At 47.5% G+C, this 72,089-nt stretch overlaps 1 protein-coding gene and 1 pseudogene across 1 annotated transcript; both read right to left on the bottom strand.

The window, feature by feature from the left end:
- Window positions 1-24,475: 24,475 nt before the first annotated feature.
- On the bottom strand, window positions 24,476-51,395 carry LOC146870937 (charged multivesicular body protein 4a-like; annotated as a pseudogene).
- Window positions 51,396-66,628: 15,233 nt separating this feature from the next.
- LOC146870936 (E3 SUMO-protein ligase KIAA1586-like) lies at window positions 66,629-67,882 on the bottom strand. The gene has a single exon (XM_085645288.1). It carries the CDS (start codon window positions 67,880-67,882, stop codon window positions 66,629-66,631), a length of 1,254 nt encoding a protein of 417 aa, XP_085501414.1.
- Window positions 67,883-72,089: the final 4,207 nt, after the last annotated feature.

The raw sequence follows: 72,089 nt of genomic DNA, 5'->3' as shown, positions 1-72,089 counted from the left end.
TACCCCGCTTATTGCCGCTGACTTGTACGTTAATACGAAGGCGGGAGCCCACCCCGCACTTCGGAGAGAGCAGTGGTAATCACCGCCGCAGGCCCGGAGTCCCCGCCTCATCATCTCCCTGCCGCGCTGGGATTGGTCCAGCGGGAGGGAGTGTTGCCCACGTGACCGGGGCCTCACCAGAGGAAGCGACGCTCTGATTCACGGAAGCGGACAGGAGCCTACCCCGCGCTTCCCAGAGATCCGAAGGAAGAGAAGAGGCGCCGTGACTGCCCCCCAGCCCCGAAGTGCCCCCGGAGCCGACGAGAGTTCTCGGTGAGTGGGGGATACCTGGGGCTCCACGTCGTGCTGTCTGAGCGGCCCCGCCCCTGACAGCGGGTCGCTCCGATGTCGGGCATTCTTCATTTAAGAGCCGAGAGGCTCTAACGCTGCTGCATTGTGTTGGGAAGAGCGCGAGTGGCGCTCCAACATACGGGGGCATCTCTGTCACATTGAGAGCGGCCCCGGAAGGCAGCGGGCCGCTCCAACTACGGGCCCACCCTATTCCAAGAGCCCGCGAGGCTCTAACGCGCCCCACAGCTGTTTCCGAGCCTGCAAGGCTCCGGGAGCCATCTGTGTTGTTAAAGAGTCCCCCGAGTGGGACTCCACCGAACGGGGTGTTACCGAGTCCCGAGAGGCTCCCACGAGGCCCACATTGTTTTCTAAAGAGCCCAGGAAGGCTCCCACGCTGGTGGGCCTTGTGTATTTTAGAGCGCTGGTGCGCTCCAACGTTAGAAGCACCATTCCTTTCGAGCCCACGAGGCTCTAACGGGGCACATTTGTTTATTGAGCCTGTGAGGCTCCAGCGAGAGGCATAAATTATTTTCCCAGCTGCCCAGCACTTAGTGGGCAGCTGCAACGTGTAGGTTGTGCCTTGTGCGCCCTGGTTTGCGCAGCCTGCGCAGGCGCGCCCTGACTCTGCTGGTGACTCTGCTGGACACAGGGTGTCCTTGCCCCTACAAGGCCAGTTGGCCCAGGGACTGCCACAGTAGTGGCTAATGTGAGTTTTGGCGCCATTGTACCTTTTCTGCACCTCTGAATGTGTTTATGCGTCATGTGCTTTGTTTTACACCTCTGAATGTGATGCATCATGTGTAATGTGCGTTTTACCCCTACAGGTATTGTGATACTTAGGTGGTTGTTTTCTCCCTAGTACAGGGGGTGCCAGTGAGGTCCTGATTCCCTGCGCAATATTTTCCTAAGGTGGTTAGGATTGCGTAGGTGGTACTTACCTGATACCAGTAGTGACTGGTTGTGTGCTAGGTGTAATTTTGTGCAACAGTAATTTTATTTCCTATGTTCTAAGAGTGCTAATCGCGGACAGTGGTCCAGGTGGCCCTGTCCCCTGTATATATAATCCCTTGTAAATTCTGCCCGTGCCTGTTGGCACATTGTAGAGTGTGTGTTTTTATCTAATGTGTTGTGTATAATACAAAGGCTATTTTTATAGAATACCTTGTGTGGAGTTTCCTTTGTGGTGGGCCTTGGGTGTTGTTGCTGGGTGCGCGCGCAAACGCTTTACACATCGCCTCAGGGATAAGCCTGTCTGCTCGTGCCAAGCTACCAAGGGGGTGAGCAGGGGTTATCTTTGGCGTGTAACTTCCTTGCCCTGACTAGAGTGGTGGTTTCTGCCTGGCTTTGGCGCAAGCCCTAGCCAACCAGAAATCGCCATTTCTAACACCCTCCCAGTAACTTAGTTTTTAAAATTAGATTTGGTGCATTTGCCCTCTCCCAATCCAGAATTCTTTGGGGGGGAAATTCCCCTAATTTGATCTATTGAACGTGCCTTCCGGACCCTCCTGGACAACTCCTTGGCACATCTTTCTTCTTACCTTTCCCTCCTCCTTTTGCATTTCAAAAACCATTAAAACTTCATCTAGGACTTTCAACCCTCACTCTACTCTAGAATCTTCCTGCACCGTCCACATTCCTACTCTATCTCACAAGTTTATCCACATTTTTCTCAGATATAAAATGTATTCTCTATAAATTCTATGTCTTATGTACAGAGTTTACAGTCTGCGTGAGCAGTGAAGGTTCTCAGTCGGTAGCTATCCTTCCAGGGGTCATACAGGATAGTCCCGCTGGCTGCGGTCATGCCGCACTGTGGACAAAGCTGGTGGTCTCACTTGCATTTTAATCAGGATGCCCAAGCCTCCAGCTCTCGCAAGTCCTCATCCTCAACCTCAAACTCCTCAAATTTTGATGCTGTGAATTAAAATAAATAATTATTATACAATTTTAGTCAAAGTGACAAATAATAGTCATGTTCCTCAATGGCTATGCCTCAATGTGCTCAGGTTGCATCAAGGAAAATAGCCTATTAACCGTTTGTTAGGCTAAGCTCACACTGGGGAGCAGTTATCCAATTAATTTGTTTTGTTCAAAAGGCTGGTGGGCCTGGGGAGGGGGAGGGGTGTGTGTGCGCAATTTAATCAAATAATGCCCTACAATATACAACCAATAAGTTCACTCATTAACAAACACAGAGCACACGTGAACCTGTCATTAATCTCACATTACACCACAGACACAGACTGAGATAAAATAACTTACCTAAGGCTTAAGCTTACCAAACGAATAAAAGATAAGCTTGTTGGCTAGCCAGTAGATCATCTACCCCTCTTCCCCCCTTCGGACATCCGGACCCAACACTAGATGGCGATCTATGCACAGCATATGATCTACAGCTCATATGCCTGGAACGTAGACATTTTGAGTTTCACTATAAAATAATCGAAAACGTACAATTTCCTTTTTAGCGCCTGAACAAAGGAAGCATGTCTACTGCAAAGACTGACAGAGACGGGTTTTTCCTGTGTCTTCCGAGTAATAGGACAGCAAACTACAGACATGCACAATGGACCTTACTGCAAATAAATCGATGCCTCCTTTAGTGTTCGTTTGGACACATTCAGGCTTCAGGTAGCTTTCTTTGGAAAACAACCACACTCCTGTAATCAAAAGGTAGCAAAACCAGTAGTGTCCGAAAACTGCAGTATTTTTCCCCCTCACTTTTTGCGTCCATCTGTGGGTAGATGTAATATGTCAAATTACTGTATTACTTTGCATGTGGTCTTCCTATTACAATTTTTTCTTCCCATGTAAAAATAGTTTTTTTACAACTTGAAAGAGGTCTTGGGTAATTTCCATCAAAACATACAGTGGGAAGATGCATCCAAACAATATGCTACTACGAATTTCTCCCTAAACTTAAGGTGAGTGAGCTGAGAAAGAATACCGATGGAGTCAATCACTCACAGCAGAAGAAAGACTGCCTGAAATGAAAGAGGGGGCTGGGTGGGTGCATGCACTACATAACTGTACAGAGAATTTTTTTTTACAAATGCCTTCAGGGATATCAGTGAATCAACCAATGACTTGAGAGAAACCCTAAATATCTTCCATGAAGTGACCTACACTTAGGCACTAAGAAGATTCCCTTTCCAGGTCCACCGCATAGCAAATACTTGCACACAATAAGAGAAACTATACAGTTGGAGGAACGCAAATACAGTAATTTATCTCTTGTAAGACTGTATAATGACAAATGATTATCCTGTATAATATACCAAACAATATTACTGTATGTAAAATGCCAAAAAAAACCTGTTAACATTCTTTTTTTTTTAAACATTTGAAACTATGTTGAACAGACACAAAACATTCTCTCAATATCAGACTGTGAACTACAGAGTATGGCAACATCATAATTTCGAGTGGAGAAAATATGCCACCAGACTGGTTCTCAGATTATAGGTTGAATTCTACTGATTGAACCAAATACAGCTGTATACATCAAAGTGTTCTTCTGAGCATTCATTACAGGAGTACCAAACCCTTCCTTTCCTAAGGGCCCAAAAACCTAACCATCATACCCCTCGCTTAAAGAAAAACAGACAGGGGTTTGGACAAGCATCTACTAATAGTGGACGTCTTGTTGATGTGTAAGATCATGAAAAGCGAGGTAATAAAGCAAATACAGGAGTTTGTGGGATACCACAGCCTTTTACACGACTGACAGGCATTTATTTCCAAACCATCTGACCAATAGTAGGGAAAGACTTGCTCATCGCTCTGGACAAGAGCAACCAGGCAGCCTCGAACTTTCAGCACCGTATAACAGATGCTCATCAAACACTAACTAAAACATTAAAAGAATATATATCTGTGGATTTAACAGTTCTAGAGAACATCCGGTCATTTTACTAAATCAGAATCAGGTGTGTAGAGGCTGGCAGACAAAGTCTTGTGCAGTGCAATACAAGACTTGGCCATCTTGCCTTTGCTGTCTGTAAGCCATATGGAGGCCTCCATTTCCAAAAGTATGATAATGATACACAAATTTACTCCTATCAGAGAGGACAAGGAAGTGAGGGCACCACCAGCAAATGCATATATTGTGTAGTTTTGTATGGAAAAAGAATACTTTGCCTAAATTGTGCAAAAACAGGGATCAAGGTAGTAGGCAGTACCACGGAAAGAAACCTCACTTTTGAAAGATCTAAAACACTGGGTCCCACAAAAACCTCAACTCAAAATATACCAGTACTAGCCATATTATATTCAGACATCTTCCCGGTATGACCAGACAACATGTGCAGGAATTCAAAATTCCAGTTCTCATTTCTATGGAAAATCTGGATTGTTCTGGAAACTGACCACTGAAAAAATGTAACAAGAGCCCTGCTAGTGGCTCGTTCAGACTACTGTTCTGTTAGCTACACCAGAATGCCCAATAAAACAGACTTCTACAGGTACATAATCAGGCCGGCAGATTCAGCCTCAACCTTCTAAGGCCCTGTGTACTATTGGCAACCCCTACTGAATAAGACTCTGACCACCTCCAGAAACTGACACCCTAATACATACTAGCCAGAAATCGTAGATAAGAATACTCCCAACTAATCTTCCAAGGACCGTGAAGAGGCAGAAACATCAGTGGACTGGGGAGTGGGGTTGAAATACGGGGCTGGCTCTCCAGGAGAAGATCTTAGTTCAACACTGAGAGCAGAGCCCAACCATCTGTACTTACAAAAATGACAAGAACCTTATTAATGGCCACATATTATTATTATTTGTAGTAACTGAGCCCAGACGTGTAGAGGATCTTTAGATGTTTATGTGTAGTTAGTTACAGGTCATCCAGTTAAATCCAATACAAGACCCCACCAGGAGCAGCCAGCATGCTGCTCAGCCCTTCTCAACTGACATCTCTGGCTCCCAACAGTCTGTAACACATCATCCAATGAACATTCCACTGGCAGATCAAGAGATTGCATGAATAACAAAAGCCAGGAAATAACATATCCCCTTTCCTTCCATATATGAAACAATATTGAAGTAAAACAGAAAGAAAACCAAGTTAGAGGAAAGAGGAAGAGTAAATAAGAAACATCGCAAACCAAAGAGAAAGAAGAACAACAAAAGAAAGTGCGAAGATATAAATGAGGAAAACAGAGAAGTAACAGGTGAGGAAAACATATGAAAAGAAAGGTAAAAGGTGAGAATACCATCCTCATTTCCGACACAACAACAGGAAAGAACAGAGAACACCAACTACCTCAAGACATAGTTGCTAGCCAGGCATGTATAAAAAGAGACAAATCATAGCACAACACAATGATAAACTGGCCAAAAGCAGACACTAACAGAGTGTAGGAGAAGAAAACCTCCAATGGAATAAAAGAACACAACTGTAAGAGAAAGACAGAGAAGAACAAGGAAGAATAGAATCCAGAATCCACAGATGACACCAATAAAAGATATCAAAAGGAAAACTGAGCTGTAACAGGAAATGAGACAATTAAAAGAAATCACTCATACGTCCCATTAAAATAGAATCTCAATATAATAAAAACATGACGTTGAATACCAATTGGAAGCTGTAAACAAAACACATTAAACTTGAGAAAATTACCAATTGGTATTCAGACCAAATACCCCGTGTGAAGGTAATAATGTAATAAACATTTGGTGAACGGGTGCACAATGTGCACTGAACTGATGAGACCAAACCCAATAAACACACCACGTAAAAATATTGTGCACTGTTGTTAAGGGACTAAAACCCATACAACACACCCTAAGTAGGAGAAAACATAAAATTGTTGTGCACTGTTGTGAAGGGAATACCCAGAACGGCACATCTCGTATAGAGGTCAAATGTCGTACACTGCAGTGATGGGACTGTGACCCATACTACACACCTCAAATGGAGGTCATTTGATGTGCACTAAATGGGACTGTAACCCATGTGACACACCTTGTGTGGAGGCAAAAATGTTGTGCACGGTAGAGATGGGACTGACACCCAAACTGTACAGCGTAGAAACGGAACACCAACCAAAACTGTACATCCTGTGTGTGTGTGTGTGTGTGTGAACAAACTAGAAAATTAACATAATGGGACAGGAACCCATTTCGTACACCCCGTATAGGGTAAAGTGTACTAGAAAAGCATGCCCCCTGAGTGAGGTGACAGTATACATGAATTTGATTTGAAACTTCAGACCTACCGCAAAAATGTAAGGGCGGCAAAACGAAGTTGACTAATGTATATGCAAAGTTAGGACGTAAAGACATGCGTGATAATAGTGATAATACTTGAATCTCGTGGACCAATGTCACTGATGTTAAACATGCCTTACTCATGACAAACGTGGTCAAAGCCATTTTGAAAAAAAATGCAGAGTCTTTCAAAACGAGAAACATAACTGATGCCATGCGTGGTCAAAGTCATCCTGTAAATAAAATGAAAGTCTCCAAACTAATTTAGCCACTAGATGGCAGCGAAACTCTGGCAAAGAATACTGAAGAATCATAGCTGCGCAAAAAAAAAACCTCAGTCCACAGTTTTGAACATTAGCACGTTCCACTTGAATAAACAAGGATAAAATGAGTCACTGTTAATGTTGTAGTGCTGTTTCGATCAGGATCTAAAACGTGGTTGGCAGAGCAAAGCAGATAGATTTTGTGTAATCATGCAGCAACCGAAAGATGGTAACACGTAGGAGTCCTAATATAAGACGGTTGGATACCGGAGGGTCAGAGGGAGCAAGTTTAAAGACCGCGCAGGATTGATTCCCCCATCGAAGTATATATAACACAGAAAAATCCTGAGGTCTAATGGAAAAGAGAAAAAGGTGGTATGTAGGGTGAGGAAGAGAAACCTAATGTACGTAGTGGAAAGGAGGAAGCTCCAAAACCATGGTCATACAATCACCGTGGGTAACTAACCCCATCACATGGGATTTTCATCCCAAAGAAAATCTCAAAATCTCAAGGGGCAACAACGCCCTTTTGTGAGACGTGAGAGCTTTGTGCTGTAGGTATTATGCACCAAGAAAGGGAATAAATCCACAATTGAACCTGAAGTGAGTGGGGGTTGCAGTGCTGGTGTACTAGTAGTGCCAAAAACAGAGAGTGTATTAAAAATAGTGACGGGACGGCCAGAAGACTTCTGTTGAACAATGCCGTACCGATACTAGATTAAAAGGAGTGGGGGCAACACTAATCCGGTTTGATCAATGAAGCGACAAAAGAAAAAGTGGTCGACATGTTTCAGCCATAACGCCTAAATAGGCTCGGCTTTCATCAGGACCTGGAAGCTACTGCAAAAAAGAAACAACGTGACAAAGGATATGCTGGGCACCCTCAACTTGCTTGTAGGGTGCACGTCTCCTCAAAGATACACACAACACCTAGACAACAAAAAGGGAGACAATGTAAAAATATGTGTGGAACTTAATTGCCTACCTTTCTACTTGACGGCGGTTTCCGCATTCTTTGCGCTCCCTAATTAATCATGACGCTCCAGCCTTTGTACTTCTGACAGCGCCATCCCCGCCCTGTCATTCGCATTCCCATCTCCTAGGTTACTGCCTGACGGTTGATCTAGCGCTCCGCATTGGCCCTTGCTCTTGCGTGCATGCGTTACCTGTCCCGCGATTGGCTTACCAGCCGCTGGCAGTTTCTTATTTCTTTCGCCTCCGTCCAACCACACGGGACCTCCGGCTGCAGGCTCATTTCAGCCCGGTTCCCCGACGGACAGGTAGGCTCCTCGCTCTTTGGGTTTCACTTGATTACATTATTTTGAAGGCGCCTACCCTCGAGCGTTGTCTTCTAAATGTTTTCCTTTACTTTGGTTCGCCACAGGACGGACAAGTGCAATTTCACTATGCTCTGACTATCCGCTCAGCATTTGGCCACGTTTCAAGCTCCACGATGACCTTACTGAGCTTAGCTTCATGTGCAGACACTGCCTATGGCAGTTTTCCCTCGTTTTTGGTTGACCTTCCCACTTCTTCCACACCCGCTCATGATATGTAAGCCACCATCCCTTCAGCAGTCTTACATTTTCTTTTCAGAGCGGTGTTCCTTCCTGAGCGGTTGCCAGGTGGAGGTCCTTTAACCACCCAGTTTGTACGGGTGAGTGGCTCTTGCTTTAAGTTTACAACTCTCATATTTGTCACGACTGAGCAATTAAGTTCCACACATATTTTTACATTGTCTCCCTTTTTGTTGTCTAGGTGTTGTGTGTATCTTTGAGGAGACGTGCACCCTACAAGCAAGTTGAGGGTGCCCAGCATATCCTTTGTCACGTTGTTTCTTTTTTGCAGTAGCTTCCAGGTCCTGATGAAAGCCGAGCCTATTTAGGCGCTATGGCTGAAACATGTCGACCACTTTTTCTTTTGTCGCTTCATTGATCAAACCGGATTAGTGTTGCCCCCACTCCTTTTAATCTAGTATCGGTACGGCATTGTTCAACAGAAGTCTTCTGGCCGTCCCGTCACTATTTTTAATACACTCTCTGTTTTTGGCACTACTAGTACACCAGCACTGCAACCCCCACTCACTTCAGGTTCAATTGTGGATTTATTCCCTTTCTTGGTGCATAATACCTACAGCACAAAGCTCTCACGTCTCACAAAAGGGCGTTGTTGCCCCTTGAGATTTTGAGATTTTCTTTGGGATGAAAATCCCATGTGATGGGGTTAGTTACCCACGGTGATTGTATGACCATGGTTTTGGAGCTTCCTCCTTTCCACTACGTACATTAGGTTTCTCTTCCTCACCCTACATACCACCTTTTTCTCTTTTCCATTAGACCTCAGGATTTTTCTGTGTTATATAAACACGTAGGAGTCACCAAATGTTAAAGCAGAAACAGTACCTGTAGCGAAGGAACTGCAAGAGCTGCAACGATGTTTGAAATGGAAAGCAAACAGACACCATTGAATATGAATGGAACTTTATAAACACGGACAACGTGGTTGGCACAAAAAACATGGTTAAGATCTTCAATGATGCACACTGGTGTTGGGACAAATCCAAAATGGCAGCACGCCGTGTCACGCCGTGCAGGGTGGCTTACGGCACCAGCGTGTTTTAAAAATTGCCAAGCAGCAGTAATGACACCAAGAGGAATCGTCATAGCGGAAGTTCCTTGGAAACTGGAAGACCAGCTGATGGGCGACCACGCGACCAAGGCTCGAGGTGAGAAGTGCCTTGTGGCGTGTTTAAATGTTGCAAGGACAACAACAATAACTGAAATGTACTGCCAAAGTGCTGGGAAAATGCCCATTTTTTTTTTTTTTTTTAATTTTTAAACGAAAACAAGAGCAGGCATAAAAGAAACAGTCTGACCTGCAATTAGATGGCAGTGACTTTCCAAAACCCACTGTCGCCGACCGTGTTATTAGAGGCAACGCACAGATCACCAAAGCGCTCGCAGCAATGGGAGAGAAACCTTTTGTGTAGAGCCAGTTAGAGTACACAGGCAGCCTCAGTAGATTGCGCTTGCTCCCATACGCTGTCAGTCACCATAAATCTCAGCTTCAAAAAAATAAATTAACAGATCTCTCCAGATACATGTGAAAAAGGATTAAGGCTTCAGCGTGAAACAAATACAGCTTGCCTTAGTGCGATAAATCCAAATATCTGTTGAATGGCAGCGGCTGCAGGTTGTAAGCCACATTACAAGAAGTTGTCAAAGGTTGAAGCACAAGAAACATCAATAAATGTAAGGAGTGTGAAGCGAAGTGGGAATGGCAGTCTCCATCAAAGGTTGGCTAGCACACATATGAAACAGCATACTTCTTTACCAGACAGTGTAGACAATGATGCGTGGCACTGAAGACAGACGTTGTTGAAAGGCAGGCTTACCCTCACTGAAGGCACAGCACAAAGCGTAGACGTTGGCAAGCAGGCTTACCCTCACTGAAGGCACAGCACAGAGCGTAGGCACAGCACAAGATGCGTAGAGATAGTGGGGAGTAGAAGCCCAAGCTTGAATGTGCAACTCCTGTAGTGGCACTTCCCCAGATGCACAGGAACAACTGGCAGGCTGATGTGGGCGACCGATGGGAGGTCACTGGTGGGGTCAAAGATGCCAGTTGAAGGTAGATGCTAAGCTTGAGTTGCTGTAGAGTCCGTACTTGGAGTTACTTGAGGTTTGAAGAGGTGACAGATGCAGGTTCTTTTGAAGATCATCGCCAAACATTCTAGTAACTGAGCCCAGACGTGTAGAGGATCTTTAGATGTTTATTTGTAGTTAGTTACAGGTCATCCAGTTAAATCCAATACAAGACCCCACCAGGAGCAGCCAGCATGCTGCTCAGCCCTTCTCAACTGACATCTCTGGCTCCCAACATGCTGTAACACATCATCCAATGAACATTCCACTGGCAGATCAAGAGATTGCATGAATAACATAAAAGCCAGAATATAACATTATTTTTATAAAAGCACAGTGGTAGCCAGGAACTAGCAGTCCTGGCTGTAGCTTGGGTAGAAACACCATCAGAGAACCATTAGAAGCAAGAATTTAGGGAAGACAAGAAGCTGCACAGACAAAGGAGAGCAAACAATAAGCAGTACAGAAACGTTACCACTTCTGCCAATTAAAGAAACCCAGCAAGAGGGACCTACACCAAATCAAGATTACGGCAATAAAAGGCAATATCAAACTAGACTTGCAGTGTCCTAATCACTGAAATTTAGGATGGAATACTACCTTCTCCATGGCCGAACTTGAACATAAATAGAGGACAGCAATGCAGTATGCCAAACAAACGCCAATTCACACAGACTCTAAATAGTTCGGATAGGTGTCATCAGTCACACCTTTTCTAATGACTTGTGCTGTCATGGAAGGATTTTGAAAAAAGTAGACATAAAAAAAAAGTCAATTTTATGGTTAAGTAAAAGAACAAAATCATCAGCACCATAGGTGGATTTGTTCTCATGGGTACCCTATTTCGCATGAAAACTGTTTGGTTCTTGTAAACAGGCCTTTTATTTACCGAACCCACGCGCATAAGCTGCCTTCCACGAAAGATGTTGTAAAGATGTCTCAAGAATATATATTTAAGAAAATGGGCAGTGCAGTTCATCACCCTTGTCTGAACGATCTTAAAAGTCCATAGGGGAGGTGGTCTCCTGATATGGACCAGGTATTAGCATTGCTATTTATTTTTTTAAACATTAGTTTTGTTCTTTACATTAACATATTGAAAGAATGCAGATGTCCAAGGTCTGAGGAATGCACATTTCATGTACCTTACAGTTTACATCTGCTAACCAGAACTACACTATTGCTTTATTACATACTTTAGTGTTAAGATCTATTATAATCTTTGGGTCTACTTAGCTCTCCCCTTTATGAGCTGTTAGTTTTTTGCCCAGGCAAGACATTCTCACAGCCCTCCAAAAATCCCTAATCACTGGAACTGAGAAAAAAGCAAATCTAGGTAAGATTCCTTTTGTAAGCTTTAACTGCATCAAGTAGCTCAATTATGGAAGGGAACATTAAACATTGCGAAATGAAAACGTTATAGGGGAAAAATACTCCTCCTTGCCATGTGGTAGGATGGATATTCGTTTGAACACATTAGATGCATATCTCTCCATGCCCATGCAATCTTGTGGCAGTGGAAAATTTGATGTTGAAGCCTGGAGAGGATATCTCGTCTGCACTACAGCTCTTCTGAAATCTCTCCAACTTGAGATGGTGATATGGGATGCACGATATTATAACTACTCCTGTCGACCAGAATCATCCTGTTATTGAAGTGCTTTAATTTGTGTTGGTAATAACAGAACGAAAAAAAATATAGAAATGTGATTAACAAGTTATTCAAAGGGGCAATAAATGCTCATAGTCACTAGTTTGTTATTTATTTTAGGCGAAGTTTGGGCATTTCATATTGCTTAGGTGACTAAGAGGTGTAATTGTGGACAACCCCAGACACAAAAGACATTGTGTAGAACCTCGTTTAAGTCACTTGTGTGATTTTAGGTCAAGACAGGAGGCTTTAGCATTATACATAACCTTTTACTTACCACTTCTGAGCTGTATTAAAAGCTTCAAATAGAACATGAAGTCATAGAAAAATAGAACATCTACCGAGTACATAAATCACCAATATTCCCAACTTATCCACTTTTGTTTGCTGCTTCTGAGCAGATGAGTATATTTTTAATTCCAATTGAATATGAATGCGGTAGAGTGTGATTTATAAGGTATTTGTTAAAAGATGTATGTTGGTAATGAATGTTAGTATGTATGTTGAACTACTCACATTTTTCTTTTTAGCTAAGTTAGGTATTCTGGCATAATAGGTTTAATGGCAAAATGGGTGTGGCCTAGTCTTATTAAATTTGAGGTGTTCAGTAACAGCGGGGAGAAAATGTGAATTTAAGAAGGCAGTTTCAAACTAAAGCGAATTAAAACTCGGGCCTACTATAATTTGTAGGGGCTCGAGTGGAGAAAGTAACGGCTCCAGCAGGTGAGGGATTCTCACACAGAGAGCTTGAAGAAATGGTTCCAGTGTGTGAGAGCTGCTCGTGTCAGGCGCTCGAGGAAACTGCTCCAGCGGGTGGGTGCGGCTTGTACGGAGGCCTCAAGGGAGACCGCATTGGTGACATATGCGGTGAAGAGGCTGATTTTTAAAGCGAATTGTGCACATTACATAAGAGTCTATAAACACGCTCGTTTTTAAAGAAGGCGATAGGCCTGGTTAGGCTGGCATCTGGAAGTGTAATGACACCTGTGTATCAATAATCAATCAATAAAAGCTTTATTCGGAAGCAAGGCACATCCATAAAAGCAAGGTACAAATAAAACAAATACAGCAAGTTTATAAAATTCATGTAATGACATTGCGTACAAAAATCTAACGAACCAGTCCCTTTCGGAATAAATATAATTGATCACAGAGAAAGCTGAACAGGTCAGAGGTCAGTAGGAACTTGATTATCAGCAAAAATTGTAGATAAAATATGAACGGTAATTATGAAAGATTGATTTGTGTGTTTTATAAGATTTGTTGACATATAACTAGCAGTCGGAACGACTGGATGTTTAGTGCTTAAAGATTTGATCTGTGCCTTATACAAAGTTTTAAGAACATAGCAATATTAAAACAAATTGCAGGAGACTCCAGCATTTGAAGGGCCAATAATGCTGGACGGCATTCACGTATTGACAATTGATTCAAAACAGGTTTCAGCCACCGTTTTCTAGGTTTAGTAAAATATTTACAAAAAAAAGTAACGTGCAAAAGGGACTGTAGAGAAAGGTCATCACAGGGACACGGGGGAAGAACCCTTGACCAGTCATTTGGGTTGGGAAAGGTAATTAGTCGGTGGAAATTGTTAAATCTGAATCTGGTAAGTAGGAAAACATCGTGAATTGGAAAACAAGAAGACAAATAAGGCTCAATTTTGAAAGAAGTTTGGATTAATATGGAATGCTGGACAGAAGATTTATTTGCTTCTGTTGTTAACCGGAGATTGTCAAGATGTTTTAGACATTCCGCCTTGAGTGATTTGCGGGAAAGTCTTAGCATGTCATGTGGTGCTGAATAGAAATTAGGGTAACCCAAGTCATTGAGGAAGTTACGGACGTAATTTAGCCAGGGAATTTTTTCAGAATGGTCCAACTGTTGACAATCAGTAATGATTTCTTTGGTTAAGGACGTCTTGTCTGAGGTCCAGATGCGGTGCCACAGGAGAATTGGTTGTAGTCGGATGAGGTCGGTGATGAATGGCATTCCAAGTTCTTGGTGGCAGGCGTAGGTAGGTGAGGAATGAGGGAGTGATAGTAAATATCTTATAAAGGAGTTTTCTGTTTTTTGGATAGAATCTACTCGGGCATGACCCCAGATACCCGCACCATAGATAGCAGTTGTAATACATTTTGGGCGGTAAATTTCCAGGATTTCTTTCGGGGATCTCTTTCCGAGTCTCTGGGTAAAGGACACTAGAGCCATTGTGGCCTTTAAAAACTGATGGTTTCTCGACTCAATTGCCCTTTTCCAGGTCTCCCTGTTGTCTATTACCACTCCTAAATAGGGATAAGTTGTTGTGTTTTCTATCTTGGTGGTGGTGATAAAGATGCCTAGGCCCTTTAGTGATGTTTTGCCAGAGGACATGATGAAAGTTTTATGTGGATTGATTTTTAGGTCAAGAGTGGACATGAAGTTGTAATAACGGTTCAGGGAGCGTTGGAGTTCTAGCGGTGTGCGGGCGAGAATTACCGCGTCATCGGCATATAATAATGCCGGGATTGGGCGGTTTTTGATCAGGGGTAGGTCCTGGCTCCCTTCCAGCATGGCTGCCTCCAAGCCGTTTGTATAGATGGTGAAAAGGAGGGGGGCCAGGACGCAGCCCTGTCTTACTCCCCGTTCTACCTTGAAAGATGAAGAGAGTTGGCCCCCTGTACCGAACCTCACTCTGGCGGTGGCGCCAGAGTAGAGTTCACGGATGTAATTGACTATGGTCTTATCCACCCCTATGTACAACATAATTGACCATAGTTTTGCGTGTGAAACGCAGTCGAACGCTGCGGAAAGGTCGACATAGGCCATATGGAAATTGCCTCCCTTTGCGTTCACATACTTTCCTCTTAGCAATACTAAGTTCAGGACCTGGTCGATTGTTCCCAAACCCTCTCTGAAGCCGTATTGTAGATCGGAGATGATACTATTGTGGTCTGTCCAGCATTGTAGGCGGTCAAGTAGAACACGACCCACCACTTTACCGAGGGAATCAAGCAACGAGATAGGACGGTAACAAGTCGGGCTGTTGCGGTCCCCCTTTTTAAATATTGGAACCAGTATGGACTCGGACCATGAGTCCATTGGACCTGTCTCGCTGGATGCATTCAGTACTCTAGATAAAAGGGGAACCCACAGATCAATGTTGGACTTATATAAGTCTACGGGAACCCCATCCGGCCCTGGAGCCTTTCCCCCCTTGCTGGCTTTCAGGGCTAAAGTGATGTCATCCAGGGTGAATTCAAGGGGGGTGGGGTGCGACTCATAAGTAGAGGCTGGGATATCCTGCGCGGAGAAATTTGGAGATGATGGAAAGGGGTGAGTTAAGCTGAATATATGGGAAAAGTGATTGATCCATTCTTGCTCCGGTATGGCCACCTCTAGGGAGTTGCGATTTTTTGGGCCTGAAAGGAAGGATGAGTTAATTACCTCCCTGTGTAGCAATGCGTCCCCAATTAGCATCGGCTGACAGAACAACTGATGATTGCCGATCGGTGCGCAGATAGTGGAAAGAGACAGAAAACAGTACATTTTGACACACTCCAGTTTAAAATTAGAAAATAAAATCACTGAAAAAGCCATAGGTTTTAGGTAAAGTTATAGTTAGTTGGACATTTCACTCGTACAAAACCAGAGAAATTCCCCCGTTATAGTTAGTTCAGCTAACTATAACTCGCGCCCGCCCCCGCAATGCACTGCTGATGACATCACATATTACATCACTCATGACATGGTCAGTGACATCACTGATGACATCATCCAGTGACTGTTTCTGTAAAGTTTAAATATGTTTAATATATCTAGGGAAAGGCGTATTGAAGAATGAGTGGGTGTATAAGTGTCTGAATGGATGATTTAGTAGGTGCGTGACTGACTTTAAGTGAGTGATTAAACGTATCTTACTGAAAGCATGGTTTAGTGACTAAACTGTGTGAATGTCTGTATCCGTCTGTCTGTTGGTGTGTAAGCGGCTGCATGGGTTTGTGAATACCTACACGAGTGTCTATTTGGGTTATTGATTGGTTGTCTGAGTATCTATATGGGTACCTGAGTGTTTGTGTGGGTGGGGTGTGTGTGACTGTGCATAGATGTGTGAGTGGGTGATTCACTGGGTGCATGGTTTCAAGAGTGCATCTGTGATGGACTGTATGGGTGGGTGAGTGTGTGTATGGGTGTGTTAGTGAGAATGTATATCTCAGTGGTACATGTGTGAGTAACTAGATATGTGAAAGGCAGTATATATGTGTGTTGGAGTATATAAATGGCTATAAGTGAGTGTGTGTGATTGTGAGAGTGGCTGTATGGATGAGCGTGTGCTTGTATCAGTGATTGTATAAGAGCGTAAGAATGTGCTAGTATTTGTATGAATAAGTGATCTGGTGTGTGTACGACTGTATAGGTGAGTAAATGACTGTGATTAATTATTTGCATGACTGACTAGGTGTGTGAGTACCTCTATGGTGAGGGGCAGTGTGTGAGTCTCTATATAGGTGTATGAGTGCATATGATAGTCCTGTACTTAGTGACCATAAGTATGAGTGATTGTACGGATGAGTGAGTGGATGTGTGTGTAAACCTAAGAATCAGTGAGTGGATAGGTAGTTATTGGTGTTGGAATGTCTTATGGTTTTGAGAATGGGAGTCTGTTATTTAGAGTGGGTGTATCAAAGGTTATATTAGGGTGTGAGAAGATGCATCAAATTATCACATGGATGATGTCATCAGTGATGTCATCATTGATGTAATATGTGACATCAGCAGTGCATTGCGGGGGCGCAAGTTATAGTCAGCTGAACTAACTAGAACGAGGGAATTTCTCTGGTTTTGTACGAGTGAAATGTCCAACTAACTATAACTTTCCCTAAAACCTATGTTTTTTTCAGTGAATTTCTAAGGCTGTTTAAATGCTAATTTCCAACTATAAGATGCCTGAAACCTATTGTTTTTTTAAGTGAATTTCAAAGGTTTTTTAAATGCTAGTTTCTAACTATGCCTACAGAGGTAGGACATATGAAGAAAGAAAACAAAACGCACAGAAAGAAGCAACAGAAAGAAAAGAGCAGGAAGAAGCAAGACGTGCAGAAAGAACCAAAAGAGGAGCAGAAAGAGGCGTTGTTGCAAAATCATCCTGTGCCCACAACTTTTTCAGACGGGTACTGGTGGTAACTGACTGACTAACCAGGACCAAAGCCAGTGCTATGCTAAAAGACACTCAGAATACAGTGAAAACACCAACATACACTAGGGAACACTATGCGTTGGGGTACCCCTGTGATTAGCATGACCTCCTCTGTAAGGCCCTAGTACATAATAGGGCAGGGGGATTAAAACTACCTCTAAGTCAGAGGTGCAGAAATATGCTACTTTAACTAGTAATCGCGTTTGCAGAGTGGTCGAAAAAGGGTGCTGGGCGTCCAACCAACGCTCAGGAATTCGGCTGCGTAGGACTTACAGGAGGTACCAGGAGGGATTCTTGGCCCCCAAACTCCCTCAGGACTAAATTGGACTTCATCCCCCATCCTGTAGTCTGCCACGAGGCACGTTTGCAGAGTGGTAGAGAAAGGGGGACATGGCCTCCGAAGACGTCTTAGCAATCCCACTGTGTGGGACTTACTGGAGGTAACAAGAGGGGTAGTTGGCCCCCGAGGACATCCTTGTGGGCCAACTTCCCAAACTATTACCTCCAGTCAGTCCCACACGGCAGCATTGGTAAATACTCGTACCGGGCCACGCCCACTTTGCCCACCACTCTACAAACACGCTCCCTGGCACGCTCTTGGATGGGGATTGAAGTCCCCTTCACTGCTGGGGGTCCTTTAGGGGCCAACTAGCCTACCTTTTAGCTCCAGTAAGCCCCACACAGTGGGATTGGTGAGAGGTAGACAAAGGCCATGCCCCCAGTCTCCACCACTCTGCAAACGAGCCCTATGGCGCGTTGTAAGTTGGGGGATTAAGTCCCCTTGAATCATGAGGGTCCCTGAGGTCCAACTAGCCCACCAGGTACCTCCAGTAAGCGCCACAGAGCTGCGTTGCAGAGAGGTGTAAAAAGGAGCTTGGCCTGGACCACCTCTCTGCAACGCAGCGCAGTGGCGCTTACTGGAGGTACCTGGTGGGCTAGCTGGCCCCAGGGACCCTCAGGATTGAAGAGGAATTAATTCCCCAACTTAAAACGCGCCACAGGGCGTGTTTGTACACGTCAAACACGCCCCATGGCACGTTTTAAGTTGGGGGATTAAGTTCCCTTGAACCTTGAGGGTCCCTGGGGTCCAACTAGCCCACCAGGTACCTCTAGTAATGCCACAGAGCTGCGTTGCAGAGAGGTGTAAAAAGGGGTGTGGCATGGACCACCTCTCTGCAACGCAGCCCTGTGGCGCTTACTGGAGGTATCTGGTGGGCTAGTTGGCCCCCAGGGACCCTCAGGATTGAAGGGGAATTAATTTCCCAACTTAAAGAGTGTTGCTGGGAGGGGGCGGGGCGTCCGGCACAATCGCGTCTTTTTTATAATAATTTTTTTGGGAAGAGGGAGGGGGGCTGTGTGGCCCCCCTTCTTTTTACTTATTTTGGGCGCTGGGGACCCCATCCCCCAGGGCATGACCCCCATTTAAAAAAATCATTATATATATATATATTCACTTAAAAAACCATAGGTTTCACACATGTTATAGTTAGCTGGACATTTCCCTCGTAAAAAACCAATGAAATTCCCCCGTTATAGTTAGTAAAGGGAACTATACCTCACGCGACCGCAATCCACTGCTGATGACGTCAGATATTACATCACTGTATTTATTCACTTATTTACCCATTTTTATTTCCTTTAACCTTAGCTATACATATTTAATAAATATTTATTTTACAGAAAGACACATATGTCATCAGTGATGTAATATCTGACGTCATCAGCAGTGGATTGCGGTCGCGTGAGTTATAGTTCCCTTTACTAACTATAACGGGGGAATTTCATTGGTTTTTTACGAGGGAAATGTCCAGCTAAATATAACATGTGTGAAACCTATGGTTTTTTAAGTGAATTTGCAAGGTTTTTTAAATGCTAATTCCTAACTATAACATGTGTGAAACCTATGGTTTTTTCAGTGAATTTGTACGGTTTTTTAAAATGCTAAGTTATGTATTTATTTATTTTTTTTAAGGTTTTTTACCGTGCGCGTACCGTGCGCGCACGGTGCGCTTTGCGCACCGTGCGCCAACGTTACGCCGTTCGAGTAATTTTCCCGTTTCAACCGTGCGCGCACGGTAAGCGCACTCCGCGATTTTTCGTAAAAATATTAAAAACATTTATGGCCCTTGGGGGTCCTTTGGGGACCCCCTGACAATGGCTAGGGGGTCAGGAACTGTCCACCCTGCCCCCTTTTCATGTTCTCCACCTTTATTTTTCACCTCCCTCGGACTGCGAGAGACAAAATGGCGACCGACACTTCCTGGTTTCGACCGATTCGAATGTTTACTAAGATCTAACAACCAATCAGAATTGCGCTCGCGCACGGCAGGGTGCGCTTACCGTACGCGCACGGTGCGCGCCTATAGATATATATATGCTTTTAAATGCTATTTTCTCAGAAAATACTGAACAGATTTACACCAGACCTGCAAAAGGCACATCCCTGACCTGAGGACTACCTCTCTGCCAAATTTCAAGGTTTTCTGTTCAGCCGTTCGGGCTGTAGCGCGGACTAAAGGTCCTATGGGAAAATGCATGGGGAAAACGCGTTTTGGGACCCCCCCTTTTTCTCAGCCCCTAGGGGAGCCGGCATTGCTTTTCCACACGGGGAGCTGCTGACATGAAATCCCAGTGTGGAAAAGCAATCTGGTTTGAAATTTGGAAGAGAGCAGGTTTCCTGCTCTCCCTTCCAAAATCTAAACCACAGTTTGCTATGACAGGGCGGGAGCCTCGTGGCTCCCGCCCTGTCATAGCAAACAGCAGTGTCCCGCAGGAGCCGGCCCTGGGGGTTGGCGGTCCCCAGGGCCATCACTGGCTCCAGGAGGGGGGCCGCGTGGCCCCCCTCCCACCCAAAGCACAGCCCCAGGGAGGTGGTGGTGGTCCCCGGGGCTCGGGGGTCCGTAAAGGACCCCCAAATTTTGCCAACACTTCCTGGTTTGGAGTGTTGACAGCCAATTAGAATAAAGCTCGTGTTCGGGAGGGTGCGCGGATCCTCCATGCCTCTATATATCGAAACTTTTATTTTTTGATTTTTTCAGCAATTACTGAACGGATTTACACCATATAAAAAGAGGGCGCTTTCTGAATCACGCACTACCTTTTTGCCAAATTTGGTGTAATTTTGTGTAATTCCGTTCAGCAGTTTGAGCTGTAGCCGTGTCCAAAGTTTCCTATGGGAAATGTATTTTTTGACCTCTATTCTTTGAATTTCTCAGGAACTATTGAACGGATTTACACCATTTAAACAAAAAGGTCTCTTTCTGAACCAAGGGCTATCTTTTGCCAAATTTGGTGTAATTCCGTTCAGAGGTTCGGGCTGTAGTTGTGTCTAAAGTTTCCTATGGGAAATAACACGGAGAAAACACGTTTTGGGACCCCTTTTTTCTCGGCCCCCGCTTACCGAATTACCCCGAAACTTTCAGGATAGGAGCTGACCAGAGCGCCCCACAAGTTTTGAAAATTTAGCGAAGATTCGTCAACCGGCGCCAAAGTTATTGGGAAGACAAAAAACGAGTTTCCTTTGGGAAACTAGGTCCTAACTATAACTACCTACTGGCGACCGCCAGTAGGTAGTATATAAAGGCATTGCTCTGAGAATCTGGAACGCCCTTCCAGTGGAGACAAGGCTGATTCCATCCACATTTGCCTTCAAAAGTGAAGTGAAAGCCCTGCTAATGAACAATGCACTGATCTAGAAGCTTTGCTCCTCTTACCTTGAGACTCTCTTGCTATCTTAACTCTTACATGCAATTTTTCTGCTACCTGCTGTCGCCTGCCATAACGTCCCTCTTGTTCTTGATGTATATTGCTCGAATTTTCTTTCTACCCTAGTCTTCTCCCTATGTTCCCCCATTGTGTCTTGTTTGGTAATGTTGCACATTGACCTACTTGTACATTTATTTGTCTCCTTGAGCTGTGTTCCTATGTCTTATTCACACCGTATGTAAAGCGTTCTGATACCCACTTGGGTCACGTTCGTGCTATATAAAATTTATAAATAAAATAAATAGAGTATATATATTAAGGAAGTTGTGAGGTAAAATAAAGAATTTAAGAGATGGCAGAGGAAAGTGATACAACACCACAGGATGCAGAGGAGGAGTTGATTAGACAGTTAACTGATAAAAAAAATAGGGAATAAGGTCCAGGAGACCGTAAAAATAAAAATAATGAAAAAAGGGAAAAGTAAAAATTAAGCTGGAAAGGAAGAGGAATTTTGGACTCTCTCAGAGGAGGATGAGTCACAGAATAGAGGTCTAGGAGGCAAATGTTACAAGAAACAAAAACACAGATGTCTCTGGACTGACTGAGAATAAGACAGGTGTATCTTGCAAGTCACTGATGGGTATCTAAGGGAGGCACAAAAGAAAGGCATGTATACCCTGTGAAGGAAAGAGGTAAACAGCCTAATTGGACAGAACCGAATACACGTACAGAGTTTGATGAATATATCCTTGATTTGGGATACAATGATGGACCAGATTATTTTTCAGACATTGATAGTACAAAGATGTTTTAAAAAAAGAGGTGAAAGATCCTTTGGGTAACGCTTTGTTCAATCAGGCACAGATAAGATACCCGCAAAGCTCAGAATGGTGGCAGTTAGGGCATGTAGCTGAACACATACATTATTCAATAAGGCGTCCTCTGGAAAGCAATGAGTGAAATCTAATGAGATCTGAGTGTTCACAGCCAGTAATCAAGGTCAAAGAGTCTATGACCCCAAATTTAGACCAGACTTCATAACTTGTTTAAGTTGGGTCGTGATCAGAGAAAGGGCCTTGACAGGTCGTTGAAACAATGTGAAGACAGACTTCTTGATGTTTTGGGGCCTGTTGCTAGGATCTTTTATATGGTAGAAAAATCCTATTTAAATGGTACAGATCTTGATATTTATCTGCTGCGGGCTAGAGCCAAAGGGCAATCTGTTTTATTGGCAACACCAATGCAGGACTTATAGTAGAAAGATGTAAAGCGGTCCTCCTTAGAATAAGGCCTAAACTAGGAGATTTCGCAAAAAAATAGAAACTACTGAAGAATCCTAAGGACTTTTGTTTGGTGCTTGGTTGGTTTAATCACTAGGTAAACATGTCCAGACTTTCACAGCCCTTGACAAGGAGCATGTCTCTTTGAGAAAAGTTTTCGGAGACTGAAATTTATATGTCAGGGTCAGAAGGTAGGGTCAGACTTCTGGCCGCACCTATTACAGAGGCCCATATTCACAAGCAGGAGGGAGCGCACAAAGTAGAGGAAGTTTCAGAGGTAGCTCATATTCAGGAAGTTTCCATACTCAATTAGAAGGTACAGAATTGACTGTGGGAGAGCACAAGAGTTCCAGGCAGGATCTCAATCAGGACAAGGTGAGTATGAAGATAGTAATTGGTTCTATCCAGAGAGACAGGAGGGAGGTTGAAATTTTATCTTAAAGCATGGGAAAAGATAAGAGATTCTAGGGCGATGGAAATGGTAAAGGTGAAACAAGAGATCAAAGCAATGTTGAAAAAAGGGGCAACGGTAAATATATATTGGAGGAACAAAAGGGTTTTTTAAGTACTCTTTTTGTAGTGAAAAAAAGGACGAGGAAATTAGACAAGTAATAAATTTAAGGGAGCTGAATTATTTTATGGTCTACATACATTTCAAAATGGAGGGAATCCATCTTTTAAGAGATACTTTAGTGGACAAAGGCTATTTGGTAAATCTAGATTTAAAGAGCACTTATTTTTCAATAACAATAGCGCAAATAAGTTAGTAGTATCTTCAGTTCAGATTGAAAGGTCAGTTCACTTATCTCCATTTTGATCCGTCTTCAGCATCATGGTGTTTTTCAAAGGTGTGGAGACCAGTAGTAGGTTACCTCAGAAAGGGGGAGTGAGATTATTAATCTGGACAACATATTGATTATTATTCAAGATACTGAGACACCATAAAGGCATAGTTGCATATACCAGTCAGGAAAATGACTTTGAGAAAACGAAAAGTGAAAGGTTTATGAGAAAACAGGAGGTGAGCTTGCGGCAGTTGGTAAGGGTAATTGGCCTAATGTTGTCATCGATTCAGTCTATTTTTCCAGGGCCTTCACATTACAGGGCTTTGCAAAGACTCAAGAAATCAGGTTTGAACATGGGTCTGTTGTGTGGAGACAGAATGAAGTTGACTGCAGAGGCGCAGGAAGAGTTGAACTAGTGGAAGGAGAATTTGGAGGCTTGGAATGGCTGGGCAACTTTTGGAGCAAAACCAGACTATGTAATGGATGCAAGCAATCTAGGACGAGGAGCAAGACTGGACGCTCAGGAGACAGGAGGAAGATGGAGTATTTTGGAAAGGGAGTAACATATCAATTGTTTGGAAATGAAAGTAGGGGAATTAGCAATTAGCAGTTTCAGGAAGCAAATACAGGGTTGTACGGTACTTTTGAAAATGGACAATATTTAGGCAGTGACACACAAACAAGTTGGGAGGCAGCAGGTCAAAAAGGCTGTCCGAGTTAGCAAAAAATGTTGGGAATTTTTTGCATGGAGCACAAGATAAGCTTGAGTGCACAATATTTACCAGGGAAGGAGAACTTAGTGGTGGACTGGAATTCCTGTTTCTTCAAAGACTAAAGCGATTGAAAGCTGGTGCCAAGATCATTTCAGGAGATTCAGAAAAAGAAGGGTACGTTGGAGACGGATTTTTTTGTATCAAGGTTGAAGAATCAATTAGACAAGTATGTGAGTTGGAGGCCTGATCCAGGGGCAATAGTAGTGGATGCTTTGAGTCTCGAATGGCACGGTATGAAGGGATATGCTTATCTACCCTTTTCTATTATTCAGAGAGTTTTCATGCAGGTCAGAAGACAGAAATGCAAACTTGTTTTGGCAATTCCCTTTGTCTGATATCCAACAGTGATGGGGTTGGCTGTGGAGGATCCAATAGCAAAGGGCTTTTGCGAGATGTGAACAGAAGAGAACATCCATTGGTGGAATCAGGAGTACTCAAATCAAGTCAATAAAACTTTATTCGGCTTTAAGGTTTTGAGGTTAAAACCAAAAAAAGTCATACGGCCTATGTGGTACCATAAAACAGACTACAAATTGACGAGCGTTATAAAATCCAGGTAAACTATACACATGTAAAAAACATAAGTTACAATACAGATATTGAGGAGTACTCAATCTTCTAGTTTGGAGCATTTCAGGAAATCAGATAGAATCGCTCAGTTATCAGGAGAAGCTTCGGAGTTATTATACGAGTCATGGACACCAGGAACTAGAAAGAGAGATACAAGTGCATGGAAAATTTTGGTACGCTAGCGTGTTGAAAGGGACCTGGATCCTATTGAGGTGGTTGAGATTATAATTGCAATTTTTTTTGCAGATTTATATTTATAAAAAAAAATTGACTTGAAGAACAGTCAATTGTTCTAGATCGGCGATCGCAGCAGGTCAATCTCTGGTTGACGGATTGTCAGTAGACAAGGGAACAATTAGTCGGTCGAATTATCAAGGTCATTGGGTTAAGTAACTCACCAGTGCAAGGTGCAGTACTCTTTGGGATGTTAATTTAATTTTCATGTTGTTTGGAAAATGACAAGTTAACAAGTATCTGACAAAACATTTAGCATGGAAATTAGCCACTTTATTGTGTATGGTTTCATTTATAAGGGTTTCAGATGTAAGAGCTCTGGAGACCATAGATAGGTTTCGTGTTATTTGAAGTAAGAAAGACAACAAACTATGACAGACACTTTTTTACCCCAGGTTTGATGATCATCCAAAGCTGTGTGTGATGAGATGCATTAAAGAGTATGAGGCAACATTGAGGAAGTTCAGAAGTGTAGGAATGGAACAATTACTGATCTCGAAAGTGAGGCCGCATGGAGCAGGTTTTATGGCAACAATAGCAAGATGGGTAAAGAACACAATGCATGAATCAGGTGTGAATCTGAATAGGTTCAAGGTGCATACTATACATAGAGCAATGGCATCAAAAGTGTTAAATGCGGGAGGTAATTTATGTGAAAATTTGAAGGCAGCAGGTTGGTCAAATGATAAGAGTTTAGAAGTCTCTATTTTAAGCCAGCTAAGCAGGTTGCAGACCTAGTTATGAAGGACTTAAAACATGCATAAAGATATCCTCCTGTCTTGACATAAAATGTTGATTCTCAGAGGTTAACTATTTAGAGAATCGTGATTTTGTTAACAACAAGGAGGCTAGCATTATCGCTCTTCCCACCTCATGAAAAATTGTTTGGGGGTTTCTGAGTATAATCTTTAAGAGTAACTCTTGAAGTAACAACCTCCTTCATAACATTCTGATGAAAATAACGCCATGGCATTGATTGCAGAGCAGCCTGGGGTCTAAGTTAGTTGAACATTTCAGTTCCATATAAAATTGTTTGATTAGTCTCCTAATTTCTGCTGCAATAGTCTTTGATCTGGTGTGCATACACTAAAATGAAATTACATATGCCACTAAGCCCAGCAGAGAAGACGTTTGAAGCACGTTTGGAAACTATGTATTCTGAGAAAAGAAGAAAATAAAGCATTTTGTTAGATAAAAAGATAAAAACACTTTTCCATTCTGAATGCCCCTAGGTGATGAATAACATCAACTGGAAATGAACTGAACTTTCGATAACTGACATGAAGTAAGAGGACCTGGAGAAAGGGGTGTGTCTGGAAGTTTTGCTGAGCTTACCTGTATGATTAAGCTTTTAAGCAGCCTAACGGCCAGGTATGGCTATTTGAACAAACTTTTCCTCCGCAGATCTTTCACTACCATGCGTTTCAAAAAGGCATATGAAGCTAATGTCAAGCTTAATGAAAGTGCCTAGGCACTAGCAGTGATTCGACGAAACGTTCATTAGAATAAGAAAACATGGATTGTGCAAGTCTATGGAACATAGCCAGTCGACCAGCTAAAGTAAGAAATAGAGGGATGAAAGGCTAACATTCTTAATTGTTCTCGTTAAATCAATTTGTTTGCCGTCTCCAAGTAGGATCAAAACAAACCAAGTCATTTTACTTGTGTGAAGTGCAAATGATAAATAAACGCGGATACCCAATTACTATGTGTTTTAATTTCTGCACTATATAGGTTTAGAAGTAACTGCATGGGTACTGCAAATTTAGTAGCCATTTCAATGGAAAATGTGCTCTTTGTAAATGACAGTACCCTACCACACCATGCTTTAGTCATATATTTGGGACACTATAGTCTATTACTTCAGTGATGTAACATTGATGACAGGACCTCACCTCTGAATTTCCTTCCAACACTCTTGTTCTGCCAGCAATTCTACTGGACAGGCAATAGTAAAACTGGCAGAAAAAATAAGAATACTGCTATACAGATGTCTTTTTTGCTGTAGTTGCCTTGTTGGATCATCCTATGTGTTGCTTCCCTCACCTGTGCTCATCAAGTTTACTCTTGATGAAGTCTAGACCTATTCCTTCATTGTGGACTGTTGCAAGGGTCGCACTTCATCTTCACACACAGAAATAGAAAATACTAGAAAACAGAACCAATCTGAGTTTTCTGATGCCATTTTACCTACCAGCAGGTTAAAGTGTGAGAGCCTGTGTGAGTGAGAGTGAAGCAGAATGAGTATGAATGCGAGTGTGAGTTATGCAGAGCTCGTTAGAGGTAACATCTCGTCATTGCGTCAGTGGGATTACATCTCCTTGGGTCTGTCAACAGCAAACAAGCAACCAGGCAAAACAACTCCTGCTTTTGGAAGTGATTGCGTATTTGCAAAGTACTTTGTTGCAAATCTACTCTGTGGATCAGACAACAAATACCGGTCTCATCCATCCAGATTGGGAATCAAGATGGTACCTCCCTGCTTGTGGCTTTGACAGAGTGCTGGGTTTTGGCGGACAACATGGTGGTGAGCCCGGAGGTTGCCACTGATATCTCAGTCAGGGGACAGGTGTGCATCTCCCTTACATGGCAGGTGGGAAACTACAGCAGTGCACCCGAGCTCCTGCTTGTCACCAGGGCTCTAGTGAAGAAGACCATGAAGAGAGGGAGCTTAGTTCGTCCAGTGTGTTGCATGAGCACACTCTGCCTGTCGTGGATCCACCCACTCGGACTTCTAGACACTAATGAGCGTTGATAGAGTATCTGAACCAGTGGGAAACTTTAGGGATTTTTTTGGGTCCTAGCTATACCTCTCAAGTGACATGACTGGTGGAGATGAGGAGCAGGAGAATAGGTTCCCATCAAGCAGTGAGATACTCGTCCAATTGGCACCACAGGACTTTCAAAACTCCTCTATACACAAAGGTAACTGCAATAGGTGGCATCTTGGCAGCAAAGAAAAAAAACTTGGTCATAGTGCATAAAGTGACAGTATACCCATAACTAAAGATTCCATCTCAGAAACCCTGACTGGGGAAAATATTTTTAAGGCTTCAAGATTTGTCCCTTCTCCTTCAAGATACTTTCGGTGAATCAACTGGAAAACTCTTGAAGGTCAGTGAATGTGGCAAATACTCACCCATTGTGAGTTTAGAGAATTCCAGATAAAAGGCCACTTACAGTGACAATCCAGAGATTCTTCGGCAACGAGGTTCCTACCCGGTGACTCTCCCAAGGTAAGTTTACGTAAAGCTGTAATATTCTACCAACTAAAATATGTATGGGTGGTGGGGATAGGAAAAGTATAAAGACTGCAGAATTGAGTAATGCTACAGCATAAGAGGTAGCTCTGCATGCCTTCCAGCGGAGAGGGAAAACACAGCTAGGGGGTGAAAAAAAACATGATATTCCCCAAAAATACTAGGCCCACTATGTGAAGATCCTAGCGAATTCACTGCCTAAAAAAAGAACATATTGTTTTAGGCTGTAAGACTACTTTACAGCACCATTACAAGGCTAAAGATGGTGATGGAGAGCAGAACACACATTTTTTTCCCCAGTTGGATGCCCCTGAATCATTCCTCATTGATGTACGAGAAAATATTGGGCAAAAGGAGATAAAATTGACTGATTCCAAAGCCATTCAGTGCTTCCTCAATGTTTCCTGAGGTGATCAACGACAATGTTGGTTGCCCTATATATGGCTAACTTGGATGCTGCGGGACTATCTTTTGGCATGTAATAGAGATAACAATGTGACTGTCCTGCATCTGGTGAATCAGTGAGACAATTTCCAAATTTGTACTTTTCATGTGCTGACACCAAATATGGATATTGACTAGTGTATTGTCTTGAGATACAGGGCGTGTGAAGGGGGGGGGGGAGGGTTCAATTTAAATCAATAGTTCTAGAGGTAATGGAAGGAAAGACATTTAGAGGTGGGCCAGTTACCAAAAAGTTTCACAGATGCAACCGCAATCATCATTAACAATGAAAGTATCAATTGAGGCTTTAAATAAGTGTGCCCCATTTGCACTTTTGAGAACTCCCAATACTGCTGATCGTTCAGCCTGCTACAAAAACCATCTTATTTAGAACTGGGGAAATCGGGCATGGTTGGTGGTGGAATTTAAAGTGCTCTTCTATGCTCTTTTCCATTTAGGAATTGCCCCAATACTTTCTCCCATCTGGACCCTGGAGTGCCACCACAGCAACTGCAGCTCTACCAGGGTACTTCAATCCAGTCCTGAAGCAGCCCTGCTACTCCTACATTAGGGCCCTAGAAGCAGCAACGAAAACACATGCAGTATCCACAGACCACCTTCGTTCGCCCACTACTTACCTTAAATCTAAAGTTATTTAATATGTGTTGTAGCTAACTGTACCTGGCACAGTTGGAACATGGGTGGATGGAACACAGGGAAGTTTGGCAGGTTCATCCTCTCCCACATTCAGCAATTCCTTCTCCAAGTCCTCTTGTTCCAGTTCCTCCAACTCAGCCAAGAGTTCATCCTGTGTGACAAAGGTACAGATCACTTGCCCATGCTCAAGAAGTCAACGGAGAAATATGACTGAAGGTGGAGGAGAGTAACATAATGAAAGAAAGGAAGGGAGGAGGGTAACAAAATGAGGACCGAGTAGGAATAGAGATCATAAAAAGGAATACAAATAGGGCTAACAATAAAGTAAAAGGCATGACAACAAGTAAGAATTATCAATTGACAGCTAAATATGATGAAAAAGTAGAGGGAGAACTGGTAAAGTCAAGGCAAAAAGAAAAAACAGTGATGGGGAAAATATTAATCAAAAGGGATTGAATGAGAAAAGGTACAAATGTGAAGGCAAAGAGGGAAGAAAAGGGGGAAAATGCCAAGGATAAAAATAAGAGTAGGAAGGAAATATATGGAAAAAGCAAAAATAGCATGTAAACAGGGTGCAGAGAATACCTAATCCACATCGTCTGCAAACCCCATCGGCCGGGAGATGGCATCTGAAATCTCCTGTGCCAGTTCTTGCTGCTCTGTGATATCTGCCATTAGATCATCTACCTTATCCACGTCCCTGAAACAAAACAACAAATGTAACTACCAACAATTTGACATAAAGCTCTAAAAATATAAATTCAGTGTTCAAACAATTAGAACAACCAAAAGGTTTCATCCGTCTTGGCTGTGATCGCACAGTAGGGTTAACTTCCAAGATCTGTATACAGTTATGCAGGTATCCCTCTTTTCATGAATGCCATATGCCTATCCCAAACCCTCCCTCACCACCACCACCAAAGGGGAAAAAGGCTACATTTGCTATTTGTTCCCATGTGCATGGGTAGTTCGCCCTCCTATAACAATACCCAAGTAGGGATCTAATAGGGAGCGGTAGAGTTGGAAAAGGGACGTTGCCCAACATGTCAATGGTACATCTCTGGAGCGGAGTTATGCCCCACCGAGCACCGATGAAAAAGAAGCAGCCAGTGTCTAATAGCATTGATTGTTTTTATTTATACTGCTCATCACACTAAATGAATAAAAATAATGAATCGATCGCAGGACATTTGGGAAGACCTTTTTTCACGTCCTCCTAACAAAAACAAAATCCTTCTGGTGCTTGCACTTACTGACGCACATGAGGGCCCTATCATAGTACCCTTAGTCACAGTTTATTGGTTCAAACATAGTATCAGGCTCCATGGACATTAGATTGAAAGTCAATGAAGCTGGACGAGGGGGTGTCTAGTAACAATGCGCGAGTTACATGCCCTTCAATAGCTCACGACGACTTTCGCAGATCAGAAGTAGCTCTCATTACAGAAAAGGCTGGAGACCCCGATGCTAGACTGAAGCCTTTCCTTGGGGTTGTGGGACATTCACTTGTTACTATGCACTGTCCTAGATGGATTCTGTTTACCACTAGTATCCAAGGGTCACAAATACTATTGCACCTCAGTTGTAAAGCCCAATTAGTACCTCTGGCCACTTGACTCTTTCTAGGTTGAAAGGGTGAGCCCTATGGCCAAACATGTATTTGTACTAGAAATACAAATGTGGTCCTCCTGGACTAGGCCCCTTCACTAACCCAAACACTGAGTATCAAACTCGAGAACTTAGTTAGCAGAACCTTACCTGCCGAGTTTCCGGCTCCCAAAAATATGGTGTCCTAGAATTCTGAAGAACAAAAAAATCCACCATGTACACAACAGGGACCCATTCCAGATAATGCCACAAATACAAATCGGATATCAGGTATTAAAATCAGTAGTGACAAGGGAGCTGGTCATCAGTTTCTGTATATAGCACAGTTCAAGCCACTGAAATCCAGAAACCAGTTTAGCATTCAACTGGTTACTAGCTTGTTTAATGGATCAGATGTAGTAGCAGGTTAGGGATCACTACATAGTTGCCAAGGTTACCTCAAACTTAAATATTAATATCCTGGAATCTGCTGGTTAAAGTTTTCCAGTCGCAGGGGCACGCACAGGACCGTGAGCACCTGATGAAACAAATTGCTTCATCAGTCAGGTCCTCAACTGTGGTTTGAATTGTCAAGATCTCTGGAACTCTAGAGGCTAGAAAGATTCAAAATGGCTGCGGATTCTCAGGCAAACATCAAAATTGGTGCTCAATTCCATGCTGCACGGATGAGTGCCTCCCTCTGCAGGGTGAGGCACAGGTAAAAGAGGCCTCCTACAGGATAAGGATAAGGTGTAAAAGTGCAGGCTTGCCAACTTTAAGACAAATGGCATAGCAGCTCCAAGACCAAGATGATGCAGTTCATAGATTTTGTTTCTCCTGGCCAGCTGGGCTGAAGGGAGCATATGCTGTGTAGTCTCTGGTTAGCTGTACTTTGTGTAGGTGGGAGGAAGTCGGCTCCCCCTAGAAGGGGCAGCCCTGCTCTTCATGTATGGATGTCTGCCTCCTTCAGCCTTTTCCTGCCTCTGCTGGCTCAGTGGCCCCTCCATTGCACCGTTCCCACTCCCTACTTCCTGCCTCCCAGCTGACGTGCACTCCCCTACTTAATGGCAGCCGCACCAAAGGCAAGCCCGTCTGTGCCTGTCCACGCCCAGCGGCAGGAACCACTGCATCCTGAATTGCCTCTACCACAACTCCACCAGCCTCCACGATCTCAACCCGGACACAACTGCCAGCTCTGGGTGCTGAGCAACACCCACGGCCCTCTCTCCTATCTTCACGGCCGCAGCACCTTCACCAAGCTCCATCACCCAACCCAAATCGCTCAACTGCATCCTCCTCAACGAACGATACCTTCACAAACACACCACGGAGATCTGGGAGTTCCTCAACGCCGCTTCACCCGACGCCACCTTCCTTACGGAAACCTGGACGAATGCTAGCTCAGCACCAGACATCGCAATCCCCGACAACTACATGATCATCCGCAAAGCAACCACCACTTCAACAAAAACACAAGAAAGAAGGCCCTCCAAGACAGAATCAATACCAACGCACACAACAGCAAAGAACTCTTCACCATCATCAAGGAATTTGCCACACCCAAAAGCAAAACCACAGACATCCCACCCTCCCAAGACCTCTGGAACAGACTCGGCACCTTCTTCCCCCACAAGATCAAGACAATTTGCGACAACTTCGACAACCAGGACCTCCCCACGGCACCAGCAACCACCTCAATCAACGCCCCCGACATATCCTGCTTAGTTGGACGCCACTCACAACGGAAAACACCCTCAAGACTATGAAAAGCATCCATCGGACCTCTGGATGCACCGCATCTTCAACAGAGCTTCCCCCACCATCACACCCGAGCTACACCGTACCATCTACTGCTCCCACGAGACAGCATCATTCCCCAACGAATGGAAACACTCAGAAATCGACCTACTCCTGAAGAAACCCTCCGCGGACCCGACAGACCTTAAGAAGCATTCAACACCATGTCCCCCAACACCCTAACCACTAGACTCCAAGACACCTGCATCTGCGACAAGGCCCTCGACTGGCAGAACACAATGGGTCAGACTTCTGCCATACCTCTCGGAAACAACAGAGACCAACTCCGGAGTGCCCCAGGGCTCCTATCTCAGCTCCACCCTCTTCAACGTCTACATGACATGACCCCCTGAGAGGAGTTGGCCTAACGGCTAGGGCGGTCGACTTCCAATCTGGGGAACTTGGTTCGAGTCTCGGCAATGATGCTGAACATCCCGTGATTCTGGGCACATCACTTAATCTCCCCGTGCCTAACAAAAATGAATGTGTCCTCATATAATGCAACTGGTGCTATGTAAAGCGCCCTGATACCCGATTTAGTTCAAGTCCGCGCTATATAAAACTCTGTAAAAAAAAAAAAACACCATTAGGAACCACGGACTCAACATCGTCTCCTATGCCGAGGACACACAGCGGATTATCTCCCTCACCAGCGAACCCAACATCACCAGGCACAACTTCCAGGAAGGGATGAAAGCCGTCGCCACCTGGATGAAGAACAGCTGCCTTAAGCTCAACTCAGACAAAACAGAAGTCCTCATCCTGGGATCCACCCCCTCCGCATGGTACGATACCTGGTGGCCCTCTGCTCTAGGAACTCCCCCACCCCGACAGACTACACACGAAACCTCGACATCATACTAGATGCATCACTCACCATGGACCACCATATCAACTCAGTATCCTCTGCCTGCTTCAATACCCTCTGCCTGTGGCAAAAGACCCTCGGATGGATCCCCACCAAATCCAGAAAGACCGTCACTCACACGCTCATCAGCAGCAACAGACACTCTACGCCGGCGTTACCCAGAAAAACCTCAGCAAGCTCCAGAACGCCGCAGCTTGACTGTTCCTCAACCTCCCCCGGCACAGCCACATCACTCAACACTTCTGCGAACTCCACTGGCTCCCGGCAGACATAAGAATAACCTTCAAACTCCTAACCCAAGCTTAAAAGGCCCTCCACAATGCCAGACCAGCATACCTGAACAGCCGCTTCTCATTCCACGCACCCAAAAGACACCTCCGCTCCTCCCAGCCTGCTCTGGCCACCATCCAACAGATCCGCAAGACCAGAACTGGAGGAAAGTCCTTCTCCTTCCTCGTTGCCAAGAACTGGATCACGTTACCCCTCCACCTCAGTCTATCTCCCATGCAACCCCAGTTCAGGAAGGACCTCAAGACCTGGCTCTCCGAATGACCCCAGCACTTAGACAGATAAGAGGATGGGTGGGTTGCACTTGAGCAAGGGTAAATGTACTTGGACAAAGGGAATGAATGGCTGGCCCACTCCCCATGTAGAACAGATTTCACAGAGGACGTCCTTGTATTGGGTATGTGCAGACATGGATGGCTTTTCCAAAGGAGAACGACCTCCTCATGCAGCACAGACACAGGGTTCAAACAGGACACCACTATTCTTCAGGTATCATAACATCCAGTCTCTCCATTAACGCAGGCACATATAAACGAAAAATGTCCCATACATGAAGGCAAAAGACTCCATGTATAGGGACTAAACTGACAGAGTGCCAAAAGGATTCTCCCTCAGGGGAGTACATGTAAAAAGGTCTGTGCTTGTCTCTCCCCTCGTGCATTGACTGTATTGCTTGTATTGCTGTATTGCTTGTCTCTCCCCTCGTGCTTTCTCTCACTTTTCCTTTTCGTCTCCACCCTGTAGTTAACCGTTCTTTTTCTCCCCTTGTGCCATCTGCTATTTTGTCCTTGTCCCATCCGTGTTGTATTGGTCTACCTTGTGCCCGGTGCCCCCCGCCCCGCTCCCCGCTTCCCGCCGCCGTGCTCGCGGCCACGCCCCCTTTTCTTCTGTACCCTCCCCGCTCCCGCCTCCCAGCTGCTCCTCCCTCCCTCCCACTTCGCCATAAATGGCGACCGGGCGCACGCGCAGCGTTGACGCGCAGCGGGCGCGCCGATTGTGCGCAGAAGGTGCGCCAAAGGTAAGCCCGTCTGCGCCTGGACCGCGCCCAGCACCAGACCCCCTGGCACCCGCAGAGCCCACCCGGCCCGCCGGACCTACGACGCATCCGACCTCAACGCACTCAACGCCGGCGGGATCCCCGGATGCCACCAAGCCACGCCGAGAGGCACTCACGGACCCTTCAGCTGCCACTCCTGCAAGTTCTCCTGCATCCGGTCCTGCACTGCACCCGCACCCGCCAAACCAAGCACCAGCCGCAACTACCTGAAGTGCATCCTGCTCAACACCCGCTCCATCCACAGACACGCCGTCCAACTCTGGAACCTGATCGACACAACATCACCAGACGTCGCCTTCCTCACGGAAACCTGGATGAACGCCTCATCAGCGCCCGACATCGCCATCGCCATCGCCATCCCGGACGGATACAAGATCACCCGGAGGGACCGCGTCAACCAGACGGAGGAGGCATCGCCATCGTCCACAGGAACACCATCCGCATCACGACCAACACCGACGACACCCTCACTGCCGCCGAACACCTGCACTTCCAGATCCACACCGACCCCAAGACCACCCTTAGAGGCACCCTCATCTACAGACCCCCGGGACCGTGCACACAATTCAGCGAAGACATCGCCGACTTCATCAGCCCGCACGCCCTCCCCTCCGCTGACTACATCCTCCTCGGGGACCTCAACTTTCACCTGGAGAACAACAACGACCGCAACACCACCACCCTGCTGGACAACCTCGACAACCTCGGCCTCAAGCAGCTGGTGACCTCCCCCACCCACTACGCCGGACACACACTTGACCCCATCTTATCATCCAGCAAGCACATCACCTTCAGCCACGCCACCGGACTCCACTGGACGGACCACAGCTGCGTCCACTTCAGCTTCAGAAAGAACACGATCCACCACCACCAGCAACAGGTCGCACGTAGAAACTGGAACAAGATCACAGCCGACCAGCTCGCCGCAACCCTGAGCCAAGACCCCCCCGCCAGCTCTGCGAACCCCAGCCAGGCCACCAACAACCTCGCGAAATGGCTCAGCAACTGCGCAGACTACCTCGCCCCACTGAGGACCCCGCCCAGCAGACCAGGCAGCAAGAAAGCACCTTGGTTCACCGACGAACTCAAGAGCTCCAAGAAGAACTGCCGTGCCCTCGAGCGAGCCTGGCGCAGAGACCCCACACCAGACAACATGACCACCCTCAAGCTCGCCACCAACTGATCCATACCACCAAGAAAACCGCATTCAAGGTACGACTGGACAACAACGCACACAACAGCAAGGAACTCTTCAACATCGTCAAAGAGCTCTCCAATCCCAACGCCGGAAACAACGACATCACCCCATCACAAGACCTCTGCAACTCCCTCGCCACCTACTTCCACAACAAGATCGCAGACATACACAACAGGTTCAGCACACAACCGACGCACCCCATGACCACACCAACGACCCCCACCACCACCCTCTGCGCCTGGACTCCGATCACCTCCGAAGACACCATCCGCACGATGAACTCCATCCACTCCGGATCCCCAACCGACCCCTGCCCTCACCACGTCTTCAACAAGGCCAACGCTGTCATCGCACCCCACCTGCGGGACATCATCAACACCTCCTTCGACACCGCTACCTTCCCAGAGAGCTGGAAGCACGCCGAACTCAGCGCTCTACTGAAGAAACCATCAGCGGACCCCACTGAACTCAAAAACTACCGCCCCATCTCGCTCCTCCCGTTCCCGGCCAAAGTCATCGAGAAGACCGTCAACAAGCAGCTGGCCGCCTTCCTCGAGACGAACGGATCCCTCGACCTCTCGCAGTCCGGCTTCCGGGCCAACCACAGCACAGAGACCGCACTCATCGCAGCCACCGATGACATCCGAACCCTGCTCGACAACGGGGAAACTGCGGCCCTCATCCTCCTGGAACTCTCCGCGGCATTCGACACCGTCTGCCACCGCACCCTAGTGCAGCGCCTCAGCAACGCGGGAATCCAAGGAAAGGCACTAGAATGGATCATCTCCTTCCTCGCCGGAAGGACACAGAGAGTCCGCCTCCCCCCGTTCAGATCAGAAGCCACCGAAGTCATCTGCGGCGTTCCCCAAGGCTCCTCGCTCAGCCCCACCCTCTTCAACGTCTAGATGAGCCCCCTCGCGGCCATCGCACGCCAACACAACCTCAACATCATCTCCTACACCGATGACACCCAGCTGATCCTCTCCCTCACCAACGACCCCGCCACCGCCAGAGCCAACCTACACGAAGGGATGACAGACGTAGCCGAGTGGATGATGAACAGCCGCCTGACAGTGCAACATTTTTGTCAGTGGTTTCTCAGACCATAGAAGACAATGAAACATTTAAATAAATAAAACGAGTTTTGTTGCGCGCGCTGCATCGCATTTTGCGATGCAGCGCGCGCAAAGGAATTTGTTTTATTTATTTAAATGTGTACTTACCTCCGTTCATCCATATTCCGGTGTTTACATTCCCCCACCATGCGCCTCCCCCGCCCCGCCTCACCGCCCCAAGGAACTCGCTCCACGGACCGCTACTGGCAGGGAGTGTGCGAGATCTACAGTGCACACACATCAGTGTGTGTATAAAACAACAATCTCTTATCTGCAGAAAGACATGAAACCTCTTGAGATCACTGTGGATCTCTCAAGTACACCGCACCACTCAAAATTGTTCTTGAAACCCTTTACTAACACCCTACCTTCCATACGAACCACAAATGCACGTTAATGGCAGTGCCCTTCGTACAAATTGTACTTCAAGCACTTTCCAAACTCTGCCACTTTCATACAAATTCTAACTAATCCATTAGACAGCACATTTCATCAAAAGTGCACCCAAAGCACTTTATAGCTAGCACCTTAAATAGAAAATGAACCAAAGCATTTTACTGAAAGAGCCTGAAATAAGTGTAGTTAAAGAGGATTGCGCCGAACTGCCAATGGGGGCCGTGAGGTGTGCCGGGGAAGGAAATAAAACAAGCACGGTCCGCTTTCACTTTCGTCCGTTGTGAAAGCTTTCTTGTCTTTATGGGGCCATGTGTTTGAAACACATGGCCCCATAAAGATAAGAAAGCTTTCACGACGCACGTAAGGCAGACAAGCCCGTCCAAATGGGACGGCTCAAAAAGCAGAACAAAAACGTCATGAACAGCTCTTTTCCAATGGCTGGCCACCGTTTAGCATAAACGGTGACGCCAGCCATTGGAAAAGAGGGACGGGGCCTTTACAGAAAATACTTAATAACGTTAAATCTTGCCAACGAGACTGCGCATGTGCGCAGCCCACGCAGGCGAGACCTAAAAATGTGTTAAGCTAGTAAGACAGAGAAGTCTGTGATTACACCTGCTGAACAAATTTCCCATTCTACTTCCCGTGCCCTGCAGAGGAATGTCTGACATCCTGCTTTAAGTGCCAGGCACACTCCATCCTCATACCCTGCCACCTACGGTAACCTCTATGGAGTTGCAATGCCTTTAACCTATAGGAACTGGAAACTCACATGAGCTGGCAAAACTGCTTCGAGTTAACGTACCGACTGATAACTTGGATTTAAGAACTTAGCACCACCTTCTTCATCCGTCATACTCTGGGGCTATCACATTCCCAATATTTAAGCATCTTTCCTACAGATATCTAGAATTACAGAGAACCACACCTTCAAGGACAGGCTATGCAAGAACATGTACTGTAAACTCTGTGGGTGAATGCATGATGCACGAACACAAAAGACATATAAGGTATGGTGATAATTCCCCATTGAGCACTCTTCTTGGTACTACTTCTATGCATATAAAAATCTGTCACAAATAACTGCTGGCAACTGCATTGAAAATGACTCAACTGCACACCCCCTGCTGCAAAAGTGGCAAATACAACAATTGTGCATGCAAAGGTCACATCACCATGCACCGCACACTTGTATCTTTGCAGAATGCTGCACTGGCACCGATCCTTGTACAGGTAGGCTTTGTACCGGCCATCTAATTTATTTTTATGCAGTAGATGCGGCAAGTGGATATTTTTCAAGGACAAGTAGAGTTGTCTACTGGACAAGAGGATATATAATTTTTTAAGAATTCCAAAACCCTATGCTACCACAGTGTAGGGGTGAGATGGCCTATAAGGGGGGGATGGGGGTGGTGGTGGGGGGGAGAAATACACCTTGGCTTCCTCCAGTTATTAGAGGATGAAAAATATCGAGCACCACCAGCAGACTTCCATGGTAGATAAGTTCACAAGAGAAAACACACCCACACATATACAATGTCATGTGATCAAGGCTCTCAGGAGCCGAAACGTGTAATGGCCGTCATGCCAATAAAATAAGCATACAGCAACTTATCTGCGGTCTGTGCTCTATTCTTCCTGACAGAAGCGCCAGTGGCAAGTGGAGACAGACAGACAGACACACTTTTCCAAGCCATGCAGAGATTTTTTGTCCCAGCACCCTTTATGATCTCATACAGAACGACACAAACTCAAACATCTAGGTGCGTACAGTACAATACCGAAAGAAACATCCATAGCAATAACAATGACGGTACTTACATGTGCTGGTGCGCCTCCTTCATGGCTTTGGCGGCCTTGGACATGGTTTTGAGAACCTCTGTGTTAGTGGTGTCATCCTCCAGAGACTCACGCTGGAACTCAATAGTGGAGAGGGTGCCATCAATTTGACTCAGCTCCTGCTCATACCGCTTCTTCCGCTTCAAAGCTTGAAGTGCAACTGGAAAAAAATTGAATCTTAATGTTGGGGGATTGGTATACATGAAAACTTGTCCGGGAAGACAAGCATTCACAAAGTCGATCAGTTTTAAGTTTGTATTGCGCCTGCACACAGAGACTCACAACAGACATGCATACATGGACACTGATCAACATGTGTAGGCATTCACGCACACGGTCAAGCAACATGCAGGCATCAAAGCACATGGACCACATGACACACAGGCAACCATCTGTACAAACCAACCACCAGAGAAGCACCTCCATCTACCATGACCTACCAAATAAAGGCATTTGTCTCCATAGCACAACTGAGATACAGGTTTCCATATGCAGGGCTATGTCAACCGTGTAAAGGGCCAACAGATATACAAGAAGCGATAAGCAAAGTCCAACAGAAGGCATAGGATGGTGGACATTTGAGGGATGCACAAAGTATGGTGGATATTAGAAAGGAGAAACCACATGGCTGTGGGCTTTCAGGAGTGAGCACAGTGCGATGTGCCAGTGACACATGGTTACATGAAACGGGGGCACAGATCCACAAACAATGGGGGCACAGGTCTGTTGAACAGGAGGGATGACAAGTAATGTGCAGCAGGTGATATGAAAGGAAGACACCCAGGGAAATGACAGAGGCCTGACTGAGGTCAGCAACTGGTGTCTATCTACTGCACAAAGGGATTTCAAGTTGCCTTGTGTCAGGTGTGAGTAATTTATGCAGTCTTGCGATTTCTTTGCATTTTCTACTTGCAGCATTCTAAATACAGGGCTACAAACAGGAATGTAAACAAAATACCACACCAACACAGAAGACTCAAGAACATTTTGAGAGAAAACTGTATTTTCAGCTTCACTATGAAATGCATTTGAGACTGAACACACCGACTTTAAGCTAAAACAAATTTATTCGCTCACTTCTCCACCTTTCTAAGAGCACTCCCTGAACACCCATGTTTCTTGATGTGGCGCGAAAAGGATGGGAGAAATTGCCCGGCCAAGGCCATTTGTATATTGGGTGAGGATCTGGATTATGGAGGAGCTTAAGCCATATCGGAACGCAGTAGAGGCACTGCTGTCTGTTGACAATGGCCTAATTTTCCCATGGTTTAGACACATCCAATCGTGGTTTGAAAAGCTGACCCTTAGATCCTTTTGGTCGGATTCAAGATCGTTGATTGTCGCCACCAGTTATAATCTTGCTATTGGGAGTATACCCAAGCTAGTCTCTGTAGGAGAGTAGGATCTGCACTTATGTTGCCCCCACTTTTTTTCTGATGTATACACTGGTTTCTGTCTATAGTCTGGCTGGGTCCCTGCTAATCAGGGCCCCAGTCTCACTGATCTCTCTAAACAACTTGGTGTGCATATTAGATGCACTAGTGATTGGATACTGAGTTACCTTATGAGCCCCTAGTATATGGTACCTTAGGGACCTAGGGCATTGGTACTACACAGGCCTACCAGGGGCTGCAGCATGTATTATGCCAGCCCTGGGAAGCATTCACAATCTGACACCACAGGCCTGCTACTGCAGCCTGTGTGAGGTAGTGTTAGCACTCCTCACTGAGGTATAGGTTCCTATATCTCACCATACACACACATATAAACCTATCAGCCACCCCTATTGCAGGCCCTAACAATCCTGAGGGCAGGGTGCTTGGTTTACTATGTGAGGGGGTGCTTCTGCATGAGCAGGACCCCTCTGCAGCTGGCAGAGTTTATTCTCTGCTGCTGTTTGTGGATGCGGTTAAACCATATACTCTTAAGTGCATTATACCCTCGCGGTAAATGCTAACTTTGGAATGACTGCATCAAAACATGTCGTGTTTGGTGTCAAACAACTTGGAATCATACCCCCACACCAGTAACTGGTGTGGGAGTATGATCCCACCCTTCTAGAGGGGATGACATGTACCCACTGTACTAAACGGTAGAAATCTTCTAGAGCCCTGGCATCACAAAATGGATGCCACCAGCACAGACACTGGGCTGCCCTCCTGCTGCTGACCGAAACTCGCAGTGGAGGAAGCCCAACAAAAGGTATCCTGTCACAGGGAGGTGTCACCACCTCCCAGACAGGATTTAGTGTATTGGAGCTGGGTGGGTGCACTCTTAGAGTGCTTTGAAGTCCTGCACTGGGGGAGCCGTAGGCTCCTCTGTGCATATGCCAGCTCAAACCGGTTCAGGGGCTACCTGCCCCTGCTCTGGCGTGAAACTGGACAAAGGGAAGTGGGTGTAACCACCCACTACCCTGACCCTCCTAGAGGAGTGGTCATAGAGCTAGTCCCTCCCCTATATTCACTATAAGATACCAAGCATTGCCAATGCAATTCAGATTATTACCCTGGACGACGCTCTACAAAGAAGAATCCTGGGCCTTCGACGTTCCACTATCTCTGGAAGACTGAAGAATATCCCTTGGAGTCAAGGAGTGACTCCCCTGCTTGGCAGGCACCTGTAACTTCAATCGACGGTTGCAAACTTCACCGCTCCCGCCGGAGTCCAAAGTCCCTGAGTCCCCTGAAGCAGATTTCCTGACCTCTCGATGGCCATTTTGAGTCCCCAGCGAAGCTGTGGCATCTGGACCCCACGAGTGACGAGGAACAGCAATACCAGGGAACCGTGCACTGATTTTGCGTGCAAACCCTAAACAACTTTCTACGAACTTGTGCTTTGGACCATCTGTAGTCCAAGTCCCTAGCAGGTCTGGTTCTGAAAATTAGCGGCCTACCCCATCCCGAGTGACCGTGGGCTCCTGTGAAACTTTTCCTGCAAAGGCGTCTTCGCGGTTACTTGCCCGTTGGCTAGTGACTCACCCGAACACTTTCTAACCAACTTCAAGGACTCTCCTGGTTGCTCCGGGCCTGCTCTCACTTACCCTCGCTTGGTAAGTCCATCAGACCTTGCTGGTCTGCCTCACGACTATCTTCAGTCCACACGAGACTTGCAGTTGCCAAGGCTTGTTGGCTCCAATCCGGTTGCCGACACCGTCATCAGCTGCAGATGTCGTGGGACACTCAGAATCCAGCTGCTGGTCATCGTTGATCCCTCCTGGACCTCGTAAGCGAAGAGACAAATCACCAACGACGACCTGAAACGACGCAACATCAGTGGTCATCCATCCTGCTGGCCACCGGTCACTGGCAAGTGACTTTGAATACTGTCCCCTCAATTTTCAGGTCCTCTTCATCTTCAATCCACCTTCGGATTCCAGCGGACACCTCTTCAGTCGTCTCAAGCAGCAAGTCTTCATTGGTCTCCATTGAAAACAGCATCGCGACCCGACACCAAAAGACACCTATGCACCCGGCTTCCCTGGGTGAGGTAACTCGTGCACTCCGGTGCCCAAGTGTGTGTTGGCCCTCAAAATACTTACCCTGTAAGTGGCTTGCTTGTTGACTTCTTTGAAGTGCCCTAAAACTTTAAAATACAAACCGCGACTGGCTCCCTTGTAACCTATAGGAAACCCGCGGCTGTGTTTAGACCCTGCACGCGTCTCCCGTGGGCTTGTTACTTACCTGCTAACACTGCAGTAGTGAAGCCCCAGCGATTCCCAAGGCCCTAGGCTTTGTCATTTTGCAAGTCGACTTTGTTAAACCATTTTCTTAGTATATGGTCTGGTACGCCCCTAGGGCTACAGCCATATTTGTGCTTAATGTATTGAGAACTGTTGACATTTGAATGTGTATCTGGGTTCTAATCTCATAAAGAGATTAGTAGAGTGTATCTAGAAATAAATACATATATATTTGATATATATACCTGTTTGGTGTCCTTTTCATTTGGTAATTCAAGAGATTATAAGGTAAAACAAGCTGCTTTATATTCCTCAGAGACTTAGCCTGAAGGCTGCTCTCCACAGCTACCACTAGGATAGCTTTCTTTAAAAGGTTGTCTTAAACCTATCTACCATAAGAGTCGAATTGGACTGGTGCAAGGTGGCCACTATAACTAGTGACCAGCATATGCCAGGCCAACTTCTCACATTGGTGGGCAGCGTGTGGGATTCCAGCTTGCCATTGTTTTACCAGAAAATCTCTATTTGAATTACTAACTGAAAACCACTAAAGGTACTCAAGGTACATATAAAGTCAAGCTAGTATCAATAAGTTCTACTGAACTTAGAGCTGTTTGTGAAGGGATAAGCACACCCTTGCTACAGCTCAAGCTACGTTCAGTAGGCCTCAACTAGTGTAGGTAGTACAACACTGCACAACACTAGTATGTCTCACCAAGGTGGAGCCAGTGGGTCCACCCCATCTCAGTACAAAGACATAGCCTACACTGACCTGAAGGCCTTATGCTTTGAAAGACAACTGAGGGTGGGCAGGAGTCCCTCCTCACAACACCTGATAGATCTGTTAGTAGCAGATGACCTGAAACAAGCTCTAGGAGCTAGTGGGTCTGCATCAGGGAGTGGGTCAGCCATAGGCTCTGGGTCTGATGATGAAAATCAAGATGACCTGGAGTATGTGATTGAAGGGCCAGACTCAGAAAGGTCTGAACAGAACAGAGGAATTCTCCTTAAGAGTGGGAGATAGGACCAAGGGAATCTGACCATTCATACCACTCTGGAAGAGACTTTGTTCAACAGAGGAACTCCACCTATCCCAGGGAGACCTCCTCTGACAGAAGGTTCAAGATGCTCCAGTATGAGGAAGCTAGGCTTGCCCTCAGAACCAAGCAATTGGCCTTAGATAGGGAAGCCTTCGAGCTCCAAAGAGCTTCTAAGAGGGAGGGGTTAGATACCCCTGGTGGCAGCAACAGTGTCCCTAGAGGCAGAGATTACATTCCAGACCATAGGAACCTGTCCAAGGTTGTTCCTCCCTACCAGAGTGGGGTTGATATCCACAATTGGATAACTGCTATGGAGAGGGCCTGTAAAGTTCAACAGGTCCCCCAGACCCAGTGGGCAGCAATCCTGTGGTTCTCCTTTTCAGATAAAGGTAGAGACAAGCTCCTCACTGTTAGAGAAGAGGATGCTAATGATTATGAAGCCCTGAAGAGTGCTTTGATAGATGGGTTTGGCTTAACCACTGAACAGTACAGGTTGAAGTTCAAAGACACCCAGAAAGCACAGACTCAGGATTGGACTGACTTTGTTGATTGTGCAACCAAGGCTCTAGAAGGTTGGCTGGTTGGTAGTAGAGTAACTGATTTTAAGGGATTGTATAATCTTATAATGAGAGAACAGACCCTTAATAATTGCCAGAACCAGTTGTTGCATCAGTACCTGGTGGATTCTGATCTGACCTCTCCCCAAGAATTGGGAAAGAAGGCAGACAAATGGGTCAGAACCAGGGTGAGGCAGAAAAACCAGAACCAAGGTGGTGACACTAAGAAGCAAGATCCTAAAGGCTCAGATAAAGGTGGGGATAAGTCTTAAGACCAGAAGTCTTCACAAGGGCCCCAAAAATCTGCATCTGGTGGGGAGTCACAATCTGCAAAGGGAAAAGGCCAAAAGAAGCCCTGGTGCAAATTCTGTAAACAGAAAGGGCACTGGACTTCTGACTGTACAAAGTCCAAAGACCAAACCACCACCACTCCAGCCCCTAAGGCAACTGTTCCCCCTAGTGCAGTCATTGGTGGAGGTAATACTCAGAATAAGGGTGTAGTAGGGTTGACCCTGGGTTCTGATGTGGACTCTGGCCTAGTCAGAGTACCAACACAGGCATTGCTAGTTTGTGAGGGAGACCTTGATATGTCCTTCCTAGTGAGCCCCAGTAATCTGGGCAAGTACAAAAAGCAGCCTATCATAAATTGCAATCAGGCTTTGGCATTTAGGGACACAGGTGCTAGTGTCACCATGGTGGCAGAGGACCTAGTGGACCCTACACAGATCATCCTGGGTGAAATGTACCAGGTAACCAATGCAAGCAACACCAGGACCAACCATAGCCTGGCAGTTGTGAATTTCTCCCGGGGAGGGGTAACTGGCCTCAAAAAGGTAGTAGTCAGTGCAGACCTCCCTGTCGAATGTTTGTTGGGCAATGATCTGGAGACTTCAGCCTGGTCTGAAGTAGAATTATGGACTCATGCTGAGATGTTGGGCATACCTACAGAGGTATTTGCTGTGACCAGGTCACAAGCCAAAATGCATAAAGCTGAACCAGCTCTGGATCCTGAAACTATGGACCAGATGCTACCCAAGAGGAGGAGCAGTAGGGTTAAGGCTGGGCCTTCCCCTCTGTCTCAGATCTCAGATTCCCCTCCTGAGGGAGGAGAAGCAGAGCCTGAAGAAGGAACTGCCCCAGAGGAACTTGAGCCTGGTCAGGTTGAGTTCTTGGGGGCAGGGGGACCTTCCAGGGAAAATCTGAGCAAAGAGCAACAGTGCTGCCCCACTCTTGAACCCCTCAGACAGCAGGCTGCTGCTGAGGCTGCTGGGAGTGCTAGTGGTTCCCATAAGGTTTATTGGGATGAAGGGCTCCTATATTCTGAGGCTAGAGATCCTACCCCTGGAGCCACCAGGAGGTTGGTAATTCCTCAGAAGTTTAGGGGGTTCCTCCTGACCCTAGCACATGACATCCCATTGGCAGGACACTTGGGCCAAAACAAGACCTGGGACAGGCTTGTACCACATTTCCATTGGCCACACATGTCTGAGGACACCAAGGAGTTTTGTCGCTCCTGTGTCACTTGTCAAGCCAGTGGCAAGACAGGTGGCACAACAAAGGCCCCCCTGATACCGCTACCTGTGGTGGGGGTTCCCTTTGAAAGGGTAGGGATTGACATTGTTGGTCCCCTTGACCCACCAACTGCATCTGGGCCCAGATTTATACTGGTGGTAGTGGATCATGCCACCAGGTATCCAGAAGCTATACCCCTAAGGACTACCACAGCTCCTGTGGTAGCAAGAGCCCTCATTGGAGTTTTCTCCAGAGTGGGTTTCCCTAAGGAGGTCATCTCTGACAGAGGTCCTAACTTTATGTCAGGATATCTAACTGCAATGTGGAAGGAGTGTGGTGTAAACTACAAATTCACTACTCCCTATCATCCACAATGCAATGGGTTAGTTGAGAGATTCAACTAAACCCTAAAGGGAATGATTAAAGGCCTCCCAGAAAAGCTTAGGCGAAAATGGGACCTTTTACTTCCCTGCCTTCTGTTTGCATACAGGGAGGTTCCACAGAAGGGGGTTGGCTACAGCCCTTTTGAACCTCTGTTTGGGCACCCTGTTAGAGGACCATTATGTCTGGCGAAGGAGGGATGGGAGTTACCTCTCAAACCTCCCAAACAGGATGTGATGGACTATGTACTTGGTCTCCGCTCCCGGATGGCAGAGTATATGAAGAAGGCCAGCAAAAACCTTGAGGCAAGCCAAGAACTAAAAAAGCTTGGCATGACCAAAAGGCTGTCCTGACTGTTTACCAGCCAGGTCAGAAAGTGTGGGTGTTGGAGCCTGTGGCCCCAGCAGCTCTCCAGGACAAATGGAGTGGCCCCCATACAATTGTTGAGAACAAGGGAGAAGTCACCTACTTGGTAGATCTTGGCACTCCCAGGAGCCCCCTTAGGGTGCTCCATGTCAACAGACTTAAGGCTTATGTGGACAGGGCTGACATGAGCTTGCTCATGGCAACTGATGAGGACCAGGAGGAGGAGAGTGACCCTCTCCCTGACCTGCTCTCACAGAACCCCGATGATGGATCAGTTGATGGTGTTGCTTTGGCAAGCAGCCTCACTGAGCATCAACAAACTGAATGTAGAGAAGTGCTACATCAGTTTAGACATATGTTTAGCCTGACCCCAAGTCAGACTTCCTGGTGCACCCATGAGGTGGACACTGGAGACAGTCTGCCTGTAAAGAGTAAAATCTACAGGCAACCTGACCATGTCAGGGATTGTATCAGGACTGAAGTCCAGAAAATGTTGGAGCTAGGTGTTATTGAGCCCTCAGATAGCCCTTGGGCTAGCCCAGTAGTCCTTGTCCTAAAACCTCACACCCAGGGTGGTAAGAAAGAGATGAGGTTTTGTGTTGACTACAGGGGCCTCCATGCAGTCACCAGGACTGATGCCTACCCAATACCAAGGGCAGATGAACTAATAGACACTTTGGCCTCAGCCAAGTATCTCAGTACATTTGACCTTACAGCAGGCTATTGGCAAATCAAGTTAGCTGATGATGCCAAGGCTAAAACAGCATTTTCGACCCCTTGTGGGCACTATCACTTTGTGGTAATGCCCTTTCGTTTGAAGAATGCACCTGCCACATTTCGGAGGTTGGTGAATAAAGTTCTGACTGGTATGGAAACAATTGCTCAGCTTATCTTGATGATATTGTTGTCTTTAGTTCCACCTGGCAGGATCACCTGGTCCACCTCAGGAATGTACTGGAGGCCCTGCAGAAAGCAGGCCTCACTATCAAGGCCACTAAGTGCCAGATAGGGCAGAGTCAGGTTGTGTACCTGGCCCACCTTGTAGGTGGAGGCCAGGTTCAACCATTGCAGAGCAAGATCCAGACCATAATGGAATGGGTAGCTCCAACCACCCAGACACAGGTGAGAGCCTTCTTGGGCCTGACTGGGTATTACAGGAGGTTTGTTAAGGGATATGGATCTATAGTGACCCCCTTAAATGATCTGACATCCAAGAAAATGCCAAAAAAGGTTCAGTGGACCGCTAGCTGTCAAAAGGCATTTGATGACCTCAAGCAGGCAATGTGCACTGCCCCTATCTTACAGAGTCCAGATTACAAAAAGAAGTTCATTGTTCAAACAGATGCTTCAGAGCTGGGTGTGGGAGCTGTACTGTCTCAACTTAATGATGACGGTAAAGACCAGCCAGTAGCTTTCCTAAGCAGAAGGCTGACCCCTAGAGAGAAACGTTGGTCAGCTATTGAGAGGGAGTCCTTTGATGTGGTGTGGGCCCTGAAGAAGCTGAGGCCATACTTGTTTGGCACTCACTTCATAGTTCAGACTGACCATAAGCCCCTCCTATGGCTCAAACAGATGAAAGGTGAAAATCCTAAACTGCTCAGGTGGTCCATTTCCCTACAGGGGATGGACTGTACAGTGGAACATAGACCTGGGACCCAACATGCCAATGCAGATGGACTCTCAAGGTATTTCCACTTGGAACATGAAGACTCAACTGGTCAAGGTTAGTTTAATGTCCCTGCGTTTGGGGGGGGGGGTTGTGTAGGAGAGTATGATCTGCACTTATGTTGCCCCCACTTTTTTTCTGATGTATACACTGGTTTCTGGCTATAGTCTGGCTGGGTCCCTGCTAATCAGGGCCCCAGTCTCACTGATCTCTCTAAACAACCTGGTGTGCATATTAGATGCACTAGTGATTGGATACTGTGGTACCTTATGAGCCCCTAGTATATGGTACCTTAGGTACCTAGAGCATTGGTACTACACAGGCCTACCAGGGGCTGCAGCATGTATTATGCCAGCCCTGGGAAGCATTCACAATCTGACACCACAGGCCTGCTACTGCAGCCTGTGTGAGGTAGTGTTAGCACTCCTCACTGAGGTATAGGTTCCTATATCTACATACACACACATATAAACCTAACAGCCACCCCTATTGCAGGCTCTAACAATCCTGAGGGCAGGGTGCTTGGTTTACTATGTGAGGGGGTGCTTCTGCATGAGCAGGACCCCTCTGCAGCTGGCAGAGTCTATTCTCTGCTGCTGTTTGTGGATGCGGTTAAACCATATACTCTTAAGTGCATTATAACCTTGCGGTAAATGCTAACTTTGGAATGACTGCATCAAAACATGTCGTGTTTGGTGTCAAACAACTTGGAATCATACACCCACACCAGTAACTGGTGTGGGAGTATGATCCCACCCTTCTAGAGGGGATGACATGTACCCACTGTACTAAACGGTAGAAATCTTCTAGAGCCCTGGCATCACAAAATGGATGCCACCAGCACAGACACTGGGCTGCCCTCCTGCTGCTGACCGAAACTCGCAGTGGAGGAAGCCCAACAAAAGGTATCCTGTCACAGGGAGGTGTCATCACCTCCCAGACAGGATTTAGTGTATTGGAGCTGGGTGGGTGCACTCTTAGAGTGCTTTGAAGTCCTGCACTGGAGGAGCCGTAGGCTCCTCTGTGCATATGCCAGCTCAAACCGGTTCAGGGGCTACCTGCCCCTGCTCTGGTGCGAAACTGGACAAAGGGAAGTGGGTGTAACCACCCACTACCCTGACCCTCCTAGAGGAGTGGTCATAGAGCTAGTCCCTCCCCTATCTTCACTATAAGATACCAAGCATTGCCAATGCAATTCAGATTATTACCCTGGACGACGCTCTACAAAGAAGAATCCTGGCCCTTCGACGTTCCACTATCTCTGGAAGACTGAAGAATCTCCCTTGGAGTCAAGGAGTAACTCCCCTGCTAGGCAGGATGTCGACGCGGTGGGCACGCTGGTGGTGGAGCTGGAGGCTCAGCAGCAGGACCTAGGCAGCAGGTCCTCGGGTCACTCGCGATGGATCCAGGCCCTCCAGGAACAATTGACACAGACGCAGCTCAAGGCCGAGGACCTGGAAAACCGCGCCCGACGCGATAACATCCGCGTGCGCCACCTGGAGGAGCGGGCGGAGGGCCCCGACCTCGAGGCGTTCTTGGAGGGCCTTTTTGCGGGGGTGGTGAAGCCACAAACTCTCAAAATCAAGTTCGACCGAGCACACAGGGTTGGCTTCCTGGCGCCAGGTGACAGACGGCGGCCGTGAGACATCCTAGTTAAATTCCACTCCTACAAAGTTAAGGAGGTTGTCCTGGCAGCGGCCAGGGCGTCTTCGGAGGTATCGTTTCAGGGCTTTACGTGCTCGCTGTTTCAAGACCTGTCCCCGGCCACACTGGCGAGACACCAATCCTTTAGGCTGCTAACGACCAAGTTGAGAGCTGAGCGCATCCGATACAGATGGACCTTCCCTTTTGGCCTATCTTTTGAATACAAAAACAAGCAGCGGACTGTTGTGGACCTTGCGACCGGCCGGGCCTTATTGGGACTTTGCCCCTCGGAGGACGACAAGGAGGGTGCGGGAGATACGGCGGCCGGCGGATCTGTGGCGACGGCTGGGGAATGGGCCACGGTGGGTCGCTCTCCTCCCCGATGATTCCACAGGGGAAGCCACCTTGAGGAGGTCTTCACTACAGAGGGGGATCCTGTGTGACTGCTGCAGACCCCAATGGCTCCGCATGGCGGATACATCGCCGGGGGTTACTACCGGTAACGGAGGAAGGGTCATTCTGGGCAGCTGCTTACACGATCCGGCGTGTCTGGGACTTGGGTTCAGCACTGGTAGATGTTTTCATCTTTCTTTTTCTTGTTGAGACTTACGCAACTGGGGTGGGGGTGGGCGGGTTGTCACGGCCCTCCGAGACCTCTACTCCTAGATGGTATGTGATCTCGGGGTTCTTCAGATGTTCTTCTTTCACTTTTATTTCTCTTCTATCTATCTTTCTCTTTTCTTGTCTCGGAGAGTGGGGGGATCTTCTCGAGGGGTGGAGTGGGACGGGGGAGGGGGGAAGCGGGCTTTGAGAATTGCGTATTCAAGAGGACGGCTACCAGACCTGCGATGGCTTTGTCCTTAGGCTCATGGAATGTGCAAGGGCTTAATTCCCCCCAGAAACGTCAGAGGGAACTGAAATACATATCTGATCACCACTTCGATGTGGTTGCACTCCAAGAAACACACCTTAGTAAAGGGGATGAACATAGGTTGCGACATAGGTCATACCCACTCACATACAGTTCCTCAGCCACCACCAAGCATCGGGGGTGGTGTTGATGTTCCACAGTGGGGTGAAGTTCCAACCTTTAGAGGTGTGCTCAGATAGGGAGGGGAGATGGGTGATGGTGAAGGGGATTCTCAGGGGTCAGAAATGTACTTTTACCGAGATATACGCACCTAACACGGGTCAGGCGGGGTTTCTGTCCACCATTTGCACCAAATTGGAGCAGTTTGCGTAAGGCTCGGTCGTCTTGATGGGGGACTTTAATCTTGTATGGCAAGCGGACCTTGACAGTTCTCACGCGCAGAGGGCGGATTCGGGTTCCTTCTCCCTAGCCACCAAACAACCCTTTTCGGACCTTGGCCTGTGCGATGCATGGTGCACTCTACACCCCTCCACAAAAGATTATACCCATTTTTCGCATATCCATCAATCTTATTCCCGTTTGGATTATATTTTCATTAATCGTTTTTTGTCGGGGTCTCTGAGAGACACACAGATTCTTCCCCTCTCCGTCTCTGACCATAGTCTTGTCATGATCACCCTCCATTGGGCTGGCCCACGGGATCGCCAACCCAAGTGGTACTTTCCCGCCTCTCTTACTAGAGACATTGTGCTGCGCAAATCGCTACGTGAGACCATAGACGAATTCTTTACCCTTAATGACACGGAGGAGACTTCGGAGCTGATACGGTGGGACGCTTTTAAGGCAGTGCTTAGGGGCAAGTGCATCGCACTTAACTCTGCGCTCAATCGTCAGAGAGCGGCGGAGCGGGAACGACTGGAAGCGGAGCTGGTGGCTGCGGAGCAGGCCCATAAGGCCAAGCCCTCCCGCATCACGTTGCAGCCCCTTACGGCGTTACGGGGCAAACTGAAGTCGATATACGCAAACCGGGCTGAACTTACCCTCTTGCGCCTGCGCCACACCTCATACTCTCAGGGGAATAAAATTGGGAGGCATCTAGCCCGGCAGCTCCGCGTTAAAAGGGACAAGGAATATATAGAGGGGATACGAGACACTGCAGATACGGTCATACACTCCGACAAGGGGAAGGTGGACTGTTTTCGATCCTTCTACAGCGAGCTGTATACCTCTGATTCTCTTGAGGCCTCAGTGCAGAAGAACTATCTGCAGGGTCTGACACTCCCCAAGGTCACCGCCTCTACCAATGCAGAACTTTGCGCTCCCATCTCGTTAGAAGAGGTCACCAAAGCCATTATGGCGCTCAAACTCAACAAAGCTCCTGGGCCTGATGGCCTCACGGCCCTCTTTTACCGCACTTTCGTGCCAGACCTGGCCCCGCGCCTGCAGTCTCTTTTTAACGCTATAATCGCCCAGGGTGTGGTTTCGCCTTCCATGGCGGAGGCCGTCATCACGGTCATCCCGAAACCGGGGAAACGTAAGGATCAGTGTTCCTCCTATCGCCCTATCACACTGTTAAACTTGGACGCTAAATTGTATTCCACTATCCTGGCCGCCAGGCTCAATCCTATTATGGCAGCGCTGATACACCCCGATCAATCGGGATTTATCCCGGGGAGACAAACTCATGATAACACGCGACGTATTGTACATCTGATAGAAAAAGCCTCCAAAAGATGCATGCCGGCTCTCCTAGTTGGTCTGGATGCTGAAAAAGCGTTCGACCGGGTGGATTGGGGATTCTTATTCTCCACTATGCGACAGATGGGCTTTGCTGACTCATTCATTACAATGATTCAGGCCAACTATCGGATTCCCACATCGCGCGTCCAGGTCAATGGGACTTGTTCGGCTCCTTTTACTCTTTCTAGAGGCACGAGGCAGGGTTGCCCCCTTTCCCCCCTTTTGTTTGCCTTGAGCATTGAACCCCTAGCGCTGGCCATACGCCACAATCCGCAGATATCGGGTATTCCGTTTGCGGGGGAGGAACACAAGAGATCTCTTTTCGCAGACGACGTTCTCCTCTCCCTTACTCACCCATCCACGTCGCTCCCGGCTCTGCATGCCGAGCTGCAGCGCTTCGAACGGGTGGTGGGGTTCAAGATCAACTTAGACAAATCCTACATTCTCAACCTTACGATACCCAGGGAGGAGCTCCCGGGGCTCCGACAGAGCACGACTTTTCGATGGGCGACTAAATCACTCCAATACCTGGGAGTTCGGCTAACTCCGTTAGTGGAGGATTTGTATAAGGCTAATTTCCCCCCCCTTCTTGACAAAGCTATACCTCTCTGAAGAGCTCTAATTAGAGCGAAACACTGTGTCCCTAAAAGGCCAACCCTGTAGCTTAGTGCCCTCCCCAAAAGGCCATCCCTGTAGCTTAGTGCTGCTGCTGTAGTTTGACACGGTAACCCAGCCTGCGCTTGTGACTTGGCATTTGGCGCTTCAATTTCTCGAACCAGTGCCTGGAATTGAATTGAATTTTAAATCTTCCCGTTTTGTGCTGTATTTAATTTTCTATTTAATTTGGTTATCCCCTGTTTTTAAGTTGTTTTCCACATACTTGCACCATAAAACTTACTGGCTCACCGCGATTTCAGCGGGTCCCCTGCCCGGTAGAGTGGACACCTAGTGCCATCTTGGGGGTAGGTAGGGACGGATAGCGGGCGCCATCTTGTGTTGCGGTCTAGCAGCTAGGCTGTCGTGCTAGACCTCTTTTTAAGGCTATGATGCATGCGCGCAGCGTTGGCACGCAGCGGGCGCGCTGTATTCGCACCGGAGTCGCGCCAGAGTCCAGCCCGTCTGCGCCCGTCTGCGCCCGTCCGCGCTAAGGACGGGCTGGAGGACGAACATGGTGCGAAATCATTCGCACATGCAGAGGCCAATAATGTAAGCTATTCTTATACGTATAATGATTTAGTAGTCCTTAGACCTCCACGCCTACAAGGTCATCACTCTTCCCCTCCGGAGGCGTTTTTAGACTCTCCGGGTTGTGATTGCTATTTGCCACTCTGCACTTTGCCGATAAATGGTATGTCTTCAGTTCACCCTTCTATTACGTATGTCGCACCTCCAAAAACTACGACTGATAGTGGTTTCCTTATCAATGTCAGATCATTGGTGAAAAATAATATAGCCTTCAGCGAGTTTGTGTCGGTTCGAAAGCCCTCCTGGGTGTTTCTAACGGAAACATGGGCCTCTGATTCCCCCAGTCCGGATCTTGTAGACGCCATCCCTGATGGCTATGCTCTTGCGAGATTGGACCGCGTGGGGCGTAGAGGAGGCGGGCTTGGGATTTTATACCAAACTTCCCATTCCTGTCGTACTACCCCCCTATCTGCCCCTTCGGATCCTTTTCAGGCCCTACATTTTATAATAACCTCTTCTTTCGCTGCCCCTTTTGCGGGTATTTTGATTTATAGACCACCTGGACCTAGATCTGAATTTAGTCAGAATTTACTTAACCTCTTAGAAACCTCATTTCGGTTGTGAGCATCTGACGATCCTGGGGGACTTAAATTGTCATCTGGAGAACCTTGATTCCAGGGATTCCCTCTCCCTTTTGGACTCGATGTCTGCTTGTGGCCTCATGCAACTGGTTAAATACCCCACTCATCGGGCTGGTCATATCCTGGATGGGGTTTTTTCGAATGATCCTAGGATTTCAACTGGCCGGCCAACTCCTCTGGTTTTGTCTGACCACTTGGCTGTCCCCTTGGAGCTTCAGGCGCCCCCTGCTAATTTTAGGCCCAGTGTTCCTAGTAGAAAAGATCCTAAGCGTAACTATAAGTTGATTTCCAATGAGACCCTGGCTCCCCTAATTGTTAACAGCAAGATCGCCACTGTGAGAGACGTCAGCTTGGCGGCTTGCGAACTGAACTCTTCCGTGGGCAGGGCTGTTGATACTTTGGCCCCCATCTCCCTACGATACTCTGCTAGGAAGAGTCCATCGGCCCCCTGGTTTTCTGACTCTCTGAGACGCTTAAGGCAGGGTTGTAGGAAGCAGGAGAGGCGGTGGAGGGCGAGTTGGGATAATAAAGAAAGGGAGAAGCATAAACTTTCTTTGAAAAGGTACAAGGCTGAGGTAATCAAAGAAAAGCAGGATTACTTCGCTAAGTTAACTATTGCTCTTTCGTCCCCCAGAGATCTTTTCAGAATTGTTGACTCTCTGTGTACGCTGCAAATGCCCGACCCTATTGTCAGTTCTCAAGATCTCTGCGATAGGATCGCCCAGTTTTTCCACGCCAAAATAGCTGATATCTATTCTGCCCTGGAATTGCAAAGGGCTTCTCTGCCTGCCCCAATTACTTTGGCTGTATCTGGCCTTGGAACTGAAAACCGGACCTCTAAGGCGAGTTTGTCCAGCTTTCCTTTGCTTGCCTTATGCCAACTGGACATGTTGTTGAGTAAGACCAGGTCGGGGTCCCCTTTGGACCCATGCCCTCTTAAAGTCTTTAAGGATTGCAGGGAAACCTTACTGCCCCACCTTCTGGATATTATGAACAGGGCAATACAGGAGGGTGTATATCCTGCCGTGTGGAAGAGGGCCGTGGTTAAGCCTCTATTAAAAAAGCCTACCCTGGATCCTGAAATTCTAAAGAACTTCCGACCCATCTCATGGCTCCCGGCACCAGCAAAAATGCTGGAGACCCACTTAAATGAACATCTGACGGGTTTTTTGGATTCCTCTGGTCTTCTCGATCAGGCCCAGCATGGTTTTCGGAGGTTTCATAGCACGGAGTCGGCCCTTACAGTCGTGCTAAATAACATCCGCAAGGAGGTTGATCAGGGCCATACTACTTTTTTGGTCCTGCTAGACCTGACAGCAGCCTTTGACACCCTATCCCCAGTGACTTTAACATCTCGGCTTAGGGAGATAGGGGTGGAAGGCTCGGCCCTGAGTCTTTTGGCCTCCTTCCTGGATCAGAGGGAACAGAGGGTTAAACTAGGCGAATTTCTATCTCCATCCCTGCCTGTTCAATGTGGGGTCCCACAGGGATCGGTCCTCAGTCCGACCCTCTTGAATATCTATGTGGCCCCACTTGCCAAGCTAATAAGATCTTATGGGATGGAGGTGGTTTCCTACGCCGATGACACCCAGATCATGGTGTTCCTCTCACACCCTGGCAATTCCTCGGCTCTCAGCTTCAGGAACTGCATGGAGGCAGTTTCTCAATGGATGATTTTTAATTCATTGAAGTTGAATGGTGAAAAAACAGAGGTTCTTGTTTTTGGTGGTGAGAGTGACTTGTGGTCTGCTGAGTGGTGGCCTCCCACTCTGGGAATGTGTCCCACCCCCACTGACTCAGCCCGTAATCTGGGAGTCTTGATTGACCCCTCCTTCCATGAATCAACAGGTAAACAGGACGGTTGCTACCTGTTGGGGCATTATTAAAATTCGAAGAAAAATAAAACACTACCTTGCTCCTCCGGCACGCAAACAAATTGTGGTTGCCCTGGTGGTCTCACGGCTTGACTATTGTAATGCCCTTTACTCTGGTATAGAGAAGGGTTTGGTGCAAAGGCTACAAACTGTCCAGAACGCGGCTGCCAAATTTGTGACGGATGCCCCGAGGCTTTCCTCGGCTACTGCTGTTAGGTAGAGCCTGCACTGGCTCCCTATTTCTGCCAGGATTATTTTTAAGATCCTCAGCCTGACGCACGGGGCTATTTCTGGCCGGGGAGCTGGAGGGGTCAAGGACCTTTTAGTACCCTATGTCCCCTAAAGAAATCTTCGCTCTTCAGGAAAGAGCCTGCTATCTGTGCCTCGATTTAGGAGAGCTAGGTGGGGGAGGAAGGTCTTTCTTCCATTTAGCTCCTAAGTTGTGGAATGCTCTCCCCATGCAAATTAAAGCTCAACCTTCTGTCCCCCTTTTCAGGAAGGCATTAAAGACTTGGCTCTTTGTTAAGGCATATCCATGAATTGGGCTCTGTGTCTTTTAATCTTATTTGTTAGGCGCCTTGATGCCTTTGGGCTTAGTTTGCGCGTTATAAATTGTTTTTCATTCATTCATTCATTCAAATTAAGGCAGATCTAGCGCGCTGGAAACCACTATTTATATCTTGGCTGGGGCGCATTCACTCGCTTAAAATGACGGTCTTGCCGAAGCTGCTTCATTTATTTCAGGCCCTCCCCATTGAGGTCCCCCTCTCCTTCTCGACCATGCGCTCTCTTTGTTCTTGTTATATCTGGCAGGGAGGGAGAGCCCGCCTGTCGTATTCCCTGTTACGGAGGCCCCGCTCTGCGGGCGAAGCGGGCCTTCCCGACTTCCACCTCTACTATAAGGCGGCACAACTGCGTGTGTTGATTGAATGGTCTAAAAGAGAGTCGGATAAACATTGGTTACATATGGATAGGTCGGTTGCGGGATGGACGATCTGGGACCTGGTATGGCGCTCTAAACAGGATAGGCCGGATAACACGTACATTATTACACCCACCAGAACGACGTTGCGGGTCTGGGATACTCTATCCCGGGACGACCGATGGACCACTTTCCCTTCCCCTCACACCCCCATCCACGGGCATGCGGCCTTTCCACCGGCGTTCACCAGGGGGCCTTTCACCGCTTGGGAGGAGGGGGGTTGCTTAATGATTGGGCATTTACTTAGAGGTTATAGGTTGATGACGTACTCAGAATGTAGATCTGACTTTAGCCTCCCGCAGACTGAACACTACAGATATCTCCAATTACGTCATTGGCTCCAGTCGTCTGGGATGCAGGTGGCGATCAACAGACCCCAGACCCCGTTTGAAAAATTCATTCGATCTACCACTACCATGAAGGGGGCAATGTCTTTTTTATACGGCCACCTTCTGGCCACTGTGGTCTCACCGTCCCCACGATTCAAGGTTAAATGGGAAGGGGTGGGTCAGAGGCCGATTGAGGAACGGGAGTGGGAGGCACTTTGGTCCGACATCACAAAACACAACCACTCGATAGAACTAAGAGAAGCGCACACGAAAGTGATGGTGGATTGGTACCTATACCCAGCTAAACTACGGCGCATCTTCCCGGGCACCTCTGACCGCTGCTGGAGAGGATGCGGGTTGCTGGGGGACTTTCAGCACATCTGGTGGACCTGTCCGACTATCCGCCCCTTTTGGGAAGAGATACTGGCGCAAATCAAGACTATGCTGGGCTACCCGGTCCCCACCTCCATTGAGGCGGCGCTGTTGGGCCTTCGGGACCCCTCCCTGCGCTACCAAACCAGAGCTGATAAGGCCATAATGTGGCTTTGCTTGGGGGCGGAAAAGGTGGCTATCGCCGCCAACTGGAAGAAACAGGCGGCCCCCACAGCCTCGATGTGGCACTCCCGCCTTTGGAGGCTTCTGAGTCTAGAGAGAATGGCGGATATCTTTAGGGATGACTATGCTGCATTCGAGCTCAAATGGGGACCGCTGGTGGCATTCCTCTCTCGGGGTCTGCCGGCGGCTGTTTGCCCGCCCCAGATTAGGGGGTTACGGCTGTTCCAATTGTAGCCCGCTGGGGCTGCCACTGGTGGGTCCCCCTGGTAGTCCGCTTCGCAGTTCCTAGGCCGTCTGGATGAGGCATTGCCCTGACCCCGCCCTGGATGGGTCCGTCTCCGGTCCTGGGCCTCCGGGTTCCCTCCCTGAATCTCTCCTCTCTCTCTCTCTCTCTATTGCTCTCGCTTTCCTTTCTGTTCTTTCTCTCTTTTTCTCAATGGGGTGTGCAGGGTGGGAGGGGGTGGGATCCTGGGGAGTTGGGTTTACTATTAAACGAGTTTGATGTTCCATGGCACGGAGGCTGCGGTTTGAATGGACACCTCTTTTCTACATAGACTGCGGACACCGGACTACTAGACTCCAGGTACTGCCCACTGGGGATCTCCAGGGCATAGTTTTAGGACTTGCTTCACCTCATGTTTCGCACTACTGTACCCCTACATTAGCATATGTTATTATTGGTGAAGCTTGCCTCTTCTACGCCCGGGTTTGGGTCTGTCCTTTTCTCTCTCCTAATTCTCGCTTGCGGGTCCATTCAGTGGTATTACAAATGTCATGGTCTGTATTTTCCCTCTTTTGATGCTAATAAACACAATTTTGACAAAAAAAAGAAAAGAAAATAGGGCAGAGGTCCTGGCATGAAAATATAATAAGAGGCTTTTCGAAAGGGCCCGCTTACAAAATTCAACCTTTGGCATTTGATAGCAAAGTACAGATACAACGGAGACTAATACTTCCAAGCTTCTGGGGCCGAAACTCTTGGACCAAGGAAATTTCTGTTTCTTGAATAAAGCAGCCTGGGTCACTTTTCCCCCTAAACGTCTTATCGCAAGTCACCCTCCCATCTTACAAACACAAAAAGCGGCATCACATTGGCTTGAGAAGACTACAGAGACAGACGGTTTACTCTTTGTCCATAACAAGATTAATTTTAACAGCAGACTGTGAGCCATACAAGTGGAGACCAACAAAAACAACACCCCTCGTTCCCGAATTCCACACAGTATGTTAAGCACCCCCAAACAATACGCTGGACCCTGCAGTGCAGATTCACTTATCACAGTAAGCAATGTAACCATCGAGTTAATAGTCGATGGGCCCTTGATCCAATCTCGATAATTCGAAGATTTTTACATATTTCATTCTTTGGTCTTGTTTTACCTAGCCGATCCCTTGTAATCGCAGAGCATCTCATCCTCCAATCCCGCACCCCTTTATTCTCCCCATATCACCTTGGCTTTCTCAAAACTGATCCACTACTCCTGGTGTCTTCTAACCCGCCTCTTCTTACCCTCCGCTCTACCATCCTGCCAGAAGAGCCTGCCCGTATCACAGGTTTCTCCGAAGTCGCTCTGCTATTCTTCGTGGGCCCAGGGGCGTAACAAAGGCCCCTGAAGCCCCCGCGGTGTGGGGATGGGGGGGGGGGGCAGCGCTCCAGGGGCCCCCTCCGCAGCCGTGCAGCCAGCCAGCGCATTAAAACATGTGGCTACCAAATACATAGAAACGTGATATTAAGGCCGCCCTCACGCACTTTGGTGCGGCCTTAATTTCATTATTGCCAATGCTAACCTTTCAGCAAAGCACAGACGCGCTTCTCTGGCAGCTGCAGAGTGTGTCACAGACTGCTCTACTTTGTGCGGTTCACTGCTGCTCTCCCCTGGTACAGGGCTGCAACATCATGCATTTGCCTGCAGAGCGGGAAGGCAGTTAAGATTTCTGAAGTTAAGTTTTGTAGCCTGCCGCTGTGTTAGCCGCCAGCCATAATCAAGCCCCCACCTCCTGTGCCGCCTGTGCCTCTAATCATGATGACCCTCGTGCTCCCAGTGCCTTGTATCATGATGCGCCCTGCCTCCCCCACAGAACCGGACTGCTGAAGAAGGCTGGTCGTCAACGCGGGCTCAGTTACTTTCCGGTCTGTAATGTCCGACCTTCTGTTTCTTCCTTACTGCCCAGAGAAGACACAGAAAATGTCCTCTTCTTTTCTGTGCTGGCAGCTGCCCCCCCCCCCTCTCTTCCTATTATTCCCTCTCTTTCTGTCTTGCTCCTCACTTACTGAAAACCGTGACTTGAAGAAACGGGTCACAGCCTCTCTTTCCTTCTTTCACTTAGTTGCTTCCCTGTGAAATGGATCCAAAAAAGAAAAACACTCTAGCAGGAAATGCCCTTTTTCTGACATTTTTCTATTCCAAAGTGCAGCCTCGGGATGGAGATAAATAAAAGTTTTTAAATATGAAAAATAAATACATAACTAAAGAAAGCAAGGCAGAGTGGTTGCAAAGTGGCCAGATTGGTTTTATTCACATCCAAACACACCAGCCTCACTTTACAGAGTTTGCCAGTGAAGCGCTACTTTTGTTTTCTCGTCTTTCTTTGAACAGCATTGTTGTTCCAAGGTGGGAAAGTGCACCATTCCTGGAGGTACTGCAATACCTGGTTGGTGGATGGATTGGAAAACAAAATGTGTGCCATGGCTCTGTGTTTATGGATGTGGTCTTTTTAAACCATACTGCTACGTTTTGTAAGGATATCAATCAATCAATCAATCATCGCATTTATATAGCGCACTACTCACCCAGAGGGTCTCAAGGCGCTGGGGGGTCCGCTACTGCTCGAACAGCCAAGTCTTGAGTTGCTTCCTGAAGGCGACGTGGTCCTGGGTCTGGCGGAGGTGGGTGGGGAGGGAGTTCCATGTCTTGGCGGCGAGGTAGGAGAAGGATCGTCCCCCTGTGGTGGCTCTTCGGATGCGGGGGACGGCGGCGAGGGAGTGGCTGGTCGATCGAAGCTGGCGTTTGGGAGCGTAGAAGTTGAGGCGGCTGTTGAGGTATCCTGGGCCTTGGTTGTGTAGGGCTTTGTGTGCGTGGGTGAGGAGACGGAAGGTGATTCTCTTGTTGACCGGGAGCCAGTGCAGGTCTCTCAAGTGGCTGCGATGGGGGATGTCCAGGATGAGTCGTGCTGAGGCGTTCTGGATCCGCTGGAGTCTCTTCTGGAGTTTGGCGGTGGTTCCAGCGTAGAGGGAGTTGCCGTAGTCCAGACGGCTGGTGACGAGGGCCTGGGTGACCGTCTTCCTGGTCTCGGTGGGGATCCACCGGAAGATCTTGCATAGCACGCGCAGGATGTTGAAGCACGACGAGGAGACAGCGTTGACTTGTCTGGTCATGGAGAGGGAGGAGTCCAGGATGAAGCCCAGGTTGCGTGCGTGGTCTGTTGGTTTGGGTGCGCTGCCTAGGGCGGGGGGCCACCAGGAGTCGTCCCAAGCGGCGGGTGAGGATCCCAGGATGAGGACTTCCGTCTTGTCCGAGTTCAGTTTCAGGCGGCTGTTCTTCATCCATTCGGCTACCTCTTTCATCCCTTCGTGAAGGTTGGCTCTGGCGGTGGCGGGGTCGTTGGTGAGGGAGAGGATCAACTGGGTGTCGTCGGCGTAGGAGATGATGTTGAGGTTGTGCAGGCGTGCGATGTCTGCGAGGGGGCTCATGTAGACGTTGAAGAGAGTAGGACTGAGCAAGGAGCCTTGAGGAACGCCGCAGATGACTTCGGTGGCTTCAGATCTGAACGGAGGGAGGCGGACTCTCTGTGTCCTTCCGGCGAGGAAGGAGATGATCCACTCCAGTGCCTTTTCTTGGACTCCGACGTTGCTGAGGCGTTGTACTAGGGTACGGTGGCAGACAGTGTCGAAGGCCGCGGAGAGGTCGAGGAGGATGAGGGCCGCTGTTTCTCCGTTGTCGAGTAGCGCTCGGATGTCATCGGTGGCTGCGATCAGGGCGGTCTCGGTGCTGTGGTTGGCCCAGAAGCCAGACTGCGAGGGGTCGAGGGATCCGTTCGTCTCGAGGAAGGCGGCCAGCTGCTTGTTGACGGTCTTCTCGATGACTTTTGCGGGAAATGGGAGCAGCGAGATGGGGCGGTAGTTCTTGAGGTCGGTGGGGTCGGCCGATGGCTTCTTGAGTAGGGCGCTGAGTTCGGCGTGCTTCCAGCTCTCCGGGAAGGTAGCGGTGTCGAAGGAGGTGTTGATGATGTTCCGCAGGTGGGGTGCGATGACAGCGTCGGCCTTGTTGAAAACGTGGTGAGGACAGGGATCGGTCGGAGATCCGGAGTGGATGGAGTGCGGACGGTGTCTTCGGTGCTGATCGGGGTCCAGGCGCGGAGGGTGGTGGTGGGGGGCGGTGGTTCGGTCGTGGCGTTCGTCGGTTGAGTGCTGAAGCTGTTGTGTATGTCCGCGATCTTGTTGTGGAAGTAGGAGGCGAGGGAGTTGCAGAGGTCTTGCGAAGGGGTGATGTCGTTGTTTCCGGCGTTGGGGTTGGAGAGCTCTTTGACGATGTTGAAGAGTTCCTTGCTGTTGTGTGCGTTGTTGTCCAGTCGTTCCTTGAATGCGGTTTTCTTGGTGGCGTGGATGAGTTGGTGGTGTTTTCGGGTGGCGAGCTTGAGGGCAGTCATGTTGTCCGGTGTTGGGTCTCTGCGCCAGGTTTTCTCGAGGGCTCGGCAGTTCTTCTTGGAGCTTTTGAGTTCGTCGGTGAACCATGGGGCTCTCTTGCTACCGGGTCTGCTAGGCGGGTTCCTCAGGGGGGCGGGCTCGTCTGCGCAGTCGCTGATCCACTTTGTGAGGTTGGTGGCCGCCTGGCTGGGGTTCCTTGTGCTGGTGGGCGGGTTCATGCTCAGGGAGGTCGCGAGCTGGTCGGCTGTGATCTTGTTCCAGCTCCTGCGTGCAACCTGTTGCTGTTGGTGGTGGATCGTGGTCCTGCCGAAGCTGAAGTGGACGCAGCTGTGGTCGGTCCAGTGGAGTCCGGTGGCGTGGCTGAAGGCGATGTCCTTGCTGGATGAGAAGACGGGGTCGAGTGTGTGTCTGGCGTAGTGGGTGGGGGTGGTGACCAGCTGCTTGAGTCCCAGGTTGGCGAGGTTGTCCAGCAGGATGGTGGTGTTGCGGTCGTTGTTGTTCTCCAGGTGGAAGTTGAGGTCCCCTAGGAGGATGTAGTCAGCTGAGCAGAGGGCGTGTGGGCTGATGAAGTCGGCGATGTCTTCGCTGAATTGTGTGCGTTGTCCCGGGGGTCTGTAGATGAGGGTGCCTCTGAGGGTGGTCTTGGGATTGATGTGGACTTGGAAGTGCAGGTGCTCGGCGGTTGCGAGGGTGTCGTCGGTGTTGGTCGTGATGCGGATGGTGTTCCTGTGGACGATGGCGATGCCTCCTCCGGTGTGGTTGATGCGGTCCCTTCGGATGATCTTGTAGCCGTCTGGGATGGCGATGGCGATGTCAGGCGCTCAGGAGGCGTTCATCCAGGTTTCCGTGAAGAAGGCGACGTCTGGGGCTGTGGTGTCGAGTAGGTTCCAGATCTCGATGGCGTGCCTGTGGACGGAGCGGGTGTTGAGCAGGATGCATTTCAGGTGGCTGCTGCTGTTGCTCGTCTTGGTCTTGATTGGTGCAGGTGTAGTGCAGGTCCGGAAGCAGGTGAACTTGCAGGAGTTGCAGCAGAAGGGTCCGTGGGTGCGTCTCGGGGTGGCACGGTAGCAGCCCGGGACTCGGCCGGCGTTGAGGGCGTTGAGGGTGGCGTCGTCGTACGTCCGGCGGGCAGGCTGGGGTCTGCGGGGGCCAGGGGTCCTGGCACTGGGCACGGTCCAGGCGCGGACGGGCGCAGACGGGCTTACCTTTGGCGCACCTTCGGCGCTCAATCGGCGCTCCCGCTGCGCGCGTCCGCTGCGCGGTCGCTCTGGGGGCGTCATAAATCTGGAGCCGGGAGGGCGGGTCAGCTGGGAGGCGGGAGCGGGGCGGCCAATGGGCTGGAGGTGGGCGGGGCCGCAGGGAGGCAGCGGCGGGAATCGGCGATGACGGGCGGCTCAGCGGCGGCTGGGTCGCTCTGGCAGGCAGGCAGACAGGAAGGCGTTTGGCAGCAGGAGGGGTGACCCGGCCTCGTAGAAGGCACAGTGGACATTGAAACGGTTCCCTTCAGGGCCCTCTAGTCATGTCCATAACTTTTCAGGTAAAACCACTCGCTGATTTCTGAATAGTGAGTGAGAGATCGTTAAGGCAACCATGTTGTTTCTGCTTACATTTCACATGCTTTACTTAATCTTGCATTCCCTATGAGTGTTTGCTTATACTTTATTTTTTTTAGGCAGCATATTACTCTTATCAAGTGCATAATTTGAATTGAGCCACATCCAGGAGTTTATAGCGGGCACAATTAGGTTGTAGCTGAAGGCGGTGCAAGTTTCTCTCAGTGGGGCAGTATGGTGTTCAGTGGGGGAGAGGATGTGGCACTATGGCCAGAGCCGTCGAATTTGGAACTGGGGAACCGGGTTCAGCCTTCATGACCAGTCCACCAGACCACTCTCCTGAGGGAGCACATTCCCATGCTAGACCTTAGAAGGCCCCACTAGACCTTAGAAGGCCTGATGTCTTAGCACAAGCAGGTGTCAATTGGGAGTTAACCTTGAAGGCCTGTCCACCACAATCCATACTGAAGTTCATCTCTAGCCTCGCGGGCAGGCCTATGAAGCAGCACACCCTAGAGCAACAGTGATCCAGTCACTGTGACTCTGTCACTGAGGTCACGTGAACCTGGAGCAGGTTAGGGCGATGCGAACGGTGTGACCGCACTGAGTACCTATTTCGGGTGGGTGCGTAGTGTTTGGAAGTATATTATGGTTTTAAAAAATCTTGCTGCCTCCTTCCTGGCCTCCAGCAATTTTCAGCAACAATAAAAATGTCATGATAACTTCGGTGATTAATGTTCTTCCTAGAGAGAGATCCGAGTTTTGTCAAGTGGAAGGGTTGACTCCTGGAAAGGTAGCACAGAGGGTTAATGTGCAGATCACAAAATGCACATAATGTTAACTAGGTTAGTAGGTTACTGCTTTTGTCAGGGAAATCCTTTTGTTACTTGCAGTTTATAAGTTAAAATCCTGACATAGAATGGTGAGCTATTAAACTATACTGCCTACTAGTATGGTTGTCATGTGGCTTCTACACCTTGTAGTCGTTTGTCTTATGTAACATTTCCTATACAGTGATTTACACACGTATAAATTATTGTCTCTGTGTAGTGTGTGTGATGTAAAGTGCTCTGACACCGTACACTGGTATGAGTGGCGCTGTATATCAAATTAAATGCATCTGAGAAAGAGTGTGGTTATGGAGACTTGAGGGGGACTATTAAAGGGTGGTAGTGAGGGAGTCCGAGGCGTAGATGATCATTGGGGGCACCAACAAACATTGTTGCACAGGGCGCCACCAGCACTAAAGCCGGCCCTGCCATCGAGGTCAGTCCGCCTCACCCATTGGTACCTCCATTGGCCTTGTTTCAGCAGTAGTAGCTGCAACTCACCAAGGATCGGCAATGCAGGATTTGCATGCACACCAAACCTAGGTGCAAACTTCACAGTCTCTCTGCTTCATGCACAAGCACTTTTAACATGTACTACCTGCTCTGGAGCCACTGTAATTATGCAGCGATGGGGGACAAAATGATGTCGCAGTGTTGACTAAATTATGCAACAAAGAAAAGGCTACAGCGTAATGCAACATATTTTCTCATACTTTATTATTTAGACATTTTTACACATGTTAAGTCTCTGCAAAGATTCTGCCTCATTAGTATCAGTATAACGTACAAATGCAGCAGTGAGAAAGGTGATCAGTCAACCCAGTGCTTTAAATGGGAAAAAAAAGTGCAGGTACTCATCAATTTGAGCTGTGACATGGGGGCGTGGCAAGAAGGCGGGGCTATGAGGCGGGACAATGGGCGGAGCTAATGTCACTTTAAAAGACGCAAGAATTTTTTGGGGTGCGAATAATGACAAACTGCTTCAATCTGTAATATATTGTTGATACCCTTGCATGTATTAAAATACTTTTAACATTCTCTTTCAAATATTGCATATGAAATTGCCGGTGCACAAATGGCACATGAATCACATTTATTATGCACAGATTCAGCGACCATGGCCAGATTATAGAAGAAAAGTAGACAATTTTTCTACTGACCAATACTAGTTGACAGATTATTGAATAGGTAGCCATCAGGTTTTCCTTTTTATCAGAGGCATTGGTCTAATGAAAGTACAGTCTGGAATTCAGTCCACCAAGATAAATTGCAAAAAATAAAGTTTATTAATCTAACAGGACACAGTTTAGTTAAAGCCCGACATATTCAGCAAATATGAGCTGAAGTACTGGATAAATACAAAAAAACCAAAATGTTGTGGGACTGCATTTGGAAGCTTGGAAATTGCCATTAAAGGTTATAAAAAGATCAGCAGTGTTTGTCATTCATCAAAAAAGCGTCCACATAGCTTCAAAAGGAGACTTTTCTCCCCCCTGGTTGCGTGAATGACAAGCTGTCTCATCAGCTGATCTCCTTCCTAGTTGCAACCATGTTTTAACATATGGTAGTGGTTCAAACCTTTGAATAGGTGAGCCTACACATTTCAAGAACAGAAGAGACGACAGACGATTTGTGGAAAGACAATTTCTCTTTGGTGTAAGCAGATCATTCATAGAGCTAAAGCTTCTTTCACATTCACTGGTGGATACAGCAATGGTTTCAACAGCTTTCATCAATGGCATAAAATCTAGAGGCTTGTAGACAGCTTTGACTTCCTTGTACTCTCCAAATCCCCTGATACTATCGACCACATTTACTCTCAAGATTTGACAGAGCTGCCTCACATCCTTGTCACCATATTGTATATCCATGCTGTCTTCTGGCCAGTTTTCAGGATAAAGCAATTTTATGTGCTGCATAAACAATTTCAAGTTATCTGCTTTGGGAGTGTCTGTCATTTTAGTGCTGACATGGGACGGTTTTGTAGTGGAAAATCTTGTTTTTAGGTTTTCAGCTAAGCTCCTGTAGAATTGTCCTGCATTTATCATTGGAAATTTACTCTTTTCATGCAGTTCTACACCCCTGAATTTTAGGCTGCTGCAGACTTCCATGGCTTCCTCAGTGTATGGACCAGGGGTGTTAACCATTGATTCAAAGACCCTGACTGCCCTTGTCAGCAATTTTTCAGCATCAGGAAGAGTTGTATCATTGCGCTGAAGCTGGCGTGAAAAGTCACTCAATTCTGCTAGAGCGTCCAACATGACACCAACATTATTCTTTACAAATGAGCAAGAGGTCAGAATATTGTTAAGGCCAGCATATTTTGCTCTATCTCTGGCATCAGGTTTTTGGTCAGCAGCAGCTTTTGAGAAATGCTGGTGTAGTGATGAAAAGCACTGCCAAACAGCCTTTATGCTCCTTTCACTGGAAGCAACCCAGCGAATGGAAAGAATCCGTCCAATTACAAGAAAACGCTGCTCAATTTCCTTTGCACACTGCCTCAGTTCCCTTTGATTTTTAGGTGAAGCATGGTACAAAGAATACAGTTTGTCAAAGAAAATCTGAAAGTGATTTATGCCTGAAATTTCTTTCATAACATCTCCCACAGCTAGCTCCAACCGATGATTGCTACAGTGCCACACAAATAATCCTGGATAGCGAATCTGAAGCTGTGTTGCAACTCCAGCCTGCTTCCCAAGCATAACTGATGCACCATCACAGGCCAAGGCGATCAAATACTCTCGAAGAAAGTCCTTATGAAAGCCATGCTTGTGTAGACACTCAGTCACAGCCAGGGCACAAGTCCTAAAAAAAGAAGTGGGGGGACGCTGTCACCGGAAGTGACGTCACAACAGGAATCTCATGAAAAGAAGTGGGGGGACGCTGTCACCGGAAGTGACGTCACAACAGGAATCTCATGAAAAGAAGTGGGGGGACGCTGTCACCGGAAGTGACGTCACAACAGGAATCTCATGAGTATTCATATGCCTTTAGATGACGGGGCATTTCACAGCACTGCTACCCCTGGTCTGTTCCTCGATGTCCTTTGCAACCCCCACTCCCCCGAGGGGGTGCCCGAGTTGCACAACGAACTGCTCAAAAGTGCACAAGATACAGAAGGACACACACTCCAAGCGTTAACCGCCAACGCCTGCTCGCTCCGCCTCCCAATCACTCCAGCCTGCACACACCACCGGTGCCTCTTAAAGTCTCCAATTACAAATATTAGCATATCTTTGGTAATTTACGGGAAACTTCCCTCCCACCCGGGCTCTCTGCTCACACAATGCTGTCCAGCTTTTGGGCAGGGGGGACGGCGTCCACCCGGAAAAGCCTGGTAAAATAAGTGGGGGGACGCCGTCCACCCGCGTGGTACCCCGACTCGAGCCCTGGTCACAGCAGTGATAATATCATTAGCTGTGGTGCCATCAAGTTCAAGTAAGTAAAAAAAAAAAATACGCACTTCAGAATCATTTGCGACCGCAGCACGCAAGCAAAGGACAAGCACAGATTTTCCAGTAAATGTGGTGGATTCGTCAATTAACAAGCATATTTTACGATTTTTTTCTAATATGTCCTGTACACGTTTTTTCCTCATGCCTGAAGCTATATGGTCTAATGTCAGCACATGAATTGTTACTGTGTAGAACACGGCCCATATGTAATCCATTCAGCTGTTGCACATTGTGAGAAGTTGGCCTGGTATATGATGTTCACTAGTTAAAGTGACCACCTTGTACCATGCCAAGCAACCCTTATGGTGTGGTTGTAAGTCAACCTTTTCGGACCAGCTGCCCTAGTGGTAGCGTAGGCTAAGCAGTCTTTGAGGCTAAACTCGTGAAACGTGTTAAGCAGGCTGTTTTACCAAATGTAACCCCCCTTTATACCAATGAAAGGACACCACACAGATATATATTGAACATATATATGTATCAAATCGTTAAACAAGAATACGTTAGAATACACAGAAGTTGCACTTTATATGGATAGGCCCTGGTGGCCACTCGAACCATATACTAAAATAGTGGTATAAGTACCACGAACAGAAAAGGGAAAAGGCCTAGGGCCTCTAGAATCGCTGGGCCTACAAGGAGCTAACTTTAGTTAGTGACCAGGAGGTCCACGGGTTGCGTGTGCAGAGCAAATAGTCACACGCGGGCTCCCATAGGTTTTCAATGGGTGCGTAAAAGTTACAAAGTTACTGCAAAAAGAGTCTTCTGAATGGACTACGATCTTAAGATTTGAAACACAGACACTAGAGATGATTCTCTACACTTGGGCACCGGAGTGCCAGCTTTACCTCACCCACAGGAAGCGGGTGCATAGGTCTCGAAGTGCGTCGGGTTTCTTCTATCGATTCAATGGAGCCTGTCGACAAAGATGCTGCAGGCGGTCGGTCCAGAAGAGGGTACCAGGCGATGTCGGATGCAAACAGGAGGAAAGGTGTAGCTTGTCTCTGCAGCCACGTGGTCCCTGAAGGTCGACGACGTCCAGGAGTCGGTTCACGAGCTGTCCCACGCAGGCTCTCGCTGTCGGCGGTGTCGGCGACTTGATCGAAGCAAACAAGCCTTGGCAAAAGCAATTGTTGTGGAAACGAAATAAGCTGATGGTTCTGACCAGCAAGGTCAGAGGGACTGCTCCTTTGGAGGGGAGCAAGGGCCAGTCTGGAGCAACCAGACCAGTGGTGTAGTTCTTGAAGTTCGTTGCCAAGATGGCCACTAGCCAACGGGCCAGCAACCGGTTAGGCGCGTCGAGTGGCAAAATGCAGAGGGGCCCCACGCAGATCGTGGAGATGCTGGAGGGCTCACCTTTGGTGCAGATGCTGCTCGGGTGTTGGGCTTCTCAGATCCCAAAGCACAACTTGGAGGGAGCCTCGGTTGTCGCGCTTGCAGCTTGTCGTGGTCTTTTCAAGATGGTTGGCTCCACGTGTCTCGGTGCCTCCACGGGTTCCTTCTTTTCAGGGACTGTGGATCGGGCAGTGAGAGGTCTGGAGGTCCAGGTCTTGTCAGTCTCTGGGCTCGGGCTCCGGCGGGAGGCGGCGGCAAAGCAGACGTTGATTCGCTGGATGGTGCTTGCGTTAGCAAGGTGGTCACTCCCTGACCACAGGGGAGATTGGCTTCAGTCCTCTGTGCGGCAGAGCGTCGAAGTTCCCGTCTTCTTCTTGCTCGCCCCAGGTCCAGGGCTGGTGTGCCCCAGGACCGGTTTGAACTGGCATATGCACCGAGGCTCCTTGTGAGCCTCAGGCATGTCTGGTTCCTTTCAAGCCCTACCTGACCAATACACAAAATCCTGTCTGGGGTGGTGCACGCACCTCCCCAGGCAGGAAACCCTTTGTCCACACCTCCCAAGCTGGAAGGACTCCCAGCAGCAGGAGGGCAGACTTGTGTCTGTGGTGGCAGCATCCATTTTGTGGAGCTGAGGCTATGTCTGATTTTACCCGGGTTTCAGGTACTGTACATGTCGTGTCCCTCTAGAAGGGTGGAATGCTAACCCCGTCGCCAGAATTGGCGAGGGGTTAGTATTCCAATTCGTATGACACCTTACTCGACATGTTTTGATAAAGCCAAACCAAAGATAGCATTTAACCGCGAGGTTCATAATGCACTTAAGAGTATATGGTATGACGATATCTGGAAACAGTAGAAGGAAGTTGTTCCGACCACTGCAGACAGGCTCAGCTCATGCCAGAGCACCATCTCACATGGAACCAAGCACTCTGCCTTCAGGATTGTTAAGGCCTGCCATAGGAGTGACTTATAGGTTAACATGTGTCCCATTTAAGGTTAGGCATAGGTATACTACACCTAAGTAAGAGGTGGTTACACCAACTTACCCCAGCTGAGTGATCAGCCAGTTGTGTCAAATTTGTTAGGCCAGGCCAGGGGTGGCACAATACATGCTTCAGCCCCTGGTAGGCCTTAGATACACCAATGCCCTGGGTACCTAGTGTACACTGGTACAGGGGCTCACAGGGTGATCCACTTCCAATTGGTTATGCACCTAGGGTGTATAGTGTCAATTTAGTTAGAGAGAACAGCAGGCTGGGGGTCTGATTAGCAGGCCCACAGCCTCAATATGTCAAAAACCAGTGAAGCAAAAAGCAAAAATTTGGGGTGACCATAGGATAGCAGACCCTACTCTCCTACACACATCAACATCAAGTGACATATCTACAAATGGCCGCCCATGTTTCCCTATTTTATATGCTGTACGAAATACACGGCATGTTGTTTCCTGTTCTGCAATGTACATTAAATGTGCATGATTTTCCATGCTCTGTCTCAGGGACTCTTGTACAATTTTTTCTGCAGTGACATGAGCTGTTGAAAATTTATGCTCTCTGATTTTTTTCCGTAGTGACATCTGCTGCTTACATTTCTCTTTTCCATAATGAGTTAAGTTGCAATCGGACCATTCGTGTGAAAATCTTACGCCTTGGGCTTTATTTGCACCCAGTGTTGTTAGCGATCTACATGTTGAGCAGCCTAATTTTTTACTTTCAACAATTAGCCAGCTTTTCTTTACAGAAATATTGCATTTGCTCAATATTCCAGCAGTCCGGTATGTCCACCTCTTTGAGCTCCTTCGTAGCAGATGTGGTAAAAAGCTGTGTTTTGTCAGGCAAACAGGACAAATTCTCACTAGATTGAGGCACAGCAGTGTCCACAATAATATAATCATCTGCATTATGATTAGTATTACCACCATCAGATACAGCACATTCAATATCGTCAGCATACTCCGGATCCATTTGCTTCCTTTTAGTGCCTTGAGAGGCATTATCCTTTTGCAACCACTTCAGCAAACTCATTTTCACTACGTAGACTGAACTTGGATCTGTAGCAACCTAACGTCTGGCACCGACAACCTGTCCCTGTTCGCAACGTCTCACAAAGCCCGAGGCAGTTA

This window comes from Triturus cristatus, chromosome 1_1 (assembly GCF_964204655.1).
Source record: "Triturus cristatus chromosome 1_1, aTriCri1.1, whole genome shotgun sequence".
NCBI lineage: Eukaryota > Metazoa > Chordata > Amphibia > Caudata > Salamandridae > Triturus > Triturus cristatus.
Note: the sequence above shows the minus strand (reverse complement) of the source record. Positions and strands in the feature narration are given on the sequence as shown.

What these genes read in the sequence shown, in the direction of transcription:
- LOC146870936 (XM_085645288.1), bottom strand. Translation starts at nt 67,882, where the DNA reads ATGCTTGGGAAGCAGGCTGGAGTTGCAACACAGCTTCAGATTCGCTAT.